Genomic DNA, 53,863 nt, shown 5'->3' with positions numbered 1-53,863 from the left:
AACAATCATGTTTGTGGAAAAAATATGTTTTTTTATTTTCACGTACGGGCGGTATAAACTTCTGTGAAGCACTTGGGGGATAAAAGTGCTCACCACACATCTAGATAAGTTCCTTAGGTGGTCTAGTTTCCAAAATGGAGTCACTTGTCCGGGGTTTCCACTGTTTAGGCACATCAGGGGCTCACCAAACGCGACATGGCGTCCGATCTTAATTCCAGCTAATTTTAGCTTGAAAAAGTCAAATGGCGCTCCTTCCCTTCTGAGCCCTGCCATGCGCCCAAACAGTGGTTCCCCCCCCACATATGGGGTATCAGCGTACTCAGGACAAATTGGACAACAACTTTTGCAGTCCAATTTCTCCTGTTACCTTTGGGAAAATAAAAAAATTGTTGCCAAAAGATCGTTTTCATGACTGAAAAGTTAAACTTTCATTTTTTCCTTCAACATTGCTTTAGCTCTCATGAAGCACCAGAAGGGTTAATAAACTTCTTGAATGTGGTTTTGATCAGCTTGAGGGGTGCAGTTTTTAGAATGGTGTCACTTTTGGGTATTTTTTGCTATATAGACCCCTAAATGTGACTTCAAATGTGAGGTGGTCCCTAAAAAAAATGGTTTTGTAAATTTTGTTGTAAAAATGAGAAATTGCTGGTCAACTTTTAACCCTTATAACTCCCTAACAAAAAAAAAATGTGTTTCCAAAATTGTGCTGATGTAAAGTAGACATGTGGGAAATGTTACTTATTAAGTATTTTGCGTGACATATCTCTGTGATTTAAGGGCATAAAAATTCAAAGTTGGAAAATTGCAAAATTTTCGCCAAATTTCCATTTTTTTCACAAATAAACGCAGGTAATATCAAAGAAATTTTACCACTATCATGAAGTACAATATGTCTCGAGAAAACACTGTCAGAATCGCCAAGATCCGTTGAAGTGTTCCAGAGTTATAACCCCATAAAGGGACAGTGGTCAGAATTGTAAAAATTGGCCCGGTCATTAACGTGCAAACCACCCTCGGGGCTTAAGGGGTTAAGGCTTGGCACATTTCCTGTCACCTGGAAAAGTTGCATATTTCTCGCAAGTCACACGCATGGTCCGTGTGTAATCCGTATTTTTCTCGCACCCAAAGACTTTCATTGGTGGATTTTTTGCGCAATACGCTATTTTCTCAGCCTCTAAAATAAGGCCGAGAAATATACGGCTGATGGAAGCTGCCCCATAGAGAAACATTGGTCTGTGTGCAGTGCATTTTTGCGCCTCTCCCTCGTCCGTATTCCTCTCTAGTGTGACGCCGGCCTAAGAGAGACTAGCGGTCTCTCCACCTCTCCTAGACACAGACAATGGTCTAACACCTGTGTAGCAAGCCGGGATAGTACTCTGCAGCTCCCAACAGAATCCATACACTGCTCTGAATATACTTTCTGGTTCTAGTAAAAGGGCTATGCAGGTACCGCTAATCAAACCCTGCAGAGCTGGTATTTAACCCTGTCCTACCTGGCTTTGCGATGGAGCTATAAATATGTATATATAAAAAATTTTGTATTATAATTACACGCACACAGTTGGGTGAAAAAGTGTTTGCCCCAATTTCCTATTCTTTTTGTTTGTCACACTTACATGTTTCAGATCACAAAACAAATGCAAATATTAGACAAAGATAACAAGTACGCAGAAAATTCAATTTTTAAATGAAGGTCTTTTTTTATTAAGAGAAAAAGAATCACATCTTTGGGAAGCTCAGCTCAATCACCCTAGCCACACACAGGCCTAATTACTACCACACCTGTTATCAATCAAGAAATCACTTAAATAGGACCTGTCTGACACAGTGAAGTAGACCAAAGGGTCCTCAAAAGATAGCTATCCTGCTGCGTACCAAAAAAATTCAGGAACAAATGAAAAATATATAAACAGAGTATATTTGGGAGAGACTGCTACCCCAGCAGTAAACCCTGCCCAACTACCCCTGTGAGTTCTTGAGGTTGTCCCAGGTAAGACCTATCCACTGTGATTCCATAGTGGCTCCGGCTCTGGCAGTCACTGTGTATGCACATGCCGTTTCATTCTGCTGTACTCATGATTACCTGGAGACAGTGAAATAATTTTTTGTGCTGCCATGCACAAATAATAGAGTACATCAGAACAGTTTTTTAAAGTATTTAGTAAAGATTTTGGGGGAATTTTTTTTTTGCCATTTCCGATCCATGAGAATTTCATATTGGCGCAAAAAAATCCATTTAAGGTGTATTTACCCATGCCGGTGTTAAGAATAGCAAGTTATTTGCAGAAGTGAACAGAGTCAGAAGAGGGACCTACGCAGTCCAAAAGCTCATCATAATGCACAATTCTACCTGTTGTGGAGGTGGGCCCCCTTATCTGTTGGGTCCCTGTATGGCTGCACAGGTATGCACCAATAGTATGTCCTGATTGTACAGATTCCATCCACAGTCCTATTATTATATAAAAGTGTAAATTGACATCATACACACAGCTGTATGCCACTTGTAGATCTGTATGAGCCACTCTATACCTCTGATTTTATAAGGAGGCATACATTTTTCTGGAGTACCTTGTATAGTCTTTAAAAAAAAAATAATTGTGACAAGCCGCAGCATACTCTGGTATTCTCTAGAAGCACAGTACTCTTGAAGCATCTGGGTTTACCCCACACCAGTCTTCTCTGTACCTCCGCAAATACCCAGGCTGGCATCGATTTCTTACTGATACTTTGTTTACAGCAATGCTTGAGAGTTTGTGACTCCTTCAGAATTTTCCTTGGTACCGTGTTAGCCAGTGGATATAAAAATATTTAGAATTGAGAGTCCTCAGTGGTGATAAAAGGTATCAACCACAGAGGACTCTCAATTCTAAATATTTTTCAGAATTTTCCATATTTCTTCATACATTTGACCTAAAACAGGATTAGAAATTCACACAAGTCCTAAAAGAAGATAAAGAACCAGATCAAAGAAATGAGTAAAAAATAGTAGGCATATGTTATTATTGAGGGAATTATCGACTATCACATGTATGTGAACCTTTGCTTTCAGTACCTAGAGTGACCCCCCCTGTTCAGCAATAACTACAAAACATTTCTGGTAATTTTTGGCTATTCCTCCTTACAAAACATCTACTTGTGGGTTTTTCTCATGAACTGCTCAGTTCAGATGCTTCCACAACATTTCTAAATTGCATCCCAGACTCTGATGTAGGCTCAAAAACTGAGCTTCGCTCAATTCTCGCAGGTAATGGCTGTGGTACGCAGCAAGGACCCGGTCTATAACATCAGCGGGTGGTCCTGAGCTTTGCCTGCTGCTGGTGATCTCCTAAATGTTCCAGTCAATCTCCCAGCACATGCCTATGGAGCCCCCCTCCCTTGAAGACTCAATTGTGGGGTGCTGATAGGTTAATACGACAGCTGGGGGTCTGCTGGAGACGTACATGTCTGTCTTAACAGTGCTCCTATGAAAACCAGCTTGTGGTTGCACTTCATGGGAGACTGATTTATTCTAGACGGACAATCACTGGCTCAAGTCCCCTAAGTGAATGAAGAAAAAAGTAAAAAAAATGTTTTTAAAAATATAACATAGTAACATACGGTAGTTATTAAGGTTGAAGGAAGACTTTAAGTCCATCTAGTTCAACCCATAGCCTAACCTAACATGCCCTAACATGTTGATCCAGAGGAAGGCAAAAAAAAAACCATGTGGCAAAGAGTCAGCTCCACATTGGGGGAAAAAATTCCTTCCCAACTCCACGTACGGCAATCAGACTAGTTCCATGGATCAACGCCCTATCAAGGAAACTAATATATATAACATGTAACATTATACTTTTCAAGAAAGGCATCCAGTCCCCTCTTAAATTTAAGTAATGAATCACTCATTACAACATCATACGGCAGAGAGTTCCATAGTCTCACTGCTCTTACAGTAAAGAATCCGCGTCTGTTATTATGCTTAAACCTTCTTTCCTCCAGACGTAGAGGATGCCCCCTTGTCCCTGTCTCAGGTCTATGAGTAAAAAGATGATCAGAAAGGTCTTTGTACTGTCCCCTCATATATTTATACATTAACATAAGATCACCCCTTAATCTTCGTTTTTCCAAACTAAATAGCCCCAAGTGTAATAACCTATCTTGGTATTGCAGACCGCCCAGTCCTCTAATAACCTTGGTCGCTCTTCTCTGCACCCGCTCCAGTTCAGCTATGTCTTTCTTATACACCGGAGACCAGAACTGTGCACAGTATTCTAAGTGTGGTCGAACTAGTGACTTGTATAGAGGTAAAATTAGGTTCTCCTCATCTATGCCTCTTTTAATGCATCCCAATATTTTATTTGCCTTTGTAGCAGCTGCCTGACACTGGCCACTGAATATGAGTTTGTCATCCACCCATACTCCCAGGTCTTTTTCATTGACTGTTTTGCTCAGAGTTTTAGAATTAAGCACATAGTTATACATCTTATTACTTCTACCCAAGTTTGAATCCCCTCCCTTTTCCACTGTAAAAATAAAAAAATAAAAAATACACACGTTTAGTATTGGTGTCTGAAAAAGTCCAATCACTAAATGCCATAACGAAGAAAAAAATCAAAGTCAGAATTGCATTTTTTTTTTGGTTGATGCATTTCTGTTAAAATAAACGAGTGAAAAACATTAGACTTATTTTTATCTACTTTTTGGTCTTAAGTGTAATTCTGACTTAGTTTTAGGTTAAATCTATACAGAAATTTGGAAAATACAGAAGTGTTCACAAACTTTCAAGCGTCACTGTGGCTTATTTGTCTACCTGAAGAAATGTTCTTTTCATAGAAGGGAAATTTTGAGAATTCATTGTATCTAGAAGTGTTTAATGATAGTTAATATACCTGATGACTATTTATTGGGGCTATTGTTAGTCATATGTTCTACGTTTATCTGCAATTTAACATCTATGAACCCAAGTATAGATGTTGTTTTAGTTAGTACAGACCTCAGATGTAAAGCCCTTCATATGGGGCAGATTAGCACATGAATCTGATCCTAGTCACCTTTTTAAGAAATGTTTTTCATTCCTTACATTCCATATGGTTTTAGCTTTGCTACATAGTGGGAACTTGACCTTCCCCTCTCTAATAGTTTGCGAGATGAAGCCATGCTATAAGAGCAGGATGATGGTTGTGTAGCTCCATCTTTTGAGATTAAGGTCTACTATATTTGCAAAGAGCCTCCAGTAATGGTAATCTGACATTGGGAATGGACTGTTCTAACGAATAGTTATCAGACTGGTTCATTTACTTCCATCCACAGCAGGTGATTAATAAACATATAACAATTAGCCATTTCCCACACACCACTCCCCCATCCTCACGCCCTGGCAGGATAGCAGAGGGCGGAGGGTAAGGATGTGAGGCAGCATATGTTGTGCCTAAGGCATGGTTTGGATGTCAAATGTCCCTTCCCCCACTGGCAAACTGAAACTGGGGTCACACTCCTACAACCTGTCTAGTGGGCACCAAAATAAAATGTGCGGTTTCAGCACAGTGAAAATGTTATAAATATTCAACGTTTCTCCCAACTACATCTTGAGTCATGAAGCACAACGATCGTGTGAATGTATTTGTTTTTACAGCTGACGGGAAATCTAGATAGGGATTCTCATTTGATTTTCCTTAAAAACAATGGCTTGTAATATTAGGTATGATAGAGTTGTGACCTCTAACTTGAACAGTTGCACGTCCTACACACAAACGCAACAGGAGTTTTGCAGAGAATGACGTACCTCCAATAATTTACACCATTGGAATTTGCATTGCAGATGTCTGCAGTATATTGGGGAATATGGGGCATGGCCCTAAGCGACGTCAGGCTTATTGTCCTAAATCGGGCACATTAGGTGTAATTGAAAACCCATGTCATGAATGACAAATGTTATTTTTGGAAGTAATGCCCCCCTTTCCATGCATAATAGAGAGCCCGTAGGCCAATGATGGTTCAAACAAGCACTCCTGTGTTCTCTATGAGAGTTGCTGCCAGCCTCCGCTGGTAACAGATTCTTTCTCAGAGAGCAAAACGATTGTTGTTTTTTTTTTTTTTCAAATTAAACTAGACTGGTTCCGCCGAAGTTGTGTATGGGGGGTACAGTAGTGTGTATGGGGGGGGCGTAATATGTAGGAAAATATCCTGAAAAAAAAAGACCAACATTACAAATGCTCCAAGTGTTTCCTGATGTTTCAGAAGTGCCCAACATATTGGATTATAGACTAAAGGAGTAGTCTAGACTAAAGGAGTAGTCTGGTGAAAACAAGTTATCACCAGTGATGAGCGAAAGTGTTCGGGTGCTAACCGAGTGTCTTCGGCGTGCCTGAAATATATGTTTGAGTCCCTGCAGCTTCATGTCTCGCGGCTGTTCAACAGCTGCAACACATGCAAGGATTGCCTAACAGCCGCAAGACATGCAGGTGCGGGGACTCAAATATATTTTTCGAGCACACCAAAGTCACTTGGTTGACACCTTATCCGAGCTCGTAAAGTAAAAGTTGCATGCTAGTTTTTTTCCCCATTAAGAACAAGAGAAGTTTGATTAACAGTGTTGACACCCTTGTCATAGGCATTATTCAGTAATCCATTCTTTTCTTTTACATGTCTAAACGAACAGGTTGTTAGATCCAATTTTTATCCATATTTGACATGTCCATTTTTACTATCAATTTTGAATTTTATTTTTCTTGTACACAAAATAATTCCAAGCTTCTGCCCATTTTATCATAAAAAAATGGACAAAACTTGGCTTGCATATGGATGGCAGACTTAGCGTGCATTCACGTGTGATGGTTTAGTAGGTACAATTTTATTTTTTGTCAATGTGGTAATACATGTAATACATGCGGTTATTGCTATGTTGTTTGCAGTACATACATGTATTTGCCATCACTAAAACTTGGAGACGAACATCCTCTATGTCTCCACAACGTGGTATACACAACCTTCACCCCACCCCCAGCAAGGTCAGAGGGTAAGTATTACTTTTAAGGAGGAAGGTGTTGCCAGCATGGTCATGTGAGACAGCCTTTCACAGTTACTGACTTCAAGGGGTGTTTCATGTAGGTCAGAACTTTGGACGTCAACTTTTTCTCACCTATGCATGCTGCGTTTTTATGATTAGACAGCCTCATAGTGGGATGAAAGTACATGTCCAAAGAGCAGAACCAAATGTAATGCCCAGTTGAATGATAAAAGTAACTCATTAGGCGCCAGAAATTTCAGTTCCCTGTGTCTCCAAAAGAAAGTATAGAAAAAGAGAAATTTTTTGTACTACGTGCAGGAATGTACAGTTTAAAAGGCTAAAATTGGTGAAAGGGCCTATTTAAGTACCATTATCTAAATAATATCTGTATTAATGGAAGGACACAATGTTTCCATGCACAACATTGCCTTTAGCATCACATTGTCTCTAACATTTTGACTCCTTCCATAGTACACCCTCATACCAACTTCTTACTAGGTAAGTAATGCGAACACACCTAGCCATCCACATGATAATATAAAATGTGATTTATCAGGCAAGTCCATTTTCATCCATTGTTCTATGGTCCAGTTCTGATGCCCATATGCATCAGAACAGGTGTCATCATGGGAAACCTGAATGATTTGTGTCTACACCTTTCCACACAAATTAATGTTCTCTGTGATATAAATTGACAGCATAAACAAAGCACATAGCCTTGTAGGGGACATAACCCCTATCAGAATCATACCTTTAGGCTGGATTCACTCATCTTTGTATCACAGTTATGGACTATAATGTATGGAACGGTCACAGGTCTCCTCACCCAAAATCAGCAGCCTCCTATAAGCCTTTGAGGCTGCTGAGTTCAGGTCAGGAGACCGATGGCCGGACTGTGCATCACAGTCTGTGCCGAGACCATGACACACTGATGTGTGAGTCCAGCCTTATGGCAGACTCTTCAAGTTTTTCCACAGTTTGGGCAACAGTAGTTCTTTTATGGGATTGACTTAGTTTTTGGTTCCCGAACACTTCAATGTACACCCATGATTTTGTCAGTTCACCAGTTGTCCTTTCTTGGACCACTTTTGATAAGTACTAAACTCTGCTGCCCGACTAATCCACCTGTCCCCCCGCTATTGCCTGGCCTCACCCCTCTGTCAATCCCTGCACTGGCTCCCCATTACCCACAGACTCCAGATCAAAACCCTAACCATGACATACCAAGCCATCCACAACCTGTGTCCTCCATACATCTGTGACCTCGTCTCCTGGTACTTACCTGCACACAACCTCCGATCCTCACAAGATTCCCACAATCGCATACAAGATTTCTCCCGCTCATCACCCTACTCTGGAACTCTCTACCACAACATATCAGACTCTCGCCTACCATGGAAACCTTCAAAAAGAACCCGAAGACCTACCTCTTCCGACAAGCCTACAACCTGCAGTATCCACCAATCGACCAAACAGCTGCTCGACCAGCTCTATCCTCACCTACTGTATCCTTCCTCACCAATCCCTTTTACATTGTGAGCCCTCGTGGGCAGTGTCTTCTCTCCTCCTCTACCAGTCGTGACTTGTATTGTTTAAGATTACTGTACTTGTTTTTATTATGTATACCGCTCCTCACATGTAAAGCGCCATGGAATAAATGGGGCTATAATAATAATAAGTACTAACCACTGCTTAGTTAGAACATCCCACAAGATCTGACATTTTTTTAGACGTTCTGAACCTGATAAAGTTTCTTCTTCAGTGAAAAACGCATCAAGGTAGTACCCTTGGCACATTCAACAGTCGTTATATCCAAGGGTGAGTTCTACTTTACAGTTACTTTTCTCCGTTACAGTCATGGCCAAAAGTATTGACACCCCTGCAATTCTGTCAGATAATACTCAGTTTCTTCCTGAAAATGATTGCAAACACAAATTCTTTGGTATTATTATCTTCATTTCATTTGTCTTAAATGAAAAAACACAAAAAGAATTGTCCTAAAGCCAAATTGGATATCATTCCACACCAAACATAAAAAAGGGGGTGGACAAAAGTATTGGCACTGTTGGAAAAATCATGTGATGCTTCTCTAATTTGTGTAATTAACAGCACCTGTAACTTACCTGTGGCACCTAACAGGTGTTGGCAATAACTAAATCACACTTGCAGCCAGTTGACATGGATTAAAGTTGACTCAACCTCTGTCCTGTGTCCTTGTGTGTACCACATTGAGCATGGAGAAAAGAAAGAAGACCAAAGAACTGTCTGAGGACTTGAGAAACCAAATTGTGAGGAGGCACGAGCAATCTCAAGGCTACAAGTCCATCTCCAAAGACCTGAATGTTCCTGTGTCTACTGTGCGCAGTGTCATCAAGAAGTTTAAAGCCCATGGCACTGTGGCTAACCTCCATAGATGTGGATGGAAAAGAAAAATTGACAAGAGATTTCAACGCAAGATTATGCGGATGTTGGATAAAGAACCTCGACTAACATCCAAACAAGTTCAAGCTGCCCTGCAGTTCGAGGGTACAACAGTGTCAACCCATACTATCCGTCGGCGTCTGAATGAAAAGGGACTGTATGGTAGGAGACCCAGGAAGACCCCACTTCTTACCCCGAGACATAAAAAAGCCAGGCTGGAGTTTGCCAAAACTTAACTGAAAAAGCCTAAAACGTTTTGGAAGAATGTTCTCTGGTCAGAAGAGACAAAAGTAGAGCTTTTTGGGCAAAGGCATCAACATAGCGTTTACATGAAAAAAAAAGAGGCATTCAAAGAAAAGAACACGGTCCCTACAGTCAAACATGGCAGAGGTTCCCTGATGTTTTGGGGTTGCTTTGCTGCCTCTGGCACTGGACTGCTTGACCGTGTGCATGGCATTCTGAAGTCTGAAGACTACCAACAAATTTTGCAGAATAATGTAGGGCCCAGTGTGAGAAAGCTGGGTCTCCCTCAGAGGTAATGGGTCTTCCAGCAGGACAATGACCCAAAACACACTTCAAAAAGCACTAGAAAATGGTTGGAGAGAAAGCACTGGAGACTTCTAAGGTGGCCAGCAATGAGTCCAGACCTGAATCCCATAGAACACCTGTGGAGAGATCTAAAAATGGCAGTTTGGAGAAGGCACCCTTGAAATATCAGGGACCTGGAGCAGTTTGACAAAGAAGAAGGGTCTAAAATTCCAGCAGAGCATTGTAAGAAACTGATTGATGGTTACCGGAAGCGGTTGGTCGCAGTTATTTTGGCTAAAGGTTGTACAACCAAGTATTAGGCTGAGGGTGCCAATACTGGCCCATTTTTGGAGTTTTGTGTGAAATGATCAATGTTTTGCTTTTTGCTTCATTCTCTTTTGTGTTTTTTCATTTAAGACAAATTAAATGAAGATAATACCAAAGAATTTGTGTTTGCAATCATTTTCAGGAAGAAACTGAGTATTATCTGACAGAATTGCAGGGGTGTCAATACTTTTGGCCATGACTGTACATGTGTTAGTACTATTGACATCTTTCATGTCAATAAGGTGCTTTCATAAGATAGTTTTAGGACTTGGAGTTAATGTACTGGTCAAGGCATTGTTATTTCTCCTGCTTTGATAAATAGGTTATTGACTGATTTTTTTTGTTTCCTTATGATATCTTTATGAATTTATTTTTGGTGACAGTCCTTTCTTTTTCAAAACAACAGGGTGGGTTATATATAGTGGTGCAAGGTCAGCCCATCCAGCGACTGCTTTTACTGTTTCAGAAAGAGAATAATAGTTAACAGTGGTTGTCTTGCATTAAAATAAATATATATATATATATATATATATATATATATATATATATATATACATTTTTCTTGGGCTCTTCATGGTATTGAAACTCCAGCTGCAAAAATAAACTGATGCTGTTGAGGGATGATAAAATATATGCAGTATATATATTCTTTTATCTAGGTTCTGACAACCCCTTCTAATACAGGAATCAAGCCCTTAAAAACCACTGACTGTGAATTCTATGGCCAACATTGAACAATTTTACATTTTATCACTGTTTGCGGTAAAAAAAAATTGTGCTTAAAATCGTTAATATTACAATGTCACATCAATCCTTTCACAACTGGCAATATTTAAAGAGACATTGGTTAGGATTGATTTTTTTTATTAATGATCTTTTTTTTTTCTAATTTGTAGGTTATGATTTTTTCGTAACAACAACAGACACATCTGTGATATAAGAAACCCTCAAGGATGCATGGACACCCCAGACACAGGAGTGGGGAGATTTCCCAAATTATAATACCCCAAAACTCACTCAGCTTATAAATAGCTTGCACTGAACATTTTTACAATGTTCCCATTTAATTACACATAAATAAATATTTACAAAAGTCTTTGATTAACCAGGGCAAAAAGCAACATATTCTCATCAGTGGTGCTTCCAGTCTTGACCACGCTTGTGGAGGATGGCCGATGTCTGCTGTCCATGCAAAGTGCAGAAATTTCTGGAGAAGGATACAGGGTTTTGGAGAATGATTGGCCCAACAGACCCCAGCATTTGGGGTGCAAAGTGACCATGGGCAAAAGATGCTTCAATGGCCGAGCTCCCACATCAGCAGGTCTACTCTAATAGTCATATATATAAATAAGAAAACTGACAGATGCCTCCTCTGTAGACAGAAATAATCTGGCAGTTTTGCAGTGGCATATCCCATATTTTGCAAGCAGCAGGGATACTTTTGGCTATATAGATTTCAGTGCTTCACCTGAGCAGCTAATAAAAGTGGCTTTACACATGGATTTTTTTCCCCAATGTTACCACTTCCATCAATTCAATATTCACAATCGTGCATTTCCTCAACTTCATCTGCAGCCGACATGATACTTGAAAGGAAATTGTTAGTAATAATTTAGTAAGATGTAACTTTGACTTTTCTAGTGTCAACACGGTCTGTTCTGTATGTATATATATATATATATATATATATATATATAGACATATAGAGATATGTATAATATACATGTACTTTCTGTTGAAAGCCCATACCATACTTATCAGATGAGACTTTTCATAGTGTTGAATTTTGAATTGAAGATTTTAAGCTGGAGGGAAGATTTCAGCTTTCGAATAAAGATGGAGGAAGTGGTGGAGTTTTAACAAGATGATTTATAATCATGTATGTATTGAAGTGAATTAAGTTATAAAAGGATGTTTTGTTTTTGTTTTTTTGCTTTTCCCATGCTGTGGTAGGATGTTTTTGAGGGTTTAGTGTTTTTATCTATTCAGTCTTTTGGTATGCATTTAATAAAATAAAAAAAAAAGAGTTGTGAAAAAAAGGATGAGCAATAGTTTAATTCAGGAAAGTTTTGTTTTTGTATTTATAAAATAACTAGTGAATGGGAAATGCTGGTGATACATTTTGGTGCTACTATGATATCCTTTTTTGGCTGTTACTGGGAGGAAAATGAAAGGAAGCCACTGCTACTATAATAAAGAGCGAGTGTAAATGTGTACAAAATTAACTTCTTTTATCCTTGCTGTTTACTCAATATGAGCAGAACCTAAAAGAATAAAAATATAAACTGAGAATGAAGTCTGTCTTCCTGTTAATGCTTTCAGAGATAGCTGTCACAAGGTCAAAAGTGACCACTTTTTTACTCCCACTGCTGACATGAGTATTCTGATTTTTGTATATATATATATATATTTATGTATATATATATATATATATATATATATATATATATATATATATTTATATATATATATATATATATATATATATATATATATATATATATATATATACACACTACTCAGAAAAATAAAGGGAGCACTAAAATCCCACATTCTAGATATCACTGAATGAAATATTCCAGTTGTAAATCTTTATTCATTACATAGTGGAATGTGTTGAGAACAATAAAACCTAAAAATGATCAACGTAAATCACAACTAATATCCCACGGAGGTCTGGAGTTGGAATTATGCTCAAAATCAAAGTGGAAAATGAAGTTACAGGCTGATCCAACTTCAGTGGAAATGCCTCAAGACAAGGAAATGATGCTCAGTAGTGTGTGTGGCCTCCACATGCCTGTATGATCTCCCTACAATGCCTGGGCATGCTCCTGATGAGGTTGCGGATGGTCTCCTGAGGGATCTCCTCCCAGAACTGGACTAAAACATCCGCCAACTCCTGGACAGTCTGTGGTTCAATGTGACATTGGTGGATGGTGTGAGACAAGATGTCCCAGATGTGTTCAATCGGATTCAGGTCTAGGGAACGGGCGGGCCAGTCCATAGCTTCAATGCCTTCATCTTGCAGGAACTGCTGATACACTCCAGCCACATGAGGTCTGGCATTGTCCTGCATTAGGAGGAACCCAGGGCTAACTGCACCAGCATATGGTATCACAAGGGGTCTGAGGATCTCATCTCGGTACCTAATGGCAGCCAGGCTACCTCTGGCGAGCACATGGAGGGCTGTGCGGCCCTCCCAATAAATGCCACCCCACACCACTACTGACCCACTGCCAAACTGGTCATGCCGAAGGATGCTGCAGGCAGCAGATCGCTCTCCATGGCATCTCCAGACTCTGTCACATGTGTTCAGTGTGAATCTGCTTTCATCTGTGAAGAGCACAGGGCGCCAGTGGCGAATTTGCCAATCCTGGTGTTCTGTGGCAAATGCCATGCGTCATGCACGGTGTTGGGCTGTGAGCACAACCCCCATCTGTGGACGTCAGGCACTCATAACATCCTCATGGAGTTGGTTTCTAACCGTTTGTGCAGACACATGCACATTTGTGGCCTGCTGGAGGTCATTTTGCAGGGCTCTGCTAGTGCTCCTCCTGTTCCTCCTTACACAAAAGCTGAGGTAGCGGTCCTGCTGCCGGGTTGTTGCCCTCCTATGGCCCCCTCCACGTCTCCTGGTGTACTGGCCTGTCTCCTGGTAGTGCCTCCAGCCTCTGGACACTACGCTGACAGACACAGCGTCAAATAAGTATTTGGTCAGAAACAAAATTTCATCAGAATCAGACTGTTTGAGGGTGTGCACAGGTGTCTTTTTATACTGATAACAAGTTTAAACAGGTGCCATTACTACAGGTAATGAGTGGAGGAAAGAGGAGACTCTTAAAGAAGAAGTTACAGGTCTGTGAGAGCCAGAAATCTTGATTGTTTGTTTCTGACCAAATACTTATTTTCCACCATAATATGCAAATAAAATGATAAAAAAACAGACAATGTGATTTTCTGGATTTTTTTTTCTCAGTTTGTCTCCCATAGTTGAGGTCTACCTATGATGTAAATTACAGACGCATCTCATCTTTTTAAGTGGTGGAACTTGCACTATTGCTGACTGACTAAATACTTTTTTGCCCCACTGTATATATATATATATATATATATATATATATATATATATATATACACTCACCGGCCACTTTATTAGGTACACCTGTCCAACTTCTTGTTAACACTTAATTTCTAATCAGCCAATCACATGGCGGCAACTCAGTGCATTTAGGCATGTAGACATGGTCAAGACAATCTCCTGCAGTTCAAACCGAGCATTAGTATGGGGAAGAAAGGTGATTTGAGTGCCTTTGAACGTGGCATGGTTGTTGGTGCCAGAAGGGCTGGTCTGAGTATTTCAGAAACTGCTGATCTACTGGGATTTTCACGCACAACCATCTCTAGGGTTTACAGAGAATGGTCCGAAAAAGAAAAAAAATCCAGTGAGCGGCAGTTCTGTGGGCGGAAATGCCTTGTTGATGCCAGAGGTCAGAGGAGAATGGGCAGACTGGTTCGAGCTGATAGAAAGGCAACAGTGACTCAAATCGCCACCCGTTACAACCAAGGTAGGCCTAAGAGCATCTCTGAACGCACAGTGCGTCGAACTTTGAGGCAGATGGGCTACAGCAGCAGAAGACCACACCGGGTACCACTCCTTTCAGCTAAGAACAGGAAACTGAGGCTACAATTTGTACAAGCTCATCGAAATTGGACAGTAGAAGATTGGAAAAACGTTGCTTGGTCTGATGAGTCTCGATTTCTGCTGCGACATTCGGATGGTAGGGTCAGAATTTGGCGTAAACAACATGAAAGCATGGATCCATCCTTCCTTGTATGGAGCATCTTTGGGATGTGCAGCCGACAAATCTGCGGCAACTGTGTGATGCCATCATGTCAATATGGACCAAAATCTCTGAGGAATGCTTCCAGCACCTTGTTGAATCTATGCCACGAAGAATTGAGGCAGTTCTGAAGGCAAAAGGGGGTCCAACCCGTTACTAGCATGGTGTACCTAATAAAGTGGCCGGTGAGTATATATATATATATATATATATATATATATATATATATATATATATATATATATATATATATATAATTTATTTTTTTTTAAATCCACCATACAGTTCCATAGTTATAGGCCTTTTTATTTTGTTACTGTCTTACTAAGGGCTCGTGTCTCGAGGCATTATCACCCTGTGAGCCACGCTCCCTGGATAAACATTATAAAAATAATGATTAGTACTAAATAAAAAGGCCCTTATCTCTGGAACCATATGGCAGATTAATAAAAGCAAAAACAGAATACTCAGAGCAGCAGTGACATTAAGCTGAAATAAAAAACTGGTCACTTTTGACCTGGTAGCAAGTCCTCTTTAAGTGTGCACAGCAAGGTAAGAGCAATGTAGTGTGGTGGATAAAAGCAATTGTGTTCTTCCAGAACAGTAATGTTTCCTGGTTAGTGGGGTATCATGTTTAACAATTGAAAGGGGTTGTCCACTAATAGGACAACCCCTTCTTAATCTAAATGTTTGTAGCCGATAAAATAAAAATACGGTAACTATACCCACCTCCTCATGCCGACTCAGTTCCAGGGGTGTCGGTACTCGTGGTCCTGGGGCTCTCGTGCAGTTCAATGTCCATTCCTTCTGACAAATTGAACATGAAGAGGAAGTCCGGGCTGCAGCTGATCTCTGACTTCCTTTTCATGTTCAATTTGACTGGAGGCGGGGACAGTGACGTCGGCGCTGATTGGGCACTGGAGTCACGTATCACAACAACAATACACGAACACACGAACACACGAACCCAGGGGAGAACGAGTGTCGGCATCGGGGGAACAGTGCCAGCATGAGGAGGTGAGTATAGGCTTTTTTATTTTATCAGGGCCAAGCGTGGGGTATGAAAAGAAGTTGTCCAAGTAGTGGACAATTCTCTAAGTTATGTATCTGTTCCATAAAGTCTAAATCCAAACTGCATTAGTGGAATGACATTTTGCAGCAGTTCATACAATTGGATTGAATATTACCATAGGTTTGTTCTACAGTGTCATTTTTCTAAGTCACCTGTTGTAGACCAAAATTAGTAAGATCTTTGATGACTATTTAACCTGTATATTGTAGTAGTGGTTCCATAACTCCCTATAGAGGTGATCTGCAGTTGTGGGAAACAATTCATTATAGGAGTGATAGGTTGACTGTACTTTATCATATAAAAAAGTTCTGGAAGTCCTTCATAGTCTATATATCAGTCTGTGTGCGTGTTATGTTAAAGACAGGTGCAAGTATAAAATACATCTTCATATCTGCAAAATAGTACCATGACGCTATGATGTCTTCCCATCGTTTTTCCTTTTTTCTTTCAATGTGGATCCTTCTTAATATAGTGTATCTCCATCTCTGGGACATGAAATTATTCTGCTTTCACAGAATAGTTTCCACCACTAGAATTTAATCTTGGTTTCCAAGAGATCTATCTCACTTTCATGCCCTCATCATAAATGTCACATTGGGCTATTTCCTATGTTTAAGCTCCTTCTCTGTAGGTTTAGATTCCCCAGAGTGTCCATTTCCTGTGCTGTTCATAAAGATCTTATCCATGCCTTTTAGAGACTCAAGTAGGTAGTTCTGAAAAGCAGTGAGTGCTGCACATATGGCTGGTCCTCCAAATCCATGAGTGATCAAGCTGAAGTGAGTCAGGCAGCTCTGTACTCCAGGTTCTAGGATAAGAGATGGACGGCTGTTTCCCAATGGAGAACGGTCTTGAGCCAATAAGTCTGCAAACTCCTTACATATCTGCCTAAAATGTATAACTCAGTTTTAGAAAATCATATGGTATCAGCATTAATACAATGATTAGTGAACAAGTGAAGAAACATACGTAGATCCTTCACCTCATTTCACAATTCAAACAGGATACATCATTAAATAAATCTCATAGACCAGAGGAGGCTGGTGTATTTAGTATGAAAATCCATGTCACAATGGCTATTTAATCTTGAGTCCAGTTATAGAATAAGATAGTTCATGAGTCCTAGTGCATTCAATGTCCACCATCCTGTCTGGCTGGCAGGTACAGTTTATACTGAGCAGTGTGAGATCTCAGCAGCAGGAGGGACACTGAGGAGCGGTTAATCAGGCTAGGTGGGCAAAGATTGAGTTACATTTCCATAAAGGATTACACACCATTCTGACATGGATTTTCAAAGAAAATACAGCACCCAGATCAAGTCCAAGAGATCCATTTAGTAACGTATGCAGTTTGTACTGTAAAGCTACTGTCAGATTTGCTTTATAGGAAAGTATGGGTCAATAACAATTCTATGTGATGTGACTGGGATAATGTGTCAAAGAAAAATGAGAAATAACTGAAATGTATGCAGGTTTAGCCCCAGTAATCTGGAAGTCATTTTCCAAACACAGTTTCCCTAGTGCTCTTGGGACGTGATAACATGGTGTCCTGCATCACAAAAATGAGATTCAACTCTGTATTTAAACCACTAATCTCCAAATAAATTAGTTACTTCCTATTGCTAGCCTTATGTCCCACCAAAGAATCCAAAACATCCAGAGTTCAGATTGTAAAAAGACATGTCTCTGTTGGCATCTACTAAAGAAAAAGGAAAAACTATGAACATGAAAGTTATTCACAATTTTCCAGTACACATTGTGAGCAATAGTTACATAGGACACCCCCTCTGTTATTCTTTGCAATAGCACTTTTCAAATGACATGATATTGTCAAAATCAGACTCAACCTTACGGCCTAAAGATATTCTTGAGTTGCCTAATATTCCATGCATGACACCAAGGAGTTACCAAAGTCTTAACACTTACTTGGTTGCAAGAAGCATGTTTTTTCGCGTGTGGATCTCAGTAGGATCAGAGTGTTGCCGACACAGGTACTCTGCAGCAGCTTTTGCTGGAAACTCTGTCTCACAGACATAGCCAAAATCTCTGGCTAGATGGACCGCCTCACCTGCAGAAGAGAAGTGCTAGTTAGTACCACAACGATGACACAACTAAGCCTATCCTTCTTCTAGGTAGACACATCAATTTTCCATTTTCTACACTTCCAATATACCGTATTTTTCGGACTATAAGACGCACTTTTCCCCAAAAAAATTTGGGAGGAAAATGGGGGGTGCGTCTTATAGTTCAAATGCAGACTTACCGGGGGGTTGCAGCAGAGGTGTGGCATTGCTGCAGTGGTGGGCGTTGCGGAGTGCACCTGAGCAGGGTCCCTTCAGGATACCAGAGGCAGAAATGTGGCGGCGCCGTGGCCTGGTGTCCATGGTGAGAAGAGCGCATCACCAGTTTCTTTGCGGCCATCTTCCTGAAGATTATTATAACTGGAGGAATAAGAGTTATACTAGGTATAAGTAACGTAGAAAAAATTCAAATTTATTAGAGATTCACATAACATAGACTAGACATTATACATAAATAGGATAAAAAGGTACATGTGCAGAAATAACACACTGGGGTAACCATAGCCCTCTCATAACCCTAGTCCCTTGACGCCTATCAGTGCATGTATAAAGTGCATGTGCATAGTGCTAAGGCACAGGGGGATAAGTGTGCTGCCAGAATAAAGAGCCAATCTAATGCCACAATGGGGAAACTGATCGCTTGATGAAAAGTTGGCAGGCACTTACCACTGACGAGGGTTGGAGGGTCCTAGGACGGTTGTGGAAAAAGAAGCCCCCCGACGCGCGTTTCGCGTCACTAATTGACCTCTTTATCAAAGGAGTTGATAAAGCGGTCAATTAGTGACGCGAAACGCGCGTCGGGGGGCTTCTTTTTCCACAACCGTCCTAGGACCCTCCAACCCTCGTCAGTGGTAAGTGCCTGCCAACTTTTCATCAAGCGATCAGTTTCCCCATTGTGGCATTAGATTGGCTCTTTATTCTGGCAGCACACTTATCCCCCTGTGCCTTAGCACTATGCACATGCACTTTATACATGCACTGATAGGCGTCAAGGGACTAGGGTTATGAGAGGGCTATGGTTACCCCAGTGTGTTATTTCTGCACATGTACCTTTTTATCCTATTTATGTATAATGTCTAGTCTATGTTATGTGAATCTCTAATAAATTTGAATTTTTTCTACGTTACTTATACCTAGTATAACTCTTATTCCTCCAGTTATAATATGCTGTTTTGAGTGGGTATATTTCTTGTTGCTATATGGGCTAACTATAGCCTTCGCTTCTGACTTAAATATGTCAGAGAGGTTTTTGTGGTTATCTTCCTGAAGATGTGGGCCGCCAGAGGCTTCAGGAAAATGGCCGCTGGAGGCCGCACGTGCACAGATTTAAATCTCGGCGGCACTCAGCTTCAGGAAAATGGCTGCGGAGATCTCAATCTGCACATGCGTGGCCTCTGGTGGCCATTTTCCTGAAGCCTCCGGTGGCCCACGGCATCAGGAAGATGGCCGCCGGGAAACCGGTGATGCGCTCTGCTCACCGTGGACACTGGGCTGTGGCGCCGCCACATTTCTGCCGCTGGCATCCTGAAGAAGGAACCCTGCTCAGGTGCAGTCTGCACCGACCACCGCCGCAGCATCGCCACACCTCTGTTGCCGCCGGCATCCTGAGGATGGGACCCTGCTCCAGCTCTGCCTCACCGCCGACTGTTATGACCCCAATGGCGAGGGTCTCAGAAATATCAGCAAGTCTGCGAAGTACAAAAATCCAGCTCATAGGGCAGTGGTAACTGGGTTGACCATATATCTACTCCTAACGCCAACACTAGAAGTAGCCGGGGAACATGCCTACGTTGGTCGCTATATGTCTCGCGCCAGCCGGAGAGCTAACTACCCCTAGAAGAGGAAAACAAAGACCTCTCTTGCCTCCAGAGAAAGGACCCCAAAAGTAGGATACAAGCCCCCCACAAATAATAACGGTGAGGTAAGAGGAAATGACAAACACAGGGATGAACTAGGTTTAGCAAAGAGAGGCCCACTTACTAATAGCAGAATGTAGTAAGATAACTTATATGGTCAACAAAAACCCTATCAAAAATCCACACTGGAGATTCAAGAACCCCCGAACCGTCTAACGGCCCGGGGGGAGAACACCAGCCACCCTAGAGCTTCCAGCAAGGTCAGGATACAGATTATATACAAGCTGGACAGAAATGCAAACAAAAACAAAATAGCAAAAAGCAAGAAAGCGGACTTAGCTTAATCAACACAGGAACCAGGATCAGTAGACAAGAGCACTACAGATAGCTCTGATATCAACGTTGCCAGGCATAGAACTGAAGGTCCAGGGAGCTTATATAGCAACACCCCTGACCTAACGACCCAGGTGAGCATACAAGGGATGAATGACATACCCAGAGTCAAATCACTAGTAGCCACTAGAGGGAGCCAAAAGGTAAATTACAACAGTACCCCCCCCTTAGTGAGGGGTCACCGAACCCTCACCAAGACCATCAGGGCAATCAGGATGAGCGGCGTGAAAGGCACGAACTAAATCGGCCGCATGCACATCAGAGGCGACCACCCAGGAATTATCCTCCTGACCATAGCCCTTCCACTTGACCAGGTACTGAAGCCTCCGCCTGGAGAGACGAGAATCTAAGATCTTCTCCACCACGTACTCCAACTCGCCCTCAACCAACACCGGAGCAGGAGGCTCAGCAGAAGGAACCACAGGCACAACGTACCGCCGCAACAAGGACCTATGAAATACGTTGTGAATGGCAAACGACACCGGAAGATCCAGGCGAAAGGATACAGGATTAAGGATCTCCAATATCTTGTAAGGACCAATGAATCGAGGCTTAAATTTGGGAGAGGAGACCTTCATAGGAACAAATCGAGAAGACAGCCATACCAAATCCCCAACACGAAGTCGGGGACCCACACCGCGGCGGCGGTTGGCAAAACGCTGAGCCTTCTCCTGTGACAACTTCAGGTTGTCCACCACATGATTCCAGATCCGCTGCAACCTATCCACCACAGAATCCACTCCAGGACAGTCAGAAGGCTCCACATGTCCCGAGGAAAAACGAGGATGGAAACCAGAGTTGCAGAAAAATGGCGAAACCAAGGTGGCAGAACTAGCCCGGTTATTAAGGGCAAATTCAGCCAACGGCAAGAAGGTCACCCAATCATCCTGATCAGAAGAGACAAAACACCTCAAATACGCCTCCAGAGTCTGATTAGTTCGTTCCGTTTGTCCGTTAGTCTGTGGATGAAAAGCGGACGAAAACGACAAATCAATGCCCATCCTACCACAAAAGGATCGCCAGAACCTGGAAACAAACTGGGATCCTCTGTTCGACACAATATTCTCAGGAATGCCGTGCAAACGAACCACGTTCTGGAAGAACACAGGAACCAGATCAGAAGAGGAAGGCAGCTTAGGCAAAGGAACCAGATGGACCATCTTGGAGAAACGATCACATATCACCCAGATGACAGACATGCCCTGAGACACCGGAAGATCCGAAATGAAATCCATAGAGATGTGTGTCCAAGGTCTCTTCGGGACAGGCAAGGGCAAGAGCAACCCGCTGGCACGAGAACAGCAAGGCTTAGCTCGAGCACAAGTACCACAGGACTGCACAAATGACCGCACATCCCTTGACAAGGAAGGCCACCAAAAGGACCTGGCCACCAGATCTCTGGTGCCAAAAATTCCCGGGTGCCCTGCCAACACTGAGGAATGAACCTCGGAAATGACTCTGCTGGTCCATTTAGCAGGCACAAACAATCTGTCAGGTGGACAAGAGTCAGGCCTACCAGCCTGAAATCTCTGCAACACACGTCGCAGATCTGGAGAAATAGCTGACAAGATAACTCCTTCCTTAAGAATACCCACAGGTTCAGCGACTCCAGGAGCATCAGGCACAAAGCTCCTAGACAGAGCATCGGCCTTCACATTCTTAGAACCTGGTAAATACGAGACCACAAAGTCAAAACGGGAGAAAAACAATGACCAGCGGGCCTGTCTAGGATTAAGGCGTTTAGCAGACTCGAGATACATCAGATTTTTGTGATCAGTCAAGACCACCACACGATGCTTAGCACCCTCGAGCCAATGACGCCACTCCTCAAATGCCCACTTCATGGCCAACAACTCCCGATTGCCCACATCATAATTTCGCTCTGCCGGCGAAAACTTCCTAGAGAAAAAGGCACAAGGTCTCATAGGAGAGCAACCAGGGCCTCTCTGCGACAAAACGGCCCCTGCCCCAATCTCCGAAGCATCCACCTCAACCTGAAAGGGAAGTGAGACGTCAGGCTGGCACAAAACAGGCGCCGAAGTAAACCGGCGTTTCAACTCCTGGAAAGCCTCCACGGCAGCAGGAGCCCAGTTAGCTACATCAGAGCCTTTCTTGGTCATATCCGTCAGCGGTTTAACAACGCTAGAGAAATTTGCGATAAAACGACGGTAGAAGTTAGCAAAACCCAAGAACTTCTGAAGACTCTTAACTGACGAGGGTTGAGTCCAATCATGAATAGCTCGGACCTTGACTGGATCCATCTCCACAGCAGAAGGGGAAAAAATGAACCCCAAAAAGGGAACCTTCTGTACACCAAAGAGACACTTTGAGCCTTTTACAAACAAAGAATTTTCACGCAAAATCTCAAAAACCATCCTGACCTGCTCCACATGCGAGTCCCAATCATCAGAAAAAACCAGAATATCATCCAGATAAACAATCAAAAATTTATCCAGATACTTCCGGAAAATGTCATGCATGAAGGACTGAAAAACTGAAGGTGCATTAGAGAGCCCAAATGGCATCACCAAGTACTCAAAATGACCTTCGGGCGTATTGAATGCGGTTTTCCATTCATCGCCCTGCCTAATGCGCACAAGGTTGTACGCACCACGAAGGTCTATCTTGGTGAACCACTTGGCACCTTTAATCCGGGCAAACAAATCTGACAACAGCGGCAAAGGATACTGAAATTTGACAGTGATCTTATTTAAAAGCCGATAGTCAATACAAGGCCTCAAAGATCCGTCCTTTTTGGCCACAAAAAAGAATCCTGCACCAAGAGGGGAAGAAGAAGGACGGATATGCCCCTTCTCAAGAGACTCCTTGATATATGAACGCATCGCAGTATGTTCAGGTACCGACAGATTAAACAGTCTCCCCTTAGGAAACTTACTGCCAGGAATCAGATCAATTGCACAGTCACATTCTCTATGAGGAGGCAGTGCACTGGACTTAGACTCGCTGAAGACATCCTGATAATCAGACAAATACGCCGGAACTTCCGAAGGCGTAGAAGAAGCAATAGACAAGGGCAGGGAATCTCCATGAATTCCATGGCAGCCCCAACTTGACACTGACATAGCCTTCCAGTCCAAGACTGGATTATGGGTCTGTAACCATGGCAAACCCAAAACAACCAAATCATGCATTTTATGCAGAACAAGAAAACGTATTACCTCCCGATGTTCGGGAGTCATGCACATGGTAACCTGTGTCCAAAACTGCGGTTTATTTTTTGCCAATGGCGTAGAATCAATACCCCTAAGAGGGATAGGATTTTCCAATGGCTCAAGAACAAATCCGCAGCGCTTGGCAAATGACAGATCCATAAGGCTCAGGGCAGCACCTGAGTCCACAAACGCCATGACAGGATACGATGACAGTGAGCAAATCAAAGTTACAGATAGAATAAATTTAGGTTGCAAATTACCAATGGCGACCGGACTAACAACCTTAGTAAGACGTTTAGAGCATGCTGAGATAACATGTGTAGAATCACCACAGTAGTAACACAAGCCATTCTGGCGTCTATGAATTTTCCGCTCACTTCTAGTCAGGATTCTATCACATTGCATTAAATCAGGTGCCTGTTCAGACAACACCATGAGGGAATTTGCGGTTTTGCGCTCCCGCAACCGCCGGTCAATTTGAATTGCCAGGGCCATGGAATCATTCAGACCTGTGGGAATGGGAAAACCCACCATCACATTCTTAATGGCTTCAGAAAGGCCATTTCTAAAATTTGCAGCCAATGCACACTCGTTCCACTGGGTCAGCACGGACCATTTCCGAAATTTTTGGCAATACACTTCAGCCTCGTCCTGGCCCTGAGACATAGCCAGCAAGGCTTTTTCTGCCTGAATCTCAAGATTGGGTTCCTCATAAAGCAAACCGAGCGCCAGAAAAAACGCATCAATATCAGCCAATGCCGGATCTCCTGGCGCCAGCGAGAAAGCCCAATCCTGAGGGTCGCCCCGTAAAAAAGAAATAACAATTTTCACTTGCTGAGCGGAGTCTCCAGAGGAACAGGGTCTCAGGGACAAAAACAATTTACAATTATTCCTGAAATTTCTAAACTTAAATCGGTCTCCGGAAAACAGTTCAGGAATCGGTATCTTAGGTTCTGACATAGGATTTCTGGTAACATAATCTTGTATGCCCTGCACACGAGCAGCAAGCTGGTCCACACTTGTAATCAAGGTCTGGACATTCATGTCTGCAGCAATCACAAGCCACTCAGAGGTAAAGGGGAAAAGAAAAAAAAAATGAGAGAGAGAAAAAAAAACTCAGAACTTTCTTTCTTATAATCCCGCTTCTGCAATGCATTTAACATTTAATACTGGCCTGGCAAACTGTTATGACCCCAATGGCGAGGGTCTCAGAAATATCAGCAAGTCTGCGAAGTACAAAAATCCAGCTCATAGGGCAGTGGTAACTGGGTTGACCATATATCTACTCCTAACGCCAACACTAGAAGTAGCCGGGGAACATGCCTACGTTGGTCGCTATATGTCTCGCGCCAGCCGGAGAGCTAACTACCCCTAGAAGAGGAAAACAAAGACCTCTCTTGCCTCCAGAGAAAGGACCCCAAAAGTAGGATACAAGCCCCCCACAAATAATAACGGTGAGGTAAGAGGAAATGACAAACACAGGGATGAACTAGGTTTAGCAAAGAGAGGCCCACTTACTAATAGCAGAATGTAGTAAGATAACTTATATGGTCAACAAAAACCCTATCAAAAATCCACACTGGAGATTCAAGAACCCCCGAACCGTCTAACGGCCCGGGGGGAGAACACCAGCCACCCTAGAGCTTCCAGCAAGGTCAGGATACAGATTATATACAAGCTGGACAGAAATGCAAACAAAAACAAAATAGCAAAAAGCAAGAAAGCGGACTTAGCTTAATCAACACAGGAACCAGGATCAGTAGACAAGAGCACTACAGATAGCTCTGATATCAACGTTGCCAGGCATAGAACTGAAGGTCCAGGGAGCTTATATAGCAACACCCCTGACCTAACGACCCAGGTGAGCATACAAGGGATGAATGACATACCCAGAGTCAAATCACTAGTAGCCACTAGAGGGAGCCAAAAGGTAAATTACAACAGCCGACCCACAGCATCGCACCCCGGGACTGCAGCAGTGCCCCATTTCTGTTGCCGCCGGCTTCCTGAGAAAGGGACCCTGACTTCTGTGACCCTGCTGTACCACCGCCGGCTCTCAGGTAAGTTTCCTTAAATTCAGACAATTCTGCTATTTTCCTCCCCCAAATTTGGGGTGCGTCTTATAGTCCGAAAAATACGGTATCTAATATACATTAACTCATGTAAATACAACCAGTGAGTTGTATAATTATTTTCCATATGTGATGTTTTCATACAATGTGCATGTCATAGAATCTAGTAACTTTGATCAACATTAGGGAATTCTGGGAACATTTTATAACTCCTTGGACTAGATTGCAAAACTGTTCTGCACCTTCACTACTTTACCATAGTTATCATAAAGGAGACTTTCCCTTCCATGTTAACTCCTAAGTAACGTCGTTATAAATAGTGAGGGGTTGATATACACAGCTACCGATGAAAAGAATCCACCGTCATATATTAAGTACTATATATGTATAATATTCCGTTTCACCCTCTGTTTATCTCTATTTATTCCTCACAAACCAACAACAACATATGATTAAAAGTAATTCTGCACAGTAGCCCAAGGCACGGTAATTTACATAAACATGGAATGAAATAGAGGACATATTCTGTCTACTGAAAACTGCTGTTGATTAGGAGCAGCTTTCATATTCTGCCCAGGGTGCCACAATGATAGATTAACACTAGACTGTCTATCTCCATGTACTGCTTCCTTCGTGTCTTCTCACATAGTTTTAGAAAGGGTTAGAAGCGAAGTGAGTGATTAACACTGAATAAACTATTCCTTTGCAATGAGCTACACAATAACCAAGTCAAGAGTGGCCAATTTTTGCTCTTATTTTATTCTTGCTGATCCAAACTTTTCCATTTTTGCTGATCCAAACTTTTCCATTTTTTGGTCTTTTTAAAACTGGCCATTCGGTTCCAGAGATACAGTATGATCTGCTGCCTAATTGGGGAAGCCAGCAGTCAATCAGCATGACACTAGTAGTTCCGCTCTGTCAACAGGAAGACAAATTGATTTACATGATCTGTTGACAGGGAGTAGCTGAATCTCTGGCTGGAGTGGTCAATGACCAGCGTTGGGTACAACAGACAGGTAGTTGCCTCTGTTAGCAACCACATGCTGTCTTTTAAGTCCTGGATATCCCCTTTAAGTGAAGGCAGCCAATGATGAACCCAATATAAGAATCCAATATTTTTGGATTTGTGTTATTATGGGAATGATTGCTCACATAATAAATTACTGTGACAACAGGTTTGTCCCAATACAATGTGTTCCACCAAGTATTGCTTAGTTCAATCGGTGGTGGTGTTCATCTGCAGTTAAAGTGGCTCAGAGGGTGTACTGATTAATATTTTGTATCTAAAAGCACAGATTTTTACCAAGAACAGATCATGTCACTTCACCTTTCTTATCCCTACCAAGTCTTTTGTACTTGTCTCCATGGGTTTCTTACCTTCCACCAGAGATGTCAGTAGAGTCACATTGGCCGCTTTACGTCTTCCTGCAGGCAGATTCAAACCAATTTTTTCCAACCTTTCACGAAGACAACGACCACCATTCTTTGACTTCGCCCTACATACAAAAAGATAGACTTGTGAAGAAGAAGATCCTTTTTTAGTAGTGTGGCTATGATTGTTCATGTGGCAGTAACCGGGATTGCCGCCTAACGCTATATAAGCACATAGGACTGAACTGCAGTTTCATTCACAACACTTGGACAGGCATTGCAAAGTTTTGGGGATAACACTTTTAATGCTTTTTTACAATAGCAATTTTTTTTTTACATTAGCTCATTTTTGTAATATGACTTACAGTTTTTAGAGAAATATTCAATAGGAAAATGCCCTAAAATTAATAAGTACTATTATTTTATGATGAAACATGGAACCAAAGTGGAACAGGGTATATGACTTCTCACTTACCTCCTTAGTACTCCTCCAAGTAAGGATGCATTAAGACACTCAGGGGGTGATAGGCGTCTCTGCACCTCCCCCACTGTCACCTTATATTTGGAAGTGGAACTAAGCAGGGACAAGCGTCCAGGGACAGAGCAGAAAACCTCATTTGGATTTGATACTCCTCCTATGAGGCCTTCTTTATTCACAGTGAGAGAGGACATCATGCTGCTGTTTTTCAATGGCATCGGAACTGTGGAGCAATAAAAAAAGACTGTTAGTTGGTCAGTATTTTCCATAAGTTGTCAGATGTCAGACAGATTAGATTTTGTAGAAGGAACAAATGAGTACGTTTATTCTTCTATATATATCTCCTCTAGATTTGTATATTAGATTACTGTATCATTGGTATATTGAAAATATTTGGCATTTACCTGCAGTTCCCAGAGTAGACTGCAATTGAAATAAGCAATATTTTTTTATATATATGAATCTGTATGACTAAGAGTGTACACAGAGGCAGGCATATCATTGGCGTAACCCGTGCACCTGGACACAGGCCCAAAAGATAAGAGGGGTCACTTCCTGCTCCAAAGCAACATGCACAGACAGATAAAGGGGTGCATTATGATGAGCTATTGGACTTCAAAGGGTGCACATACTGTTCTTCTACAGGAGTCCCCTAATGTCTGTGTCTGCCCCTGACTACATACCATGCAGAGCATGTACAGCTTCTATAGGACCCATAGAGAAATTAGCCAGACCCTGAGTAGTCCCATCCCTTCCGATTTTGATTGTGAAAAACAGTGCTGGACTCTTGCTTTAAAGAGAATCTGCCACCATGTTTTTGCTATGTTATCTGAGATCAGCATAATGTAGGGGTAGAGAGCCTGATTCCAGTGATGTATCACTTACTGGGCTGCTTGGTGTAGTTTGCATAGAAACTCTGTTTTATCTGTTGTACATGTATCAGTGGTAAGAATGCTGATCTGTGTAACCCCACCCACACCTGTGATTTGCAGCTTCCTGTATACACTGTACGTTGTAAATATGAGACTGTACATTGTCAGCAAGCTGCCAATCAGTGGTGTGGGCGGGCTTACACAGATTATCCAGACTGGCCTGCATATGAGATCTAGTCCTCTAGTGCTAATCTTCTGCCATAAAACACTGATTGTATTGAAACTACAGCACTCGGCCTAATAAGTGACACATCCCTGGAATCAGGCTCTATAGCTGTACATTATTCTGCTCTCAGATTAAATAGCAAAATTCTGCTGACAGATTCCCTTTTAGAGAAACAGCATCGCTAGCAAGTAGGAGGGTGGGAAAAATATTGTCGATTGCATACTTTCCAACACTTAAAACCCCACGTCAGAATTTTTTTATTGCAGGGCTGGAGTGGTGTCACTAATCTAAGTTCTCTGCACCCAGTCTTATACTTACCAGCCGCCATCTTCAGCTGTTTCCGACACCACTCCGGTTGGTCCCCAGCAGGCTGTGACCTGTAGATCACTCCAGTGTTTGCTGGGCGATCCAGAAGTCACTACTCAATATAAAACGGCGACTGGTAAGTGTAATACTAAGGTCAGGGAACTTTGAATAGTAGCACCACTCCAGCGCTGAAATTTAAAAAAAAATGTTAGAGTGATGTTTTGAATATCTAAAGTCAAACCCCTCCCTGAGAATGCCAGAAAAATGGGCTCTTTAGTTGCAAATTTACATACGCCCAACCTATTTGTGAACCCAAAGACGGACACTTACAGTGAAGTGCTCTGGTGTAGGTCTTGTGCCTGGACCCCCAATCCATCAGGCCCGACTCATATAAAACACTTATTGTGCACATGCGAATGGATAATAAATGTGCATTTACACATTAAGCTCACATATACATAGTATACACATGTGAACAAGCGTAAATAAGATCCGTATATACACATGTAGGTCAGTCCCACACGTCCAGATAATTCCGGTACCGGAAAAATCGGTACCGGAGTTATCCGTGTCCGTGTGCTCACGTGGCACATCAGTGTGGCACACGTGCGGCAGCCGTGTGCCGCCCGTGTGCCGACTGAGGACCACACGGACCGTGCAAGAGACAGCACTAGAGTTAAGCGCTGTCCCCTGCTTTGGGTGCTGAAGCCGGCATTCATTCCTTCTCCCCAGCAGCGTTCGCTGGGGAGAAGGAATGACAAATCAAGGTTTTTGGGGTTTTTTTGTGTTTAAAATAAAGTTCCTGGTCCTATGGGAGGTGGAGCCGCATATTCATCCCTGCAATGAGCGGCACCACGTGACCGCTCACACAGGACAAGCTGCCAGCGCTGAGAGGAAGCATCGCTGGGTGAGTATTTTAATGCAAGCGGGTGGGGGCACAGAGGGTGGGAGGCGGGAGGTGATCAGGGACTTTATTTTAAACACAAAAATAATAAAAAAAAACTTGATTTTTCATTCCTTCTCTCCAGCGAACGCTGCTGGGGAGAAGGAATGAATGCCGGCTTCAGCACCACAGGCAGGGGGGACAGCGCTTAACTCTAGCCCTGTCTCCTGCACGGTCCATGTGGTCCTCAGTCGGCACACGGGCGGCACACAGACAGCATCCGTGTTTACACAGACCCATTGACTTTAATGGGTCCGTGTGATCCGTGCGCTCCCACAAACACTGACATGTCTCCGTGTTTTGCAAACGGACACACGGTCCGCGAAAACACGGTCCGCGAAAACGCGCTGACATGTGCAGAGACACATTTATTTTAATGTGTCTACGTGTCTCCGGTACGTGAGGAAACTGTCACCACACGTACCGGAGCCACTGACGTGTGAAACAGGCCGTATACTGTATATACATAGTGACATTTTTGTGACGCACCTATTTAGATGACCATAAAAAATATTTTTTGTTCATTCATTCATAGTTGTAACAGCTATTTATTTTTACATAAGCTTCACTATATGAGGTATTGTTCTTTTTTTCTACTTATTTTTTGCGTCATTTTGCTACTGATGTATGTAATTTGTTTATGGGTTTAATGGAGAAAAAATAAAAAATTTTTTACTAAATATGTCCATATTATTTATGGGTTTGCAATGTTTATTTTTAATCCATTCTCCCCCAGGTGATTTTTCATTTTTTTTGTTTAATTTTTCACTCCCCTTCTTCCAGAAGCCATAACTTTTTATTTTTCCATCCATATGGCAATGTGAGGGCTTGTTTTTTGTGGGACGAGTTATACTTGTGACCCCATTGATTTTACCTCATTGTGTACTGGAAAATGATTAAAAAAAATTCCTAATACTGTGAAATTGCAAAATAATTTTTTTTATTATTTACCATGTTCACTATATGGTAAAACTGACCAGGTCAGTACAAGTACACAAATCCCAAACATGTATAGGTTATTTTTAATTTAAGTGCTGAAAAAAAATCCAAAATTTGTATGAAAAAAGTTTTTGCATTTGTCACCATTTTCCGAGACCCATAGCGTTTTAATTTTTCAATATCTAAGGCAGGGTGAGAGCTTTTTTTTTTGCCCCAAGCTGACATTTTAATTCATACAATTTTGGTGTAGATACGATGTTTTGATCTCCTGTTTTTATTGGAATGTTGCACTGATCATAAAAACATAATTTTGGAGTTTCACATTTTTTTCTTGCTACCCCACTTACTGATCAGATTAATTTGCTTTATCTTTTGATAGCTCAGACATTTCTGAAAGCAGCGATACCATATGTGTGTATTTTTATTATTATTATTATTATTATTATTATTATTATTATTATTGTTCTATTTTAAATTGGGCAAAGTGGGGGTGATTTGAACTTTTGTGTTTTTTTTTTTTTCTTTCAAAAATGTTTTCTTACTTTTTACTTTATTTAATAGTCCCCTTAGGAGACTTGAAGCAGGGATCATCCTATCTTCTGTGCTACACATAGCAGGGCTGTTCTCCTATGAACACGCAGGAGCAATGTGATGACTGGTACCAGGGTCTTCTGCAGTCCCCCCGGCTGTCATGACAACCCATCAGTGGCCCATGATCACTTGACAGGGGTGCCAATGAGAGGGGTAGCTGCTGAACAACCTGCAGCAGCTGAGCAACCTGCAGCGGCTGAGCAACTTGCAGAGGCTGAACAACCTGTAGCTGCTGAACAACCTGCAGCGGCTGAGCAACCTGTAGCAGCTGAGCAACCTGAAGTGGCTGAGCAACCTGCAACAGCTGAGCAACCTGCAGCAGCTGAGCAACCTGCAGTATGAGAGGGCCCTTCTTCCTCATAGGCACCTGTACAGCTGAATCAGCTGAACATGTGGTGTATTGACCAGTTTGCAGAGGAGTGTCCAACCTAAAATGGGTATTGTAAGCATGTTTCTGAATAAATGATAGATTTAATTCATTGGATAGTCTTGTCAAATTACGCAAACTACACATTTCTCCCACGTAGATGATCAATGGATAAACCAGGAGATCTAGAATTCTCACTTGCTGCCTACAACTGTTCCCAGCACCAGGCCCTCAGCTGTTACCTAAATCAGCCTTCTCTCTGCCTGCTCCCGCAATTAATTTATTCCCTGCTTGCCATCTTTACACATCTGTTCACTCCCTATTGCATATGTTTTCTACATGTTTTTAATCTCTTCCCTTCACTGATTGCTGCACAATCTGGTCATTTTAAATAGTTGTCAGTACATAGAAATGTAATTATTTCTTTTTTATCTATGGTTTAAATATTTTACCAACAGCATAGCACATTATTTCATTGATTATGCTTTTCTTATATAGCGCCATCATATTTTGCATTGCATTAAAATCGCTGTCCCCAATGGGGCTCACAATCTGAATTCTCCATTAGTATGTCTTTGAAGTGTGGGAGGAAATTCACATAAACACGGGGAGAACACACAAACTCCTTGCAGATGTTCTCCTTGGTGGGATTTGAACCCAGTACCCCAATGCTGCAAAGCCACAGTGCTAACCACTGAGCCACCGTGCTGCCCATACATAAGATGTTACAAAAATTGCCACATTTCATTAATTACAAATAAGGCAAGCCCACCATGCAGATGTGATCCTATTTGAGTGCATGTACCCTTCGCTAATAATTCAGATTTGCAGTATGATTTACCATAGATCATAAATATTGTAATGTATACCATATTCTGGCAAATTTAATTCTTGATTATTATTTTTTTGTATGTTACAATCTACTGAAAGCAGAGCTGGCAGAAACGACATCCAGCTACAAGCTTGTGAGCTTTGCATTCAGCCACTTGACAATAATGTTAGCTGCATGACTTCTCTTTCCATCAACAATTCAAGTTAGGAGACGTGTGCAGTGTAAGTGGCCTATCTTATAAAAAGAAGCCTAGACATACACTACCGTTCAAAAGTTTAGAGTTACTTAGAAATTTCCTAATTTTTGAAAGAACAGCACAGTTTTTTTCCAATGAAGCTAGCATTAAATGATTTAGAAATACACTCTATACATTGTTAATGTGGTAAATGACTATTTTAGCTGTAAACATCTGGCTTGTAATGCAATATCTTCATAGGTGTATAGAGGCTCATTTCCAACAACCATCACTCCAGTGTTCTTATGGTACATGGTGTTTGATAACTGTGTAAGGCTACGTTCACATTTGCGTTGTGCGCCGCAGCGTCGGCGACGCAACGCACAACGCAAACAAAAACGCAGCAAAACGCATGCACAACGCTGCGTTTTGCGCCGCATGCGTCCTTTTTTTGATTGATTTTGGACGCAGCAAAAATGCAACTTGCTGCGTCCTCTGCGCCCGGACGCGTGCGCCGCAGTGACGCATGCGGCGCAAAACGCAAGTGCGACGCATGTCCATGCACCCCCATGTTAAATATAGGGGCGCATGACGCATGCGGCGACGCTGCGGCGCCCGACGCTACGGCGCAGACCGCAAATGTGAACGTAGACTTAGAAGGCTAATGGATGGTTAGAATACCCTTGAAAGCCCTTGTGCAAGTATGTTGGCACAGTTAAAAACAGTTTGGCTGATTAGAGAGCCTATAAACCTGACCTTAGTTTCAGCTAGTTGAGAATCTGGAGAATTACATTTGTTGGTTCCATTAAACTCTCAAAATGGCCAGAAAAATAGAACTTTCATGTGAAACTCGACAGTCTATTCTTGTTCTTAAAAATTAAGGCTATTCATTGCGAGAAATTGCCAAGAAACTGAAGATTTACTGCAACGGTGTGTACTACTGTTAGAGGTCGAGTTCCCGCCTCTGCACAGGCACAGGGGGAGTCTTCTCCAGCCGCAGTGGAGCCTGCTCAGCGGAGACGTCGGTCCCAGCATCTGGCTCAGCTTGATACTGTGCAGATGGTTACTGCTGCCTTTCCAGGCTCAGCCATTGTGGCCAGTTCTGGTCAGCGGCGAGCAGAAATCTCTGGGACTAAGTCCTGCTTTTCCCCTTCTGAGCATGCCCAGGGTAAGTCCTCTCATTGGAGGTCGGGGGTCACATGCTCAGGTACTACAGCAGCTGCCATTGGTCCTCTAGGAAGGTCCTGAAGTGGCTCAGGTACTGTAGCAGCTCCCATTGGTCCTCTAGGAAGGTCCTGTAGTTGCTGCAGCTATAAAAGGTTCACATGGCCGCACAGCCATGCGCTAGTATCAACTAAGTTATGTGTTCTGCACCAGTGTGGTCATATGTATGTGGTTTCAGGGTTCGGCTGAAATAAGCCCCTAGAATACCGGCACCTCCGGTGAGGAGTTTTGTGTGTGCTATTCTGACTGCATGACCACTGTTCGCTCTATTTGGTAGCTGTGTTCCTCTGTGAGCTTAACAGGGCATAGTGTTCTCTTGTCTTAAGTGACTCTGTGAAGTAACAGAGTTCACTTATACCGCCATATAGTACCGTCAGTTACTGGCAGCGGGTTTTACTCCTACACGGTGGACCCCGGGTTACGAACGCACCTATTACTCTATAAATATATATTTGGTGTGTTCCGCCAAACCCTAACAACTACTCCCTTCAGAGGAGAGCACAAACAGGCTCTAACCAGAGTAGAAAGAGAAGTGGGAGGCCCCGCTGCACAACTGAGCAACAAGACAAGTACATTAGAGTCTGTCGTTTGAGAAATCGACGCCTCACAGGTTTCTCAACTGGCAGCTTTATTAAATAGTACACGCAAAACGCCAGTGTCATTGTCTACAGTGAAGAGGCGACTCCGGGATGCTGGCCTTCAGGGCAGAGTGGCAAAGAAAAAGCCTATCTGAGACTGGCTAATAAAAGGAAAAGATTAATATGGGCAAAAGAACACAGACATTGGACAGAGAAAGATTGGAAAAAAGTGTTATGGACAGACGAATCCAAGTTTGAGGTGTTTGGATCACACAGAAGAACATTTGTGACACGCAGAACAACTGAAAAGATGCTGGAAGAGTGTCTGACGCCATCTGTCAAGCATGGTGGAGGTAATGTGATGGTCTGGGGTTGCTTTGGTGCTGGTAAAGTGGGAGATTTGTACAAGGTAAAAAGAGTTTTGAATAAGGAAGACTATCACTCCATTTTGCAACGCCATGCCATACCCTGTGGACAGTGCTTGATTGGAGCCAATTTCATCCTACAACAGGACAATGACCCAAAGCACACCTGAAAATTATGCAAGAACTATTTAGGGAAGAAGCAGGCAGCTGGTATTCTATCTGTAATGGAGTGGCCAGCGCAGTCACCAGATCTCAACCCCATTGAGCAGTTGTGGGAGCAGCTTGAGCATATGGTGCTCAAAAAGTGCCCATCAAGCCAAACCAACTTGTGGGAGGGGCTTCTGGAAACATGGGGTGAAATTTCTCCAGATTACCTCAGCAAATTAACTGCTAGAATGCCAAAGGTCTGCAATGCTGTAATTGCTGCAAAGGGAGCATTCTTTGATGAAAGCAAAGTTTCAAGGAGAAAATTATTATTTCAAACAAAAATCTTTTTTTTGAACCTTGTCAATGTCTGGACTAGATTTTCAATTCATTTGGCAACTCATTTGATTAATAAAAGTATGGGTTTTCATGGAAAACCCAAAATTGTCTGGGTGACCCTAAACTTTTGAACGGTAGTGTAGTTACTATCCAGAAGCACTGTCACACTATTCCACGAATTACAGGATTATGTAAGTATAGTGAATTATTACTATGCAAGACGCCAGTAAGTCTCTTTTCACACTGCATTTTGCAGTGTTTGACATTTTTTTTAAATACCTTTAAATGGAATAGTGCAGCAAAAAAAGGTATACTGACTGCATTATAGCCTGCCCAGGCCAATAGGACATGTGCAGCAGGAGCTTTTGGCATATGGCATGTGGACCCTGCTACACACAAGTAGCCTTAGGGTATATTCACATGTGGTGTAATTGCAGAGTGTTGGCAGGAAAAACGCTGCATACAATACGTGTATTTTGTATGTATTTTTACGTTTGCAGCGATTTTATTTGCACTTTCTTTCCATTTATTTGAATGGATGAAAAACGTTGAAAAAACACTGAATTGACAAGCTGTGGTTTAACAAAAAAAGTTCAAATACATAAGAAAAAGATGCATAGTGGGAATGAGATTTGATCAATCTGATTTACTTTGCTGCTACTGTAAAAACATTGCTTTTTTCTACACAAAACAAAATCACACAGAAAATAATGCAGCAAAATCACTATATGTGAACATACCCTAAGGGTATGTGTCCACGTTCAGGATTGCATCAGGATTTGGTCAGGATTTTACATCAGTATTTGTAAGCCAAAACCAGGAGTGGGTGATAAATGCAAAAGTGGTGCATATGTTTCTATTATACTTTTCTTTTAAGGGTGTGTGTCCACGGTCAGTAAACGCTGCTTGTTTGACGCTGCGCAGAGCTGCCGCGTCAAACACGCAGCGTCCAGATGTTCCAGCATAGTGGAGGGGATTTTTTTAAATCCCGTGTCCACTATGCGTGGAAACCCGCACGCGGCGGGCCTGCGACTCCGGACATGCTGCACGTCTTTTCAGATCGCAGCATGTCCGTACACCTTGCGGGGACGCAGCGTCCCCGCAAGGCATAACACAGGTGTACAGTTAACACATCCGGCATCATCGCGTCCAAAAAGGGGGCGGGGCTTAGCGCCGAGCGGCTTCGCCGCTCCAGCGATACCGCCGGCCATCCTGAACGTAGACACGCAGCCTAATTGTTCCACTCCTGGTTTTGGCTTACAAATACTGATGTAAAATCCTGACCAAATCCTGATGCAATCCTGAACGTGGACACATACCCTTAAGGCTGCCGTCACACTAGCAGTATTTGGTCAGTATTTTACATCAGTATGTGTAAGCCAAAACCAGGAGTGGGTGATAAATACAGAAGTGGTGCATATGTTTCTATTATACTTTTCCTCTATTTGTTCCACTCCTGGTTTTGGCTACAAATACTGATGTAAAATACTGACCAAATACTGCTAGTGTGACGGCAGCCTTACACATTCATTATTTAAAAGATCAACAACAACCAAGGCTCAGGAAACATCGGGCTCCTGCTATTAAGTTTTGGTTTGATTGACTCAAGGAGTATGAAAATACATAATAAATTATGTTAGGAATCCTTGGTACACCTTATTATCAGACCACTTAGTCCATAAAAGAAAAGCGGTCAGACACAACTATTTAGAAGTTAACATTCTTCATTCTTAAAGTCCATTACACATATAGCTTTTACCACTGACACGTTTGAAAGAAAAAATCTTGTCCTTAGGCCGGTTTCACACGTCAGTGGCTCCGGTACGTGAGGTGACAGTTTCCTCACGTACCGGAGACACTGACACACGTAGACCCATTAAAATCAATGCATCTGTGCAGATGTAATTGATTTTTTGCGGACCGTGTCTCCGTGTGCCAAACACGGAGACATGTCAGTGTTCGTGGAAGCGCACGTATTACATGGACCCATTAAAGTCAATGGGTCCGTGTAAAACACGGACCACACACGGACGTTCTCCGTGTGCAGTCCCTGTGGCGTGCAGGAGACAGCGCTACAGTAAGCGCTGTCCCCCCCACATGGTGCTGAAGCCGCGATTCATATCTTCTGTGCAGCAGCGTTTGCTGCATAGAAGATATGAATAATAGTGTTTGAAAGAAAGATCTATCTGTCCGCCGCCCTCCCACCCCCTGTGCGCCCCCCCGCTGTTCTGAAAATACTCACCCGCCTCCCTCGCAGTGTCCTGTTCTGGCCGCCCCTTCTACTGTATGCGGTCACGTGGGGCCGCCGATTAGAGTCATGAATATGTGGCTCCACCTCCCATAGGGGTGGAGCCGCCTATTCATGACTGTAAATGAGCAGCCCCACGTGACCGCATACAGTAGAAGGTGCAGCCAGGACAGGAAGCAGCGACAGCCAATGAGGGAAGCGGGTGAGTATTTTCAGAACAGCGGGGGGGGGGCGCACAGGGGGTGGGGGGGCGGCGGACAGATAGATCTTTCTTTTAAACACTATTATTCATATCTTCTATGCAGCAAACGCTGCTGCACAGAAGATATGAATCGCGGCTTCAGCACGATGCAGGGGACAGCGCTAAACTTTAGCGCTGTCTCCTGCACGCTCCGTGTGGTACCCACTCGGCACACGGGCGGCACACGTGTGCCGCACGTATGGCCTACGTGAGCTCACGGGCACACGGACACGGATAACTCCGGTACCGATTTTTTCCGGTACCGGAATTATCTGGATGTGTGGGACAGCCCTTAGTCATAGTTATCATCAAACAATTCCAGTGACATAATCAGACAATTCCAGTGACATAAATACATGAAACAGCAGTTTAGTTTCCTACAATGAATGATCTCATGCGGACAAGTGAGCAAGGATGATGCAAGAACAGTGTGACAAGAAGTAAGCTGGGAACTGTCTGACAGCTATAGGGCTGTGATCAGGTCACTCCGGGCTCTGAAGCAACCGCTGACTTATATTAAGGAAACATACTTTTCTTGGATTTTATAAAGAAGAGTTTTCTACGGCATTGTCCTAGGACCAAACTTGATTCTTTTAGATTGTTCATCATTTGCAAATATTAATGAGGTTTAAAGGGGTCTCCAGGAGTTTGTAAATAAGTATTTGATGTAAGGATATGATGCGCACATTGATGAGCTGGATGTAAATCAGCAGCAGACAGGGTAGCGATGGAAGCCTGCTATGCTGCACCTCCAGCCCTACCTGTCCTAGCGGTGGGCTGCATGTTATAGAGCAGGAGAAGCTCAGCTGATTGATGCATAGTTTTGTGAGGACATTCAGCATCACTTGCATTTTATTCATTGAAACCCCTGCTCATGCTACGGTTACTGGGTGGTCTTAGCTAATGATTGACAGCTATAACTGTATGCATAGCCACGTGGAGACTGTCAATCATTGTGGCTCAGTGGTTAGCACTGCAGCCTTGCAGCGCTGGGATCCTGCGTTAAAATCCTACCAAGGACAACATCTGCAAGGAGTTTGTATGCTCTCCCCGTGTTAGCGTGGGTTTCCTCGCACACTCTATAGTAATACTGACAGGGAATGTATGGGGACAGTGTCTGTAAAGCGCTGTGGAATATGGTGGAGCTATATAAGTGAGTAAAATAAATAAATCACTAGGAAAGATTACCCAATGGACTCCTAAGAATAGTGTGAGCAGGGATTTAAGTGAGTAAAATAGATGTTATACTAAAGCTTTTCCAACAAACATATATATATATATATATATATATATATATATATATATATATATATATCTGTTCAGCTCCTCTCACTGAATAACATACAGTCATATGAAAAAGTTTGGGCACCCCTATTAATCTTAAGCTTAATGTTTTATAAAAATTGTTTTTTTTTGCAATAGCTATTTCAGTTTCATATATCTTAGGCCGTGTGTCCATGGTAAGTAAACGCTGCTTGTTTGACGCTGCAGCGTCAAACACGCAGCGTCCAGATGTTCCAGCATAGTGGAGGGGATTTTTTGAAATCCCGTGTCCACTATGCGTGGAAACCCACACGCGGCGGCCCTGCGACTCCGGACATGCTGCGCGTCTTTTCAGATCGCAGCATGTCCGTGCTACCTGCGGCGATGCTGCGTCGCCGCAGGTAATATCACAGGGCCCTATGGCGAGGGGTGCGATGATCCCGGATGTGTACTGTACACATCCGGCATGATCGCGTCCCAGAAAGGGGGCGGGGCTTAGCGCCGAGCGGCTTCGCCGCTGCGGCGATACCGCCGGCCATCCTGAACGTGGACACGTACCCTAATAACTGTTGGACACAGTAATGTTTCTGCCTTGAAATGAGATTTATTGTACGAACAGAAAATGTGCAATCTGCATTCAAACAAAATTTGACAGGTGCATAAGTATGGGCACCCTTATCATTTTCTTGTTTTAAATACTCCTACCTACTTTTTACTGACTTACTAAAGCACTTTTTTTGGTTTTGTAACCTCATTGAGCTTTGAACTTCATAGCCAGGTGTATACAATCATGAGAAAAGCTACTTAAAGTGGCCAATTGCAAGTTGTTCTCCTGTTTGAATCTCCTCCGAAGAGTGGCATCATGGGCTCCTCAAAACAACTGTCAAATAATCTGAAAACAAAGATTATTCAACATAGTTGTTCAGGGGAAGGATACAAAAAGCTGTCTCAGAGGTTTAACCTGTCAATTTCCACTGTGAGGAACATAGTAAGGAAATGGAAGAACACAGGTACAGTTCTTGTTAAGGCCAGAAGTGGCAGGCCAAGAAAAACATCAGAAAGGCAGAGAAGAAGAATGGTGAGATCAGTCAAGGACAATCCTCAGACCACCTCCAGAGAGCTGCAGCATCAACTTGCTGCAGATGGTGTCACTGTGCATCGGTCAACTATACAACACACTTTGCACAAGGAGAAGCTGTATGGGAGAGTGATGCGAAAGAAGCCGTTTCTGCAAGCACACCACAAACAGAGTCGGCTGAGGTATGCAAAAGCACATTTGGAGAAGCCCATTTCTCTTTGGAAGAAGGTCCTATGGACTGATGAAACCAAGATTGAGTTGTTTGGTAATACAAAAAGGAGTTATGCATGGCGGCAAAAAAACACAGTGCGTTGTATAGTTGACCGATGCACAGTGACACCATCTGCAGCAAGTTGATGCTGCAGCTCTCTGGAGGTGGTCTAAGGATTGTCCTTGACTGATCTCACCATTCTTCTTCTCTGCCTTTCTGATGTTTTTCTTGGCCTGCGACTTCTGGCCTTAACAAGAACTGTACCTGTGTTCTTCCATTTCCTTACTATGTTCCTCACAGTGGAAATTGACAGGTTAAATCTCTGAGACAGCTTTTTGTATCCTTCCCCTGAACAACTATGTTGAATAATCTTTGTTTTCAGATCATTTGACAGTTGTTTTGAGGAGCCCATGATGCCACTCTTCAGAGGAGATTTAAACAGGAGAACAACTTGCAAGTGGCCACTTTAATTAGCTTTTCTCATGATTGCATACACCTAGCTATGAAGTTCAAAGCTCAATGAGGTTACAAAACAAAAAAAAGTGCTTTAGTAAGTCAGTAAAAAGTAGGTAGGAATATTTAAAACAAGAAAATGATAAGGGTGCCCATACTTATGCACCTGTCAAATTTTGTTTGAATGCAGATTGCACATTTTCTGTTAGTACAATAAACCTCATTTCAAGGCAGAAACATTACTGTGTCCAACAGTTATTAGATATATGAAACTGAAATAGCTGTTTCAAAAAAAACAATTTTTATAAAACATTAAGCTTAAGATTAATAGGGGTGCCCAAACTTTTTCATATGACTGTACCACCTGAGGATTAGACATCATGTTCAGTGTGACAGGTTCTCTTTAATGAATGCTAAGTTTTGTTTTCATAGTCAAGAGATCCCGTTTAAAGGCCATCTGTCACTAGTTTTTTTGCCACCTAATCTGAGATCCTCATAATTTACAGAATGCCTGATTCCAGCTGTTTGTCATCTACTGGGCTGCTTGCTGTAGTTTTGATAAAATCAGTTTTATCAACAGGAGTTTATCATTAGGGGACAAGTTAACTTTCTGCTATGTAGTCCTCTACATTGATGAGCTCTGTATAACCCAGCCCACACCTATCATGGGCAGCTTTCTGCCTATGCACAGAGTACAGAGAGCTGTCAATCAGTGGTGTGGGTGGGGTTATACAGAGCCCAGCATTCAGAGAACTGCTAGATCTGCAGCAGATAGAGCTGTGATTTGATCACAATTACAGCCAGCATCTCAGTAAGTGATATGTCGCTGGAATCAGGGTTTCTGCCACTACATATGCTGCTTCCAAATGGGGTAGCAAAAACCTGGTGACAGATTGTCTTTAACTAGTCTGAGCTTTGTATAAGGCCTCAATGACACTACAGTGACAGCGACATGAGGTCACGTGGTGGCCGCCTCCAATTGCTGCAGGCCACAGAGACATTTCCTTTGTAGTGACGTCCCGGAGTACACAGGTGCTGAGCGGCTGATAGTGAGGGTGGACATAGGACTAAAGCATGTCCAGGTTCTCATCCCGTGCTGTATCAGGAGCTATGATATACTATACATTGCTGCTGGACAGTGCAATGTGAATAAGGCGCTATACATGTGTCTAACTTTATACAGATGAGGAATTTGTAGTATGCTCAGGAAGGCAATGTTATATGTTTCAGAAGCTTTACAATGGCTGTATGTAACAAACACCAAATTAGATCATTGCCAGCCCTTATACACAAAGATGAAGTGTCTGCCACATTCTGCAGCATGTCATACTTCTACGGAGTCTCCGATACATCATCAGCCCTGGAAATGATAGTGTTAACAACCTAAAGTGTTTGATATGTGCTATGGATTTGCAGTAAACAGCCAATTAGCCAAGAAGCACTGCCTGGCACATTTCCATAGGCTAACCATGTTAACTCTTTCATTCCTAGACTGTACATTGCAGATGAAATAGTAGGCAGGATTTTCCAATATGCACAGGTAATGGGTCGTACAGGCAGAGCGCTGAGATGCTGCACGTGAGCGTCATTGATCTATATGGGTGAAAATGAGTTTATTTCACATTATTTTGGCAAGTTTAGGTAAAGATGTTGCCATGTTGATTGGTGAAGTGAAGTCTTAGTTATTTGGCGTCTCTGAATTCCTGATTTAATAATTTAACAGATTAAAGTGGGATACACACAATTATTAAAGAATGAAAAAAATAAAAATGAAGTTATAGAAGTTTTTGTTATTTTTTTTTCACTGACCAAAATATCAATGCTATTTATCGCCATCACATGTAAATGTTCTTTTGAATTGCTATTATATAATATTAGATTGCTAGATGTTAGAAATACGTAAAATGGAAGTCTAACTTAATCCACATTGTTTTTTTTACAGATCTTCTGTAATTTTTACAACCCTTTACTGTCCATTACTTGTGCAGCCCCAAATCATGTCCAAAGTATGGCGCTATCTACTAAAATGAATAGTGGTGCACATACATTCAGCTCTTACAGTACAGCAGGTGTCACATGCTGGAGGGTTCCAACAGGCCATACATTACATCAGGTGCTATGTGTGCTGCTGTAATTGATAGACCTTGGTCCCAAGAGTTTGGGTAATGTGAGAAATACCTCCCCTTCTCTCTGCTCCACTATATCTATTGCTGCATCTGTCATGGGAGGGCTCTGAATAACGACAGCCATCATGGGGCCAAAAATAAGTTAATTCATGTATTAGTGGTTACACTCAGATATAACAGAGGAATGATAAAGTGATTACCTGTACCTTCATTGAGCAGTAGATAGCGTATCCATGCCATGGCACAGTCAAATTAACCAACGTAGGCTACTATTTCTATAAGGCTCTAATGCAAAGGACTGTAATATACTGCTAATCTATGTCTGGCAGCGAAAATGTTAATGTGGACAGACCTATATATTTAACTCATTTAAGGCTCCTTTCACACATCAGTCTTTTGCCGTCAGTCACAATCCATTGGCTCGACGGATTGTGAAAAACTGATGTGACGGATCCGTTTTTTCGACAGATCCGACTAAGGGGGCTCACTAAATTGGATCCGAAAAAAGCAGAGCATGCTCAGTTAAAAGAAAAACGGAATCCGTTGCCCTATTCCATCATTTGATGGATCCGGCACCATAGGCTTCCAGTCTAGCAAACGACGGATCCATCGCTGTCCGTTTTTTCAACGGAGACAAAAAACGTTACTTTGTCCGTTGTCTCCGGCCACCAGACAAACAATTTTCGACAGATCCGGCGAACGACTGATGAAACGTGAGGCCATCCGTCGCTAATACAAGTCTGAGAAAAAAACGGATCCGGTGGCATCAGTCGCTGGATCTGTTTTTTTTGTTTGTTTTTTTGTTATAAATTTGACGGATTGCGACTGATGGCAAAAAACTGATGTGTGAAAGGGGCCTTAGTTGAAATCAAGAGAATACATAAAATAAATGCAAAAAGTCACCTGCGCATTCACGTAAAGATGCTAGTGTGAATGCCCCCTTAGGGCTGTCCCACACGTCCAGATAATTCCGGTACCGGAATAAATCGGTACCGGAGTTATCCGTGTCCGTGTGCCTGGGAACTCACGTAGGCCATACGTGCGGCACACCTGTGCCGCCCGTATGGCGAGTGGGTACCACACGGAGCGTGTGGTACCCACGCGTGTGGTACCCTGCATCGCGGATTCATATGTTCCCTGCAGCAGCGTTTGCTGCAGAGAAAATATGAAGAATAGTGTTTAAAATAAAGATCTATGTGTCCGCCGCCCCCCCACCCCTGTGCGCCCCCCCGCTGTTCAGAAAATACTTACCCGCCTCCCTCGCTGCTTCCTGGTCTGGCCGCGGCTTCTAGTGTATGCGGTCACGTGGGGCCGATCATTTACAGTCATGAATATGTGGCTCCACCTCCCATAGGGGCGGAGCCGACTATTCATGATTGTAAATGATCGGCCCCACGTGATCGCATACAGTGGAAGCCGCGGCCAGACCAGGAAGGAGCAACAGCCAACGAGGGAGCGGGTGAGTATTTTCTGAACAGCGGGGGGGCGCACAGGGGGTGGGGGGCGGCGGACACATAGATCTTTATTTTAAACACTATTCTTCATATTTTCTCTGCAGCAAACGCTGCTGCAGGGAACATATGAATCGCGGCTTCAGCACCATGTGGGGGGGACAGCGCTTACTGTAGCGCTGTCTCCGGCACGCCACACGGACCCCAGACGGAGAATGTCCGTGTGAGGTCCGTGTTTTACACGGACCCATTGACTCTATTGGGTCCGTGTAATCCGTGCGCTCCCACGAACACTGACATGTCTCCGTGTTTAGCACACGGAGACACGGTCCGCAAAAAATCAATGACATCTGAACAGATGCATTGATTTTTATGGGTCTACGTGTGTCAGTGTCTCCGGTACGTGAGGAAACTGTCACCTCACGTACCGGAGCCACTGACGTGTGAAACCGGCCTAACATACAGCTCAGTCTATGAGAAGAGCTATAGGTACAGGGCCTGCGTTGTTAACATACAGCACCTCCATGGACAGAGTGCTACATGAATGGTCTTATGGACCACGTTCCTGAAAATCTCACTTTGATTTCTAAAAATCCAAAATTCAACCCCACAATATTAAGCCTATTAAGGTACGATCAAGGATCGCGGGTCAAGTAAATAAATAAAAAAGTGTGAAATGATAAAAAGAAGGGAAATATTGTAAAGTCCCATAATGTAAGTGAACCAAACTGACATCTTACTGAATGTCCCTATCAAAACTGTTAGCACCAAACAAAATCACACATGGGCCAAGGCCACGATATGGAAGAACTCAGGAAGAGGGAATTAGTTAGACGTGGCCTACTGGTCATTTATCATTTTTTGCCTTTTGTGTTTTTGGTTTTTTTAGTTCTCAGAAAATTGTCTTGCTTTTATAAAATATTGGTTTTTAGGAAATTAGAAAAATAGACTTCACTTGCTTATACCGTAATGACTTATATTTTGACAAATGCCAGAGTGGGTCAAATCTGTAGAAGCCATGAAGTTACACAATAAGCTACAATAAAAAAAACCTTCTCATCCTATCTATAATAAAACCCTCAAAGAATAAATCATTTAGTATACTGTACTGCTCAGCTACACCGAAGGCGTTTCTGAAGTATATTGACATGGACTATTGGGCAACTTTATCCCATGGTCCAACTGTGATGTGTAAGCACAGAACAATGCCCCTCCTCTCCATAACATAATAATAATAATAATAACATATGCATTTATCACACACAGTGACATGCCAATGAAGCAGCTCCCAGTGACAGAGAGCAAGAGTAAATGGACATGTGGTCCCATGATTATTGCATACTGCTCTGAGTACCCAGCTAAAGCATATCCATAAACTGCTAGATAATATGTGGCTACAGACACGTCAGCTTTGTCACACTGTAAGCCCTTCATTCAGAGGTTATCTGTATCAAAGTGCCCTGATGTCTGCCCAGCACACAAATCCCTCTCTGCTCCTGATAATTACTTCCAGATCCATAAACCAATTAAACACTTTATAAAGTCTCCCAAATATATACACAGCTTGTCTCTCTGGCTCCATTTACATTCCATGTACAATGTATTTGCCTACTTATATCGGTGTACATGTACCACATACCCCTAACCCATGCATTACCCTTTAACAATTAATAAGTAAGTACCCCTACATCTATATGAGTGAATACCAAAATCTATATACCTAAATCTCTCTTGCTTCTGAAACCAGGCAGATATATTTGATTTCCTTATATTTTACCACCCGTGATGACCAAACACCACTAGAGCACATAAGCCATGCCTATTGTAGTGCAGCGAGGCCAATATTAGCAGATGTTAGTCTATGAACCTGTACACATATGGGGTTTAAACTGTCTCAGCCAAGAATGATTCTGAAATTGTTTTTGGCCCACACCATGAAACCCAACCTGTTAACTAGGCTTGTAAGTTCCCTGGCACAAAGCACAGCAAAAGTACGGTTCTGCCTGCTCCAGGCCTATACTCCTAGATAACAATTAATAATGCCAGAGAATTCGGATCAATGCTGGAATTACACGTAGTGGTACAAATGAATGGCCGGAATTTTCTGCGTTGGCAAATCAAGTGTTAAACAGCCAAGAAGAACAGCCATTTTCCTAGGCTTTCCTAATCAGCTCTCTGGAAGTCCTTAGTTGTGACATTGTTAGTGGTTTATGAGGCAGTAAATGCAGGGGAACAGAAAGGAGGATTTGGGGATATGAGACTGGTCTCCCGTAATTAGTTTTAATAGGAAAATCCGGGACCCTGTGAGAGACCGGAGGTTTGATCATAAGGCTGGGCAGGAAATTGGAGCAGACAGTACAGATTGGAAAAGTATTCCCCAAAATCTTGAGCCTGTAAGCACACAGCAGGGGAATGATGCAGGGATGAATATCTGCCACTGTTGCACTCTACATGTCGTGGCATTTCAGTGTAAAGGCCAGTCCTTAATCATTTACATCCACATAGCTTCAAGAAAAAAATGTGCAGAACAGGAAGGATGGATTTTAGGTCATTCCGGACATGGGCATCTTCTATTCTCAAAAATAAACATATTTACATTCTTCTATATTCTCCTAAACTGTAGGTAGAAACAAGCTAGGTCATTGATCAATATGAGCTCTCCAAAATCAAACATGGTAAATACATCTAAATATTTGTAAATACATCAAAACACTTGATACATATTGTAATATACGAATCAACAAAAAAAATGTGTCATTAAATATTGGCAAATACACAAAAAGCCAAGAATCACTTTGTGCAGTCAGAGGGTGCGATTTTAATGTAAACATATGTGAAGGAGGCATACCATAAGTTTTCTGTTATTAAAAGACAACTTTAATCTCTGCAATTGTATATAAAAATAAATTAAATAGTAAATAGATAAAAAAAAAAAATGTCATATGAAATAATGTAACTGCTTTATGGGAATGGAGGATCTCATGAAGCCAGAGGAACTGTTCCAAAAATAAAGAAAGGAATATAAATGCAATTGCGGAATTATTTGAGATTGGAGATATATTTTGAAAACTCTAAATAAATTATTCTAAAGACATATTTAGGACTTTAGTATGTTAGTCAGGAATATAGATATTATATTTAAATGTAATAATCCAAGTAATGTGATGCATTTACAAAAATCCTAAGCTGAGCATTACAGATCTGATTCAACTTCTATGGATTTCCCTATAAAATAAAGACTTACTAGACTATATTTTAATATTTATGCTGAAGAAATCTGCAGACCTTTATAAGCATTACTGACCTAAAGACTGAAAACGATATACAAAGGGGATAGGGAAAAAAACTAGTTATCCCATATCTCACCATTTATAGAAGAGTCAGTATATACAATAAAACTTAGCAAAAATATGAATATGTTACTTTTTTTTATAATTGATGCAAGTATCAGAGATAATGTGACAAGCAGAATATTATGACGAGAGATCAGTATTGGGTAGAAGAAAATGGGATTTAAGATGTCTGTGTGGGCAATTATTGACATTAAGGGAAATTATTGTATGCAGCCAGTAATGAAGTCTAGATGCAATAGTTACATTATATGTGAGATTAATACATAGAAACTACAATTCAATTATTCTCAACAATATTTAGCAAAAGGAAATTATAGAAAACTATTACATTAGAATTAATGATACATTAATTACATGCGTTACTAATATTATAAAATATGATAAAACCTAAATAAACAATACAAAATATAAAATGACTGAACCTAATAGTACTCTACTAGTACTTTTACAAATTAATAATAATATTGTTTTATTACGTAGAAGTACAGGGTTAGGGAAACTGCAAGAATTAGCTATAGGAATCTAGCAGAGTGACACATTCTTTTCACATCTAAAACTACATTTTGCATGCGTAATAAAAAAGCTTTTTTTTTCATATTTTTATATGAAGTATCAGCCAAGATCTGCCATTATAACATAGTGGAACACCATTACATACTGTTATAGGTCAGCTCTGGTGACACAATAACAAGACTTACCTTTTTTGATGACAGACTGGTCCATTAAACTGACACTTGAATCATCCAAGACCTGGTTAATACGGATACAGCAGACATGTAAATAAATAGGGACATAATGTTAGCAGTATATGTAAATAAAAAAAATACATGAAGGACAACTAGGTGACAATAGATGTATCACATATGAATGCAAGTCTCAAAGCAGATTAACCTAATATATGGCTATATATGCAGTGCCTGGCAAGTAAAAATTACACATTATTGTGGATTACTCCTGTAACCATTTTCTATTAAAATAATAATTAATTATTAATATTAATTAATATAATAAACTAATTATCTGTCTGTAAGGAGAAAAGCACAATAGCAGCAGAGCTCTGTTGGTCCTATGCAGCTCTGATGCTTCTCTACATGTGTTGAGCTTTAAAGAACAATTATCCATTCTTAATACTATTGTAAGATTGGTTTTATTATATATGCAGCTGATTCTTCCCTATCATCCTTTCTTCCTAAATATGTCTTGGAAAAAATTGGGGACTGTCAGCATTTACCACATTAATCTCCATTCATAAAATATGATAGACTTATTGATAAAGTTTTACTAATTTAATTCTAGTGAAGAAAACATAAGAGTAAGGGATAAAAATATACACTTTGTTGCTAGGCTTATGTTTTTTAATACTAGGTGTAAATGACAGCTACATTCAATGGAAAAAAATATTAATAGTGTTTAGCATTTATTTGTATATGATCTGACACTATTTATAGAGATCATTTCAAGCCATTTCTACTGTTACTAGAAATCATCTTTCATCCACATGAGAAATGTCTGATCAATTCTCCATTATAGCCATAAAGTCTCAGATTGATCATCTAGAAACAAACATTAATATCACATCACAAAGTGTCCATTACTCTCATCATTTTCTCTCTCTCTCTATCTATTCCATATCTTCACTATCTCTCACATATTTATGTAAAAGTTATTTTTTTATTTTAGTTTTAATAGATTTTTGGCAAAGCAATAATTACATATTTTCAACATAGAAAAATATTAGATCGTTTCTCTAGAATTTCCAATTGTCTACTGCAGTTAAGTAACAAATATTGTTAAAGAAATTATATAAAGAAAAAAATGCGTTCATCCAATGCAGACAGCTAAAACCAGCAGAATGTTCTCTATAGCTCATAATCAGCATATAAACGACTTTAGTAACATTGTAACTTAACAAAATCATAGAGGAACAGAAATCGAAACAACATACATCGAATTTATATCTACAATGTGTGATACACGTTGTTACAAGATTGTAGAATTCATCAGTAAATAAATATATTCATAAATATACAGGCGATCAAAATCCTGTATGAAATATAGAATCATGTATGAAATTATATATATATATATATATATATATATATATATATATATATATATATATATATATATATATATATATTGTAAACTACAAATAAATATAGCTCGAATTTGAGCGAATTCTGGAGTGAGAATATAAAGTGAGATGAATTGTCGCATGAACTTTCGGCACATTTCTGGTGTACAAGTTTACTGTTCAGGTTATCATTAAATAAATAAGTAAAACCGCGTGTGTTCGTGTGTGTGTGTGGATTGCTTTTATAGAGCTCGATAGTGTGTAAATCATTATATTTATTTCATTTCCTTGTTTACATAAGGAAACTTTGTTAATTTCGTTGAACTCTGCCCTAGGGGCTTAGCATGAAAGTGAATTGAGGCAAATGCCAACAAATGGTTAAACAATTTTCAGCAAATTCCCTGAGCGATCAGATAATTACAGAGCCAAGGATGGCGGCGATAGTGTCCCCTTCCCGTCCGCACGTGTAATGTATACACAGGTCCACTGCTGTGCAATGTGGCTACACAACGTACGGTGATGGAGAGATTCGTACATTAGGTCCAGCTCCATGCGCCATCCCATCACTAGTGGGCACAGCCCTGGGCTACAGGACAGGACCAGGGAGATAACATGGTGGCACCGGCGTCATTATTGGTGCTGCTGTGTGTATGATACTGGTCGGAGCGGGATTTCCATGCCAGCCTTACCTGCATGTCTTCGATGCTGTGGTGTGACAGAGCGTGTATGGACAGGGCATTCTCTGCCAGGCTGTGCCCATCTCCCAGCCCGGGCAGTAGACGGTGAACCCCCCCATAGTCTCTTCGAGGGTCCAGGCTGAGCCCCCTGTGTGCCTGAGAAAGCAGCCCTGCGTCTTCCTGGCGACTCCTCTGCGTGTGCCATGCCTGCTGCTGGTGCTGATGGATGGGGTTTATGCCGGCGTAGGGGTCTCCCAGATGGGGGTATCCGGGCTCCTGGCTTTGGGAGTAAGATAAAGGAGGCTGGGGGTACGGGGGAGGGAAGTATGGGGGCTGGAAATCTGATGCTGGGGTGTGACAGAGCGGGGGAGCCGAGGAGTAAGCCCCCTGGTTCAGCGAGGACAGCTGGGAAAGCCGGGCACTGCTGGCAGCTCCATTCAGGGCATCAGAGCGCTCCTGGAAAAGAGGGACAGAGGATTATAGCAGCGGTCCTGGGACACAGAGGATTATAGCAGCGGTCCTGGGACACAGAGGATTATAGCAGCGCTACTGGGACACAGAGAGTTACAGCAGCGGTACTGCGGTACAGAGGATTATAGCAGCGGTCCTGGGACACAGAGGATTATAGCAGCGGTCCTGGGACACAGAGGATTATAGCAGCGGTCCTGGGACAGAGAGGATTATAGCAGCGGTCCTGGGACACAGAGGATTATAGCAGCGGTCCTGGGACACAGAGGATTATAGCAGCGGTCCTGGGACACAGAGATTATAGCAGCGGTACTGAGGTACAGAGGATTATAGCAGCGGTACTGGGACACAGAGGATTACAGCAGCGGTACTGGGACACAGAGGATTACAGCAGCGGTACTGGGACACAGAGGATTACAGCAGCGGTACTGAGGTACAGAGGATTATAGCAGCGCTACTGGGACACAGAGGATTACAGCAGCGGTACTGGGACACAGAGGATTACAGCAGCGGTCCTGGGACACAGAGGATTACAGCAGCGGTACTGGGACACAGAGGATTACAGCAGCGGTCCTGGGACACAGAGGATTACAGCAGCGGTACTGGGACACAGAGGATTACAGCAGCGGTCCTGGGACACAGAGGATTACAGCAGCGGTACTGGGACACAGAGGATTACAGCAGCGGTCCTGGGGCGGTAGCTGACACCTCAATCACTGCACACACTGCTAGGGCCGATATGTGCTGTACAGGGTCCTCTGGGCCACGTCTGCTGGTGCCAGAGGCCATGAATGTCTGATCACTGCCAGCCCCTGCCATAGAGTGCCCAGACTGACCACAGAGGCACAGCACCCAGAAGTCTAGCACCTGGGCACCTCTGACCTGCTAGCTTTAGGAAAGGGACCCAACAGCCACCCACCTGTCTGTCTATCTATCTCCGATCTATCTATCTATCTATCTATCTATCTATCTATCTATCTATCTATCTATTTATCTCCGATCTATCTATCGATCTATCTATCTATCTATCTATCTATCTATCTATCTATCTATCTATGTATCTATCTATCTATCTATCTATCTATTTAGCTATCTATGATCTTTCTATCATCTATCTATTTTATTATCTATCTATTATTTATATACTATTTCTCTATTATCTATCTGTCTATCTATCTATCTATCTATCTATCTATCTATCTATCTATCTCCCTCTCCATCCATCCATCCATCCATCCATCCATCCATCCATCCCTCTGTCTATGCTTCCCTTTCTCCACTCAGCCACAATGTGGTGAGCTTGTCAGCGTCTCTAGGAGTTGCTAGAAGTAGAGGGGCAGCTGCCCACTACTCACCATGGCAGAATACGCGTGGACCAACATGTGGGCAGCGAGTTGTCAGCAGGCCCCGCAGAGAATTCGGAAGACTGCGCAGAATGTGACCACAGTCCCTGATGCTCAGAGCCAAGGAGCTGTATCCATAGGGAAGAGTCCGGCAGAAAGCGGCACAGCAGCTCCGGAGTCTTCCTGCTCCTCTGCCCTCTCCTCCTCTGAGCCCGAGGCATCTCCATACACTCCAGATATAGACGCGGGAGCGCGCCGGGGGGTCAGGAGCGCGCCTTAAAGAGACAGCTCGCCTGCTGACTGTGACTATGGAATCAGAAAACACATATGTATTCACTGGTAAGTGGCTCTGTGCAGAAGACAAGTGAATCATTAACCCTTTGATCTACTGTAAAGATTGGGAATTACAATTATGAGTATTATTTACTATTTTTGCTACTATTTATAATTTTTTATTCATTAATCTCACTTATTTAGCACCATTATATTTCCCAGCGCTTTCTAGACATTATCATCACTGTCCCCATTGGGGCTCACAACCTACATAGATCACTGCTATATTATCTATTTGTATTACCAGTAAGCATTGGCATTGTTATTCTTGCCTATGATGATTATCATTACCAGTACTGATACATAATACTACCATCCTCCTCTGCAGGCAGTGCACTGCTCTGATCACTGGAGAAGGCACAATTGCACCTCTTGGTGTAACCCTATGGACTGGAGGCTCCATTACCTTTCCAGGGTGTCAGGCTGGACCCAGTGGGAGAACAGACATCCTCTGAATCAAACAGATGCAGATCTGAGTGGGACACAAGCACAAGCCATCCCAGGAGTTCCTGTAAATGTGGCTGGGACCTGGACACACATGTAAGCCAGCCCATACAAAGGGAGCAGCTACTGAAAGCCTCTGATTGTGGAGCTACTCAGGGATGATGGACACATAACCTCTCACCCTACAGCCCTGCACCAAAACAGGACCTCGGGCCAAGTCAGAAATGAGCACAGAACTATTAGTATAGCTAGTCAGCCCTACGGGCACAAAGCATGGCATATTCTCCTTTAGGCCTCATTCAGACGTCAGTGATTATCTGATTTCTATCAGAATTTCATCATTGTGTCAGGTTTTACCATCAGAGTTTGGTCAGAGCGCAATCAGTTTTTCTTATATGCAAAAAAAAAAAAAGAAGAGGTTTCTGAAGTCTCTCCAATCAGTGAAAAACAGACAGCACACAGATGGCATCCGGGTCTGCTCATTTTATATGGACCCCATAGACTTGTTTTGGTGAGTTTGGATCTAAATCAGACATGTCTCCTTGATTTTATCCAGACCACTTTGCCTGCAAAAATATATGGACATGTGGACAGCCCCATAAACT

At 42.2% G+C, this 53,863-nt stretch overlaps 1 protein-coding gene across 1 annotated transcript; it reads right to left on the bottom strand.

Moving 5' to 3' along the window:
- Nucleotides 1-16,622: 16,622 nt before the first annotated feature.
- Nucleotides 16,623-52,689, bottom strand: TFAP2E (transcription factor AP-2 epsilon). Its single transcript, XM_077295808.1, has 7 exons — nt 52,494-52,689; nt 50,683-51,126; nt 48,618-48,669; nt 27,592-27,817; nt 27,123-27,241; nt 18,097-18,238; nt 16,623-17,059 (listed from the first exon to the last, which is right to left on the bottom strand). Exons 1-7 carry the CDS (start codon nt 52,518-52,520, stop codon nt 16,774-16,776), a joined length of 1,296 nt encoding a protein of 431 aa, XP_077151923.1. The 5' UTR covers nt 52,521-52,689; the 3' UTR covers nt 16,623-16,773.
- Nucleotides 52,690-53,863: the final 1,174 nt, after the last annotated feature.

Source organism: Ranitomeya variabilis, chromosome 3 (genome assembly GCF_051348905.1).
Source record: "Ranitomeya variabilis isolate aRanVar5 chromosome 3, aRanVar5.hap1, whole genome shotgun sequence".
Lineage (NCBI taxonomy): Eukaryota > Metazoa > Chordata > Amphibia > Anura > Dendrobatidae > Ranitomeya > Ranitomeya variabilis.
Note: the sequence above shows the minus strand (reverse complement) of the source record. Positions and strands in the feature narration are given on the sequence as shown.

What these genes read in the sequence shown, in the direction of transcription:
- TFAP2E (XM_077295808.1), bottom strand. Translation starts at nt 52,520, where the DNA reads ATGTTGGTCCACGCGTATTCTGCCATG. An exon ending in TCCACGCGTATTCTGCCATG is followed by an intron (nt 51,127 to 52,493) that starts GTGAGTAGTGGG and finishes CCTCTTTTCCAG; the next exon opens with GAGCGCTCTGATGCCCTGAA. An exon ending in CCAGTCTGTCATCAAAAAAG is followed by an intron (nt 27,818 to 48,617) that starts GTAAGTCTTGTT and finishes ATTGCTCCACAG; the next exon opens with TTCCGATGCCATTGAAAAAC.